Source organism: Apium graveolens, chromosome 10, assembly GCF_009905375.1.
Source record: "Apium graveolens cultivar Ventura chromosome 10, ASM990537v1, whole genome shotgun sequence".
NCBI lineage: Eukaryota > Viridiplantae > Streptophyta > Magnoliopsida > Apiales > Apiaceae > Apium > Apium graveolens.
In genome coordinates this window covers 168,353,531-168,425,619 of record NC_133656.1, presented here as the reverse complement: position 1 = coordinate 168,425,619, position 72,089 = coordinate 168,353,531, and the positions used below count along the sequence as shown (strand labels likewise).

At 36.3% G+C, this 72,089-nt stretch overlaps 1 pseudogene; it reads right to left on the bottom strand.

Annotated features, from left to right (window-relative positions):
• Positions 1 to 11,964: 11,964 nt before the first annotated feature.
• On the bottom strand, positions 11,965 to 69,936 carry LOC141691279 (uncharacterized; annotated as a pseudogene).
• Positions 69,937 to 72,089: the final 2,153 nt, after the last annotated feature.

Genomic DNA, 72,089 nt, shown 5'->3' with positions numbered 1-72,089 from the left:
AGAGTTTATGCTAACATGTTGTTTATCAGAACTTATATCAGACTTTGCATCAGACTTTACTCTAGAAGGAATTAAAGTAACTTTCTTCAAAGAAGGTTTTATTTGATAATAATCATAGTACAAACTATGATATTCCTTACAAGTATAAATGGAATGCCATAAACTACCACAATAAAAACAAGGATTTTGAGGCTTAAACCTAACAGACTGACTCTTAATTCCTGACTTAGGAGGTAAAAACTTTATATTCTTATTCTTCCTGAAAAAGAAGCAAGATGGTTAGAGTTTCCACAGTTATAACATTTCTTCGTAGGAGCATTAGGAACAGGCATATAATTATTGCTTTTATTCACACCGTCCTTACCATTCCTATTTTTTCTAGCTGCCTTTACCTTGTTGATATTACTGATTTCATTTAGCTTATGCTTAAGCTGCTTCTTTGTCATTTAGCCTATGTTAACTTCAGTTGGTTTATCCTGTTCTAATTTGTCAGAAGTTGACTGTTCCTTAACTTCCGCTACAGACTCTTTCATCTTTTTTCAGAATCAGACTTTACAGTTTTAGCTACAAACTTAACAGGATTCACCTTTGGCTTAGCATTCTGTTGAACAACACTTGGCTCAATTTGTTCAGTTTCTTTTTCACTTTTATCATCTCCATAACCTAAGCCCTCTTTCCAGTTTCCACTACTTAACAAATTCTGAGTTGTTCTGCCAGAGTCAGTCCAAGTTCTGATAATCTCTCTTTCTTTTTCCAAGTCAGCTTTTAGAGATTCATTCAGTTTTAACATTTCATCTCTAACATATAAAGCATTATCTTTTTCTTTCTTAGTTTGATGAAGAACAACTAACTCCTTTTCTAAATAATCATTTCTTTTTTTATAAGCAGAATTTTCAGATGTTAATCTTTCACATGTTAAAGTCTGATCTCTATAACTAATAAACATGGTTTTAAGATATAATCTCAACTCAGTAATATCATCAGTATGAAAAGCATAAGTTGTTTGAGGTACCTTCAATTCATTAGTTTCAGGGTTGCTACCAGCATTTGCCATCAATGCATAGTTCACCTCATCTTCAGAATCTGATGTGTCTGTCCAGCTTTTCTTCTTTATGACAAGTGCCTTGCCTTTGTCACTTTTTCCTTTCTTGTAGTCAGGAGATATGTGGCCTCTTTCACCACAGTTGTAGCATTTGACATTTGAGTTGTCTCCTCTATCAGACTTTCCTCCTTTGCCTTCAGACTTTCTGAACCCTTTCTTATCAGAACTTACACCTTTCCTGGAAAACTTCTTTCCCTTTCTGAATTTCCTGTAGGCTATCTTTGTGATACCCTTCACCATAAGAGCACACAATTTCATCATCTCTTCATCATCATCCATTTCTGATAAGCTTTCAGTTTCTGAATCATCATCATCAGAAAGTGATGACTCTGAATCAGACTTTATGATGAGAGCCTTTCCTTTGCCCCTCTTTGAGGCAACAACTTTAGGAGATTCCTCCTCAGCCTTAAGAGCAACTGTCCTTGACTTTCTTCTATGGCTCTTGCTCCTTTGATCCATCTCAAGTTCATAAGTCTTGAGCATACCATAAATTTCATCAAGAGTAGTTTCAGTAAGGTCATAGTTGTCTCTTATGGTAGTAGACTTCAAATCCCAATTTTTAGGAAGAGCTAAAAGGTATTTTAGATTTGAATCTTCAAGATCATATTCCTTGTCCACCAGTGACAGATCATTCAAGAATTTGACAAACCTGTCATATAAGTCAGTTAAAGACTCATCAGCTTTTGAGTCAAAGTGCTCATACTCTTGAGTGAGTATAGTCCTCCTGTTCTTGATTGCATCAGTTCCCTGACATCTTGTCTCCAGAGCTTCCCATATCTCCTTTGTAGTCTTGCAATGTATTACCCTGTTTGACATGACATTATCAATGGCACTATACAGCAAATGCCTTACCTTTGCATCCTTGGCAATAGATGAGATGTCTTCAGCTGTGTACTCACCTTTCTCCTTTGGTATGGTCTTTGCTGGTTGATCAACAACTACAACAGAGAGCTTGGTAGGCTTATGTGGTCCTTCATTAATTTTGTCAAGGTATTCTGGATCTGTAGCTTCCAGAAACAGAGCCATCTTCACTTTCCATATGAGATACTGAGAAGGTCTCAGTATGGGAACCCTAATAGTCTCATATCGACTGTGTGTTTGAGTCTTTTAAGTTTCTTCAGTTTTGGTGGGCTTGGTTGGAGTTTGTGCTTCTTCATACATGATTGTTTGGATCTTTACTGTATGTGTGTTAACATAATAGCTCTCTGATACCACTTTTTAGATCACACAATACTGTAGAAGGGGGTTGAATACAGTGTTTCTACTATCAAATCGATTTCAAACACAAGTAATAGTAAACAGATATATTCAATAAGATAAACTCTGTTACAATGGAACTGTTCTCTCTCAGTGATGAACAAATATCACTAAGAGCTGCTAGGTTACAATGTATAATCTTCTCGATAATGATAACACATATAGTGTAAACCCAAAGTCTGTGTTTATATAATACACAGTTACAAGATAACTTCTAATTGATATGGAATATAATTCCGTCTCCTAAAATATATCAATCAGATATCTTCTACAAGTCTTCCAGTCTCTAAACTCTTTTCATGCATATCTTCTTTTGTTTAAGTCACGATCTTCTACTGTAAATCAGCTTCCTTCCTTAACTATAAGTCCTCCCGCACTTAAGTTCTGATATGGCCTTAAGGTCTGATATTAAGTTCTGACTTCCAGTAAGTTCTGACTTCCAGTAAGTCCTGATTCCAGTAAATCCTGATATGTCCTGTTTATTCAGATCTGAAAACTAAACATGAATCATATTAGACATGACATCTCAAATATATCTAACATAACATTTCTATCTAGGAGCATTACGAACAAACATATAATTATTTCTTTTATTCTCACTTTCCTTTCCATTCCTATTTTTCCTAGCTTCCTTTACCTTGTTCATATTTCTAATCTCTTTTAGCTTATGCTTAAGCTGCTTCTTTGTCATTAAACCTATGTTTACTGAACCTGGTTTGTCAGGTTTCAATTTGTCAGAATTTGACTTTTCTTTTACTTCTGTTTTAGAATCTTTCATCTTTTGAGAATCAGACATTACAGTTTTTGCTACAAACTTAACATGATTAACTTTAGGCTTTTCATCTTTCTTGGTAAAGTTTGGTTTAGATGACACATTTTCCTTTTCTACTTTATCATCTTCATAACTTAAGCCCTCTTTCCAGTTTCCACTACTTAGTATATTCTAAGTTGTTCTGCCGGAGTTAGTGCAAGTTTTGATGATTTCTCTTTCCTTTTCCAATTCAGATTTAAGAGATTTATTCAGTTTTAGCACTTCATCTCTAACATACAAAGCATCATCTCTTTCTTTCTGAGTTTGATGGAACATAACTAACTCTTTTTCTAAATAGTCATTTCTGTTTCTAAGAGCAAGACTTTCAGAAGTTAATATTTCATTTGTTAAAGTATGATCTCTAAAACTAATGAACATGGTTTTAAGATATAATCTCAACTCAGTAATATCATCAGTATGAAAAGCAAAAGTTGTTTGAGGTACCTTCAATTCAGCAGTGTCAGTACTGCTATCAGCATTTGCCATCAAGGCATAGTTCACCTCATTTTCAGAATCTGAAGTGTCTGTCCAGCTCTTCTTCTTTGTGACAAGTGCCTTGCGTTTATCAATTTTTCCTTTCTTGCAGTCAGGAGATATGTGGCCTCTTTCACCACAATTGTAGCATTTGACATTTGAGTTATCTCCTCTGTCAGACTTTCCTCCTTTGCCTTCAGACTTTCTGAACCCTTTCTTATCAGAACTTCCACCTTTTCTGGAAAACTTCTTGCCCTTTCTAAATTTCTTGTAGGCTATCTTTGTGATACCCTTCACCATAAGAGCACACAGTTGCATCATCTCTGCATCAACATCCACTTCAGATAAACTTTCAGTTCTGAATCATCATCATCAGAATCTGATGAATCTGAATCAGACTTTATGATGAGAGCCTTTCCTTTGCCCCTCTTTGAGACAACCACTTTAGGAGATTCCTCCTCAGATTTAAGAGCAAATGTCCTTGACTTTCCTCCATGCCTCTTGCTCCTTTGATCCATCTCAAGTTCATTAGTCTTGAGCATACCATAAATTTCATCAAGAGTATTTTCAGTAAGGTCATAGTTGTCTCTTATGGTAGTTGACTTCAAATCCCAATTTTCAGGAAGAGCTAAAAGAAATTTTAGATTTGAATCTTCAAGATCATATTCCTTGTCCACCAGTGACAGATCATTCAAGAGTTTGGAAAACCTGTCATATAAATCAGTTAATGACTCATTAGCTTTTGAGTCAAAGTGCTCATATTCTTAAGTGAGTATAGTCTTCCTGTTCTTTTTGATTGTATCAGTTCCCTGACATCTTGTTTCCAAAGCATCCCATATCTCCTTTGCAGTCTTGCATCCAATTACCCTGTTTGACATGACATTATCAATTGCACTATGCAACAAAAGCCTTACCCTTGCATCCTTGGCAATAGATGAGATATCTTCAGGTGTGTATTCACCTTTATCCTTTGGTATGGTCTTTGCTGGTTGATCAGCAACTGCAACAGAGAGCTTGATAGGCTTATATGGCCCTTCATTAATTCTATCAAGGTATTTTAGATCTGTAGCTTCCAGAAATATAGCCATCTTCATTTTCCATATGGAATACTCAGATGGTCTCAGTATGGGAACCCTAATAGTCTCATATCGACTGTGGGTTTGAGTGTTTTGAGTATCTTGAGTTTTGGTGGGCTTAGTTGGAGTCTGTGTTTCTTCAGACATGATTGATTTTTTGGATCTTACTGTATGTGTGTTAACAGAAAGGCTCTGATACCACTTGTTAGGCCACGCAACACTATAGAAGGGGTTTAAATATAGTGTTTATACAATCAAATCGATTTATCAACACAAGTATGTAACAGTAAAACAAGTATATTCAATATAATAAACTCTGTTACAATAGAACAGTTGTTCTCTCTCAGTGATGAACAATATCACTAAGAGCTGCTAAGTTACAATCTATAATCTTTCTCGTGAATGATAACACATATAGTGTAAACCCTTAGCTGTGTTTATATAGTACACAGTTACAAGATATCTTCTAATTGATATGGAATATAATTATGTCTCCTAAAATATATCAATCAAATATTATCTTCTACAAGTCTTCTAGTCTTCTAACTCTTCATGCATATCTTATATTGTTTTAGTCTCGATCCGTTCCTGTAAATCAGCTGCTTTCCTTATCTGAATTATCCGCACTTAAGTCCTGTTATAAATCCTGACGGCCTTAAGTTCTGATATAAGTTCTGACTTCAGTAAATTCTGATTTCCAGTAAGTCCTGATATTAAGTTCTGAAACTAAACATAACAGATTAGACATGACATCTCAAATATATCTAACATAGGTTACGTTCCCATATTTTCGGAATTAATTTTCCGAAAATTGGGCAGCGTCTCCTTTGTTTATCGGCCTACCCGTTCAAACAATTCGACGTCAATCACAATCAACAACAACACTCCACAACCAACAATCCCAACATTTGCAAATTCCAACCACCGATACAACTTTAAAAATTAAACAATCATTTTCGTTTCGAACCTAACTTCTCGAACTAATTTATTTAATTTATAAACGTAGGACTCAGATAAAAATCATCACCGTCCACTGTCGGCTCGTCGAGGCGCATCGCTGACGACGATAAAATTCGGGATTCTCGTTTATAACGGACGTCCGACACGAATTTCACTGATTAATTATTATAATCCCGCACACATTTATTAATATCACGAAACTTTATTCAAATAAATTATGCAGAAAATAAAATAAATAAATTAATAAATATTCCCGAATTACAACCGGACAAAATAGAAGCGGCTGAAATCAAGAACATATAACAAAAATCACGCGCCCCATGCGCGCAACACACATAGAAAAACACACACACACACACATCGCACATATATACAAACTTATATATATATATATGTATATATACGAACAACAGGAACCAGGACGGGGTTATCACCAGAAACAAACCGAAAATAAAGGCGGCGATCGGAAAAATTTGTAGGCAAAACGGAAAAAACGGGAAGACTGGAACAGAGGAAGAAACGGGAAGGGAAATAAAAAGGGGAGAGAGGAAAGAAAAAAGGAGAGAAGGAGAGTGAGGGCAGGCAAGGTTTGTGAGATATTGAGAGGAGAGAAATTGAGATGAAAGGGGAAAGGAGATTGCATACACGCGAGTGGGTGCTGTGTCTTTTTTTACTTCTGTAATTTCATATTTGGTACAATTCTGTTTATTTCGTGAATTCCAAGCCTAATTTTTATTCCGTTATTTGCGACTTAACGTGTGACAACCCGGGTCAAATCCCGAGCCTTTTTCGAAAACCGGGTCAAGTCCCGATTCCGAGTCCGAAATAAGCCGAAGCATATTGTCCCGAGTGCAGTCAACTTGGGTTACGACAAGCCCACCACAGGCCCCTAAAAGATAATGATTTGTTGGTGCATTTAGTAGTAGTACTTTGTTTTATAAACTGAATAGAAGTCCCAAATCTCCTCGATGTGGGACTGGGGTATTACAAACTCCCCCACTTAAACTCCTGACGTCCTCGTCAAGCCCAAACAGACAGCCCATAGGTCCGGATAGTTCCTCTTTAGCCATTGTGGGATAATACCGGCTGGCTTCGTGTCCCCACCTTCGGACCTCTTGCCATTGTGGGATAATACCACCAGCCTTCGTGTCCCCACCTCCGACAACTTGACGAATCAAGCTGTCGAGAGTCGGCTCTGATACCATATGTGACAACGCGGGTCAAATCCCGAGCCTTTTTCGAAAACCGGGTCAAGTCTCGATTCCGAGTCCAAAATAAGCAGAAGCATATTGTCCCAAGTGCAGTCAACTTGGGTTACGACAAGCCCACCACAGGCCCCCAAAAGATCATGATTTGTTGGTGCACTTAGTAGTAGTACTTTGTCTTATAAACTGAATAGAAGTCCCAAATCTCCTCGATGTGGGACTGAGGTATTACAAATATCTTTCTTTTTTTTAAAAAAAGGGGTGTTACATAACGTCATATATTACAAATAAAAACAATTCAAAATAATTTCAAACAAATCTTAAAATCTCCCAAATATTTAAAAATTAATAAAATAAATTTTTCATAATATTTGAAACATTCTAGAATTTAATACAGAATTTACACTGAAATGTAATCAAAAAATTATTTAAAGATGAATAATTGTAAAAATATTGATTTCTGAAATTTATAAATTCCTAAAAATAAATATTGGAATTATCAAAGCATAAAAATAATTTTTTGAAACAATTTTAACACTTATGAGAATAAGTCTTCAATTAAATCACTTTTAAAAGCAAAAAACTAAACCATAAAATTTAATAATTAATTATACCAATAATCTTCGTAGCCAACAAATCACACACAACTAATAATAAGGCAACGCACAACTGACACACCCATCAAATATTGTATTTATTTAATAATTCAATAATTACACTTATAGATCAGATCCGAAAATAGATTACTTAGCCACTGAGTAACTATAAAAATGATACAATTTGATATCAGATTTGGTTAATTATCAAAACCGAGCTCCCTATAAAACACTTTATACAAAAATAAAGTAATAATATCTCGTCTTTTATGAATACGGGTTTTATCAATCTATAAAAATAGTTATTGTATCGAAAATTTTACACCGGGACTAGTACGGGTCAAACCGTACCCCGGATTGAAAAAGTCAAAACACGAAAAATGTTCAGAATAATCAGATTAGGTTAGGAAGGAGTTTTTCGAAGAGTTTCGGGTTGTAAAAATGCAAAAATGGTTGAAATTGGACGATTTCCAATTTTATAAAGTAATTTTATAATTACTCAAAAATAAGAATTATTAATTCTATAAATCCTTATAAAATCATATAATAATCCAAAAATTATTACAAAAATACCAAAATTATATATCTTTGATTCTAGATCATAAAAAATTAAAATATCCTAATTTTATCATATATAAACCCCACATATTAATATCAATCATCAGATAATTCACCCAAAATTCACGTAATAATCACATAATAATTATTTATTAATAAAAATAATTACACGATATATCTCGGATATTTTCTGTGATTATTATATGAATTTTGGTGAATTATTTGTTAAGTGGTATTTGTGTGGATATGTAAATATAATGAAATTTGAGTATTTTAATTTTTATAGGTCCAAAATAAAATATAGATAATTGTGATATTTTTCTATTAATTTTTATGTTGTTATATGGTTTTATAAATAATTTATGGATTTGATAAATTATTTTTCCGAGTATTTATAAACTATTCTGTATAATCGGGAACCAACCTACTTCAACCGTTTTTAGGTTTTTACAACCCGGAAGTCTCGGGAAAACTCCTTCCTAACCTAATTGCAATATTCTGAGCATTTTCCATGTTTTGACTTTTTCGATCCGGAGTACGGTTTTCCTTGTGCGGGTCCCAACGCAAAATTTTCGATACAATATTTATTTCGGTAAATTGATAAAACCCGTATTTTCGAGAAACAAGATCTTTTGATAAACTATTATGTTATCTTCTCGTACTTTGTGTAACCAAAGCGCTGAGACCAAGTCTGTATTTACAAAATGTATAGTTTTGGATAATTATCCTAAAAACCGGTACCGATTTGGATCTGTTTTATCAAATAAAACATTATTTTTATATCCGATATGATCCAACGGGGTACCAATATTCGGCAAATATAAATAGCCGAAACAGTATTGTATGTTGTACAGATAATCATTTGAAAACAGTAAAATTATATAATTTCCAAAGAAAAACCCAAAAATTCATCTCGTTCTTCATAATCAAACGAGGATTCGAAGGCATTATCGAACTCCGATTTGGGCGTGAAAGTAGTTGAATCGAAGCTCTTGACAAGTACAATCAAGTTCTACAATCCATACCACTATAGAAGCATTAAGTAATTTTCTATTTATTTTATTAAATTCGAATTTAATTGATCTAAATTATGAATTTTTGATTTTATGTTGTTTGTATGATTTGATGCTTGCATATTGTAGAAAATTCAATCCTAATCATTTTGGTATATCATATGATCGATTTGGAGTTCAATAACATGCTTAAAATGATGTCTGATTCTCTGATAGAAGAAACTAGGCTTTATAAAATTATGAATGTTCTTGAGTAGAATTTGGGGGATTTTGATTAATGAATTATGGGATGAAACTGAGTATGCCAAAGAGTTTATCATGTTGAAAGGAATCTGCTCATGTAATTAGATCGAGTAAACAACCCCGTTTTCACTCGCCGGATTCTGCAAATGAAGTCCGCCGCTGACGAACTTCTCTTGCAAATTACGGCCAGGAAACGAGTTTTTTGATAAATACAATTGCAGAGACAAATTCCTAGAAAGCCACCCTTTAATTCTGCACCAGTTGAGTGTGTTCTGATTACGGGGATAGGATTCTGGTGGAAAATCGGCGAGTTCTCCGGAGAAGATGACGGGGGGAGAAGAAATTACAATTTTACCCCCGTCGTTTCTCCAAGTTTCAGTTTTAGTACCTAACTTTGCAAACCTAACACTTTTAAAATTACGATCAAAAGTTTCAAAACCTTACACTTTACCCCCTGGAATTTTTTATTTTTAAAAATTGTTTTTATTTATTTATTTTAATTCCAAAATTCATTTTTAATTCAAAAATAAATCACAGTTAATTAGTTAATTAATATATTTAATAATTAATTATTTAATTGGCCAATTAATTTAAATATTAATTGATTAATTACTTGAATTAGTTATTAATTAATTTTAATTGATTATTTAATTAGATTTAATTATTTTTTTGAATTTAAAAAATTTTGAAAAATAGTTTCGAGCTTTAAAATATTATTTTAAATTATTTTCATGGCTCAATAATTATTATAAAATGATTTTAAAGTCAAATTCAGGTATTCGTTTACCCTGAACCTTCTTTGAAAAATTATTTATATCGAATACCTTACATGCTATGTGCTATCTGATTAATGGGTTATATGGCTATGTGTTTAATGTTTGACTATTTTAGTCAAAACTTTCAATCCGTATATCGGATTTGGGTGAAACGAAGGGTAGATAAAATCTTATGACGTCTATGTGACGATTAGAATAATGTGAGATGAATGTTGATAGATACTTTTGATGCCTAGCAGAGTAAGTGAGGCGTAGAAAAAGGAAGCAGGTGATCGGAAAATAGAATCGATGCGTAGAAAATAAAGCAAGTGATCAGTGATTAGAAGCGAGGCATAGAAAAAGTAGACAAGTGGTTGTTGAATAGAATCATTAGACAAGTACCAATGAAGTTGGAATCAATTGTGGTAAGGCAAGTACTTCTGAACCTTTCTCGAGATATATTACAAATATTTCTAAACACTCTCGTGACATATTGTTAGTATTTAAAATAGTTGTTTTTTATATTTTAAGTGCTTTGAATCATTCAGCCTTGACCCCAGATCACAACACCTGATCTTTGAGCTGTAAGCCTTATTCTTTGATAACCATCCATTTTTGATTTACCAGATACTAAACCACACAAATACGATACTACTCCACAAATACATATTCACCATACACCAAACATTAGAATAGAATTGCTAGAATATACAGAAACTTTTAGACTCTATCATACCTTGTAACATCAAAGAACTAAACCTCGTGAAATCATTGTTCTTCTAATACCCGATTCTCCTATAGGCTGGAAGCCATTCCTCATACATACCTTTATATACCCTTGTGATACTCATAATTTGCATTATGCTTTTATAAAAATGTTTTATCACTGTTGATTACGATCCTGTTTTATTGAATTATATTGTTTATCATACTGAACTACTTTAAAATTGGATAGTTTTCTTTATGTGGACCAGATTCTTGGTCAAACCATATTCGTGGTTGAATTAGGCCAATGTGTGCCTTTGGATCTTGTTTGTAGAGCAGAGCCGTGTGCCTTGCTCGGGATTAGTGCGTGACTGATCAACAACCTAACCTTGGTTTTAAACTTTAAAAATGAATATCCAATTCTAATGATTGTTTAACAAGAAACTTGATTCTTCTGAATCATCTAATTTGATCATTGTTTAACCTCAGTTATTGTTAATATGACTTGCTGAGCTAGTTAGCTCACTCGTTCGAATCTGTTTATGTATTCTACAATTGAAAAGGAAATGGTTGATAACGAGGTTTCCCAGTCCAATGTGCAAGCTGAGATTCCAGGTCGAGTTGGATCGAGCTAGTAGAAGCTTTATATTGTAGTTGAGATATGCAAGCTTGTAAGAATAATTTCGTTATCAGTTGTAAGTTAAACTAGTTGGGATTTGGTATGTTGTAATAAAAGTTAAGTTGGTGGCTTGTTTTCATACTTTAACCTGTTGCAATCCATGGTTATGTTAAGTAGGGTCTTTACATATATTACTTTCACAAACATGTTTATATATTGGGTGTGTGTGTTGTGAACCCCAAACTTTTAACCCGGGTTTGGAGGGCGTCACATATCCCTTGGCAACCAGTCTCGCCTTGTTCCTTGTTACTACTCCATCTTCATCAAGTTGTTTTTGAAAACCCATTTTGTGCCAATCACTGATTTGTCTTTAGGTCTGGGTACAAGCTTCCACACTTTCTGTCTTTCGAACTGATTGAGTTCCTCTTGCATAGCAATCACCCAATCAGGATCACCAAGAGCTTCATCTACTTTCTTTTGCTCCATTTGAGATAGAAACCCAAAATAGATACATTCATTTCCTGTAGCTCTTCTAGTATTGACTCCACTATCAGGATTACTAAATATCAAGTTCCAAGGGTGGTCTTACTTCATACTCTATGTATTGGTAGACTATCCCTTGATGACTCATCATTTCCATAATTGTGTTGTGTCAGACTACCGGATCCTTGTTCTTCTCCTTGTTCTACTCCCCCTGAGTTGTTGCCAGCTTGATCTCCAGAATCTGAAGCTTGAGGACTAGTCCCTGAGAGAGCGTGACTATCATTACTTTTCTCATGACCATTACCTTCAGTGTCAATATCAGAATTATGATCATCAAGATCATTGCCATTGTCATTGTTGTCTGGAACAACTAAAGGTTTATCTTCTCCATCAGAAAGGTCTTCAACATCAAGATTATCACTATCATCTTCCTTCTGAATACTAGGGAGCTTGGCATCATCAAGTGTTACATTAAGGCTTTCCACAACCTTTTGATCACTAATCACATACACCCTGTAAGACTTTGACTCCAGAGAGTAGCCCAGAAAGATACTTTCTTCAGCTTTAGCATCAAACTTTCAAAGATGCTCATCGTCCTTAAGCACAAAGCACTTTACTCCAAACACGTGAAAGTATTTCACTATTGGTTTCTTGTTGTCCATTAACTTTTAAGGGGTCTTCTCATATACCTTGTTGATTAGGATTCTGTTTTGAGTATAGCATGCAGTGTTAACCGCTTCAACCCAAAAGTAGGTAGGAAGATTGGCTTCATTAAGCATAGTCCTTGCAGCTTCAACCAATGTTCGATTCTTCCTCTCAACCACTCCATTTTGTTGTGGTGTTCTTGGTGCTGAAAACTGTCCTGAGATGCCCTTCTCGACACAGAATTCATTCATCTTTGCATTTCTGAATTCTGTTCCACTGTCTGATCTGATTGGTCGCACATGTACTCTAGCTTCTAACTCAATCTTGTTGATGTGATCAATAATCATATCAGATGCTTCATACTTTGAATTTAAGAATAACACCCATGTGTATCTGGAATTGTCATCAATAATCACTAAGCCCTTCTTGACATAGACATGACATTGACAAGACCAAACAAATCCATGTGAAAGAGTTGTAGTGGTTCAGTGATGTCAGTCATTGTCTTCTTTGTAACACCCCCAAATCCGGGGTCGGGGATCCGGGTCGTCACGAGTTCCATTTCCCTTAATAACACCCAATCTTAATAAACAATCAACTACTCCATACTGTGACCCCACAATAAACACACACACCACAAGTTATAGTCTCAGAGATGAATATCCAAAAATAACACGAGTCATTTTATTCCACAATTATATGCCATTACACCTTAAAAGGGTTTCTGAATAAATTTACATTTCTTTGCCATTATTACAATTCATAAAGATACATAAGTCTGGTACATCAAAAGTTGAAAGCCTAGCCTATTGGTAGTTCCTACCTCAGCTACAGTGACATCAACGCCTATAGGAAACTGCGGAACGTTTCCTATCCGCTCGCGAATTGGGAGCTTGGTCCTGTTCATCTTGTCTATCTGATGTTGTGTGATGAAAGAAGAAAGCAAGGGTGAGCAACAAGCCCAACGAAATAATATGTATAATAATTAACAATATATGAGTATCCTCATAGTACTCATGAAAGTCTTGGTCAAGAAGAAATGAACCAAGTTTGATATCTTAATGCGACCAAGTTACAAAATATTTAGTATATATATATATATATACTTTTCAGAATTTTTAAATCCTCTTCTATGTATAATATACATAGAGTTCCAGTTTATAACTGTATAAAAATATCGTTGCAAGGTGATCTCATATATCTAACCTTGTCTCAATGTTTTTGTGAAAATCTTTGTCATGCATAAGATAATCATTAACCAGATATAAGTTGAAAAGATGAAGTTACAAGATACTCCAATATACTTATATATTTTCCGAATACTACTTGAACTACCACCATTCAAGTTATAATTAGTTCATCCCATAGATGAAGCTACACGACAAAACATGTATAGAATTAATCTTTGAAATATCATCAAAATGAAATGAAGTTACGAGATACTTTATTTGATGAAAACATCATTTTGAAAACTCGACCCTGCCAACACTTAACAATCGCCCAGCCGTAGCCTTTCTATCGAAGTGCTCTGGGTAGTGTTGTAGAAATATCCAATTGGATGATGAACTCATGACGGGAATTTGCCGCGCCAGGAAGACCACTTACGATGATCAGTCGTAGTAGTGCAACCCTACCATTTTCTACATGTAGAGGAGAACCTGTCGGATTTACTTGTCAACCGAACACTCGACTCCTAAGGAATGGACCGTCTTAGCGGAACTTCCAGGCCATTTGGGCCAATATAATAAGGCTGGGACGGCGCCACTCGACCACTTACGCCACTCCTAGTTCAGATGAAATCCATGACTCTGAAACGTAAAGCTTGTCCCCCCTTTCCCCAAGTAGAAACTTGTTGATACGGCTCCACCAAGAAGTCGTATCTAGTTGGAAAGGAAAACTCACCGATATTTCCCAGGCGGTGCCTGTTAATGGATTAACTTGTTCTAAGAATTTTACTTCCCGAGTGTTGGGTAAGTAATCAAAAACTCTTTTATCAAAACAACAACCTTGTTGCGAATATAAAACACACCACAGAGCCGGATCCCTCAGGTTTTGAGCGAGTATTTAAATCCCCTTCGAAAGGAGGATCTTAAATATAAAAATGAGTTTTGGGATCCGCCCTAACCTTTAAAAATCATTTTGAAGACTCGAAAACATTTTTAAGAATGTTTGGAGTAATGCTGATTTAATAAAATAAATCAGTCCCAATATATTAGAAAATATCTGAATATTATTATTTAAATAATATTCCCATAAATAATAATCTTTATAAAAATAATTGAAGTAGAAGTTTTAAAACTCATACTTGAAATGAATAATAAATAACCAAAGATATACTTATACGAAAGTACGATCTTTATTTGAATAATCAAAAATAAGTTTGATTATCGAAACATTATTCTTTAATAAAATAAAGAATATTATTTAATAAAATAAGCGGAGTCATAAGTCCTCGAATGAATATTCAAAACAATATTCATTAAATAAAATAAGCGGAGTCATAAGTTCTCGAATGAATATTCAAAATAATATTCATTAAGTGAAATAAGCGGAGTCATAAGTCCTCGAATGAATATTCAAAATAATATTCATTAAGTGAAATAAAGTTATCGAATAAACCTTATTCGAATAATAGTTTTGAAAAGTATTTATATATATATATATATATATATAATATACTCGGGAACATCGTCTCCCGGTTTAGAAAATATGTTCACCTTTGGGTCCAATATACTAAGGGTATACACAACTACTGCTTATCTCTAGCATATGTATTATGCAACTTATAAGCAATTGAATCAACAATTAGATATCAAGATTACGAAACAGACATGCATATATACCATATCAGCATGGTCTAATATATCACAAAATTTGCTAATAACAATCATGCACTTATCACAAGATAATGCATATACATATATTTACATCACAACAACAGTATAACGGGTAGAAAACTTGCCTGAGCGACTGGGGGTGATAAAAGGCTTGGGACGTGTCTGGTAACCTATAAACAACATATAAGTTGGAATTAAACCAAAGTCGCTTATGAATCTATACTTTAACCAATTAGACCCTAACGTTCGCTTTTGCGCTTAATGGTTCACTTAAGTCGCATGAGTACCCTCGACTCCACCATTTTTAATAAATTAACCATTACGGGTTTTAAGGTGATTCTTTCATGAGTCCCCTACCAACTGCCTAACCCACATAATTGTTTCATGCTCCAATTAGTCATTTAAGGGCCTTAACCAAGGTTTTAAAGTAAGGCGAGGGGTAATGGTTCGTTCGCGAAACGCCGTTACTTAAAACGGTCGTTTCTCCTAATCCGTACATCGGATTCAAGCGAACCACATATCAAAACGAATCTCGTAACATGAACTATCTAAACATGGCAAAGTTTAGAATCTTTCAGTGAGTTCACGGGTCCTAAAGTTAAGAACAGAACAGTTAAGGAAAATCGGGCATTATGACGTTTATGTTTACGCGATTTCCAATTTAATTAACACTCTAAATTATCATCAATTCACTCACAACCACCAATACAACAATATTCAACCATCATACTACAAACTCAGTCCCCAACTCCAAGTTTTACCAATTTATCCAACCAATCAAAGACCCAATATTCAAAACCAATACAAATCCACCAAAACTACTTATAATCAAAGATCAAGCCTTAATACTAACAATGCTTCAATAAAACTTAATGGAATCATAAAATCAAAGCTAGGGTTTGAAGTTGATACCTTCCTTGGTGGGTGTTAAGTTTCTAGGAAGCCTTAGAGAGCCTTAATCTAACCTCCTACAAGCTTGATCTTTCCAAAGAAATCAAGAACACAAAGTTAGGTTTTGAAGTTTCTAAAAGTCAGATTGAAAGGACTGTCAAAACGAGGGTCTTACCATGCTTATTTGGATAAGACTTGTGAACAAGAGTTGCAGGACATCTCAATACCTTTCCAATGCGCTATAGAACATACTATTTGAGTGAGAATTGAAGGAGATATGGTAGTTTGAAGTTGCTGCTCTGGTTTTGGCCGAGAGCTTGCTTCTTTAAAATGAAAAGTCGAGTTTGTGTTATGATTTTTTTGTTTTGTTTCTTTGTTTATGGCTTGGATAATTTTGCGGATTTACCATGGTAAAAAATGAATGGCTCACAATCAACCAACAACACACTTCTTTTTTGTCATGCTTAGGTCATCATTCTTATGTCATCCAATTGCCACATGTCTCTTTCTTGTGGTTTGATGATGTCACAACCCTTGGCTTCTTGTACAAGCTTGTCTCTTGGTCGCTTATTTGTTTTACGGTTCGCTTAACTTTTGTTCTTGTTCGTCGTTTGAGGGATCATATCCGGGATCTTATTACTTGGGTTCCCCTAAACCTTTCTTAATATTTTATATTCCTTTTTATTATCCCCTCTTAAAATCCTTGAATTTAAATCCTTTTTATCCTGTCACCTTATACTCAATTCTTTCGGTATCTGGTGGATATTCGGGAAAAAATCAAAGTGTTCGGATTTGGATTCTGACGATCTTTACATACACTTATTTACTTTATGGAGTACTAATACGATCTTAGAATTTCCATAACAGTACTGCTATATAGCGAGGTCTGATAATTTTCCTTAATCATCATCATCAACAAAAGTTACTATTCATCTGTGTTTCAAAATTTTCCAAAAATTGGGGTTATTACAGTCTCCCCTCCTTAAAAGGATTCCGTCCCGAAATCAGATATAAAATGAATAGGGATGCTCTTTTAGCCTTGCACTTTCTAACTCTCAAGTAAATTTTCCTACATTGTGGTTCTACCATCAAACTCTGACTAGTTTGATAACCGTTCTCCTAACCACTTATTCCTTTTCAATCTATAACCCTTCCTGGTTGCTCCATATAGGTTACGTCTGGTTGCATATCTATGCGCTCATATGCCCCTATTTGTCTGGCATCCGAATTACACTTCCTTAACATTGATACGTGGAACACGTTATGAACTTGCTACAGGTTCGGGGGTAGGTCTAGCTCATATGCTAACTTCCCAATACGTCTTAATATCTCCAAGGGTCCAACACTTCGTGGGCTTAGCTTTCCTTTCTTTCCGAACCACATCCATCTTTTCCAAGGGAATACCTATAACAGCACTAGGTCCCCTACTTCCTATTCCTTGTCCTTTCGTGTCAATTCAACATACTTCTCATGTCCATCTTGGGCTACTACCAGCCGTCTTCTGATTAGATCTATTATATCCCTGGTCCTTTGGACCACTGCTGGTCCGAGCATCTTGCGCTCTGCAACTTCATCCTAACATAAGGGAGATCGACATTGTCTTCCCTCAACGATCTCATAAGGCGACATCTCGATAATGACATATGATCTATTATCGTAAGAAAACTTAATCCGCGTTAAGTGATCATTCCAAATTCTTTCAAGTCTATTGCACAGACTCTCGTCATAGTTTCTAGCATTATAGCTTTTGCTTCTCAATACTCCTTCTTTTCTGGTTCATAAGCGTTACTATCTTCCGTACAGAATACTATTCTAGATATACCTTTACTCGCTAGAGTTTTATAACCTTTTAATAACCACGTCAACCTTAGTATCACGAACGTGTTTCCATTCCGAATACCACCATAACTTTACTACTCCTTTTTCAGTTGTTTCTATTTTCCAAAGTTTGATCAATCATATAGAAGTAAAGGAATTTGTTGAGAGATCACTATGATCATGAACACTTGTTCTATTGCATAGTTAGTACAGAAGGTGGCCAGCCTTTAGTACTCGACAAGCAATTAAACAATAGATGGTATCCTACTAGGCTTCTATCACACAGATAGATAGTCATTCGGCAATACCTCCCCTTCTGGAAGGGTTGTTCTTCTCAGCTTATACAAAATGAAAAGAAAAGAACGAATTGAAGAGAATTGTATATATAAAAAAAATACTGCCACAAAAGATCTGGCTTGGAATCTACCTCTGAACTATAGAGGTTTGTCACAAGAGAACAAAACATATATATATCTATATCAATGTCCAGTATTATCGCATCGCATTTCACATGCTTAAATATTTTTGTTATTCCGTCCATCATTCTATGGACCCATGCTCTTCCTCGAGCTTATACTCAATCACCTTTGAAACTCCCTTGACAGCAAAAATCGAATCTCGAATTTCATTCTAGACATCATAGTTACTAGAATCCATTGCTATTCTGTAACCTTCTTCGTATAGTAATACTACTCTTTATCGATAAGAAGGAATAAATATATCATAGGTAAATGATCGCCTTAGTTAGTCTACCGATGATTACTTATACATCACCACAACCCGATTAGTGGTACCCAATCTCAACATCCATTACACTACAACTCTCACGGTTGTAATCGGCTCATTATTCAAAGAATCGTTGCTGCATTACTATGGTCCACCACTGACCTACTGTCGTCCTTCATTTTCCTTAGAATCTTAATAGCTAACCATACGGAGTCCATACCTGTCGTATCAAATTCTTCTAAGGAGTTAACATAATCACCATTCATAATTCATGAAGAACACTCCAGATCCTGACGTACTTTCATGACATGAAGCAGATAAAATTGTAGAAGAGTTTCAATCAAAGCAATGATAGCAGGTTATTACTATTATTAACCATATGTCTTTATTGGAAGACATGCATCTCAAAGGTTCATTTAGTCATTTCGTAACATGGTCCTAGCTTATCTCAAGATAGTACCTTCTAAGATAGATAGCCCGCTCATGGCGATTACACGAATTAAACCTTTACCAAACTACTATTACGGTTGGGTATTGCACAGTCATCAGAAGGAATGTAAATCTTCCAAACCATAATACAACCTTCACGGCTTCAACCATCATCACTGTATTCCTCTGGCACGAGCGCCTATAATTATCCTCTTACATTTAAAGTGTCGGCCACCTCTTTGGCCTTTCCTGATAGTAAAATTTCCTTACAATTAATGTCATTTTAACCACCTCCAACTAAATTTTCTACCTCATTTCAATCACTGCTTATGTGAAAATGCTTTTCTTAAATCCTGGTGAGAAAAAAAATCACCATTTTTCCATAAGTCATTGCCTTAGTCTTTAGATGTGAACATTGTCACGACTGACTCTCGATCATACTTAGGACATCTCTTATCTTGGGTCCTTCTCGTTTTCACCAATCTCGACCTTCATTGGGTCGATCTATACTTTCTTATGGTTCAACACGTGCCCACCTGGCATTATTATAATTATGTCATATTTCCTTATCAAAATTTATATTCTTGAGAACTTTGAATATTACCTTTTTCCTTGTAAAACCTCTAAGGTTATCCTTAAATTCTTCATCCGGTACTCCCTAGGTACAGGGCGTATCAAGATACCATTTACTACTACTAGAACCATTGTTTAAGTACTTCTAAAAAATTTCTCTACTGATCTTTATAGGTTGTTGTTACTATAGTCCTTCGTTCCATACTACCCAACTCATAATGTCCCTATTAAGGGTGAAATGCCAACCTTTATGCATTCCTTTATGGTTCATCTCAAGTTATCGAGGTTCCATCCTTAATTCCACCTTTTTTAAAAAGGTACTTGCATCCTTCCATAGATAAATCAAGTCATGTATCCCTGATAAGGGTGTCTTATTCAATCATTCCCATCTCGATAGTATATGCCTAATTTCACAATAACATCTGTATTCAAAATGAGGTCAATCAATATGGCCTCCAAAAGATAACAACGGTTATCCGCTTTTCTTGCCTGATTTAGTCATGATAACAGGGATGTTCTAGAAGATATTGGCCGTGTTAAACGTGAACTTCTTCTTAATAAATCCTTATTTACTTTTGTTGTTTATCTCAACAGTCATCTCAATGTTGGGATATCTTTCATACCTGGCGTCTCCCTTTATGGGTATCAAGCCACCGGTCTTTCACTTCACATTTTTGAAGGTCACTTCCTTCATCAAATTTTCCTAATTTCTTACTTTCTTGTCTCCTCAGTCTATCCGTGTCTCCTTGTTTATCCTTCGGACTATCTCAAGGTTTCCTCGAATCCTCCCAACTTAAAGGGGATAAAATATATATATCTTTCATGCCTTCATCCATCAGCTTTAACTCATGGTGAATCACTCTCATCCTGACGATTACATACTTTTCTATTTCTATTGCTACTAGTCTTCAGGGTTTCCTCGTATCTAACTCCCTTATCATTCCTCCAACTCTATTGCCTTTATATTCCTTTCCACTTCAGTTTCTTTTTTTTATCTACCTCTCTCTTGCAATCATTTCATGAACCCACTAATCATTGACTTCAAACATCACGTCGTTCTGGGATTCTAGTCCTCAGAACAAATCTTGACAACTTTTACAATCTTAGATTCATAATTTATCATACTCGTCCGCCTTTTTTTCGGCTCTAAAGCTTCTACACTATTTCCATAACCTTGGGAAGTACTTTCCCGAAACAATTGACTGAACTTTAATCAATTTTTTATAACCTCTGGCTCCGTGCCTTTCTTGGTCTTTCACCAGCGGGTGGCCTCTCTCTTAGGAGGGTAAGTGACAAAAATAGACTTTTGTGATTCGTCCATCATTTAGAATCTCAAATGATTCCTATATTTCCTTTAGCCAGGCTCTCGCCTCTACTTGGTTTGCTTGTTCCTTGGAACTCTGAGAGCTTAGCGACTTAAAGGTCCTGAAAGAATTTCCCACCGCACTGTCTCCTCAGGGTGGTGGTTGGGGATAATAGTCTAAGTTCTTTTTAGACAGGTCCATAAATTGCCGTATAGGAGTACCGTATCGGGTCTCCTTTCCTTACTCGACTTTCTGTTTCCTTAGTATGAAATTTTTCATCCTTCTCCCATACTTGGGTTATCTTATACGTTAAAATCCTTGTTTTCCACTTCATTATGTTATGGGCTCCTTCTTTCTTAATGGCAACCTCCCTGACTATCACTTTCGGGGTTTGCCCTAAATCTTATTCCTCGAGCTATGGATTTCATCTAAGATCCAGTCCTTACACTCTTAAACGTTTGGAACCCAAATTCTGTAGGAATACCTCGTTATTCCCTTATCATCTTTCTTGGTATTAATCTCTTCTCCAGTCATTGACTCTCTGCCTTCATTCATCACTTTTTCTTGGCACAATATGATCTTTTTCGATAATTCGGGCTGTATTGCAATCTCAAACAGCGTTTCGGTACCGGCTCTGGTTACCTTCACTTCTATTTCCATTTTCTCAAAATCTCTTATCAACTCTCCCAAAGACATTTTCATCTTGAGTCTCTCCTTTATACTAAGGGCATTAGCCACCATTTTGGCTTTCCCTGGATGATAAAGAATCTCATAATCGTAATCCTTGATTAGCTCTAACCACCTCCTCTGGCGCATGTTGAGCTCTTTAGCATGGAAATATACTTGAGCTCGGATGGTTTGTGTAAATCTCGCACTCCTATCCATACAAGTAGTGCCTTCAATCTTTAGGACAAAACTGTTGCCGTGAGCCCAAGATCATGGGTGGGGATATCGAATTTTATATTCCCTTAGATGTCTTGACGCGTACACGATTACCTTGCTGTGCTGTATAAGAAGCACCCTAATTCCTTATGCGAAGCGTCACTACAAATCACAAAATCTCCTTTTCCATCCGGCAACGCCAACATAGGAGCCGTCACCAACCTTTGCTTCAGTTCTTGAAAGTTGTTCTCGCATTTCTCTGTCCATTCAACCTTCTCAGTCTTACGAGTAAGCTGCGTTAAATGGGATATTATCTTTACAAACTTGAAAGAACCTCCGGTAGTGACCGGCCAATCCTACCTCTGGTAGTCGCCCTAACCATGGTTATCAATTCTTCAGTGGTCCTTTATTCATTCTTTTTAGGATCCCCCACGGGATCCTCCTCAGCAACAATCCCTTCTAGGACAACATCCTCAACCGCTACATCCTCAATATGAACATCATCCGGTCCTGCGTTAGGACGCTCTATCGGATCCACAATCTGATCTCCAATAAGTAATAAAACATCATCGCGTTGTTGCTCCTCAACCTCAGGGTTCGGAGTCCCGCTACCATATATGATAACGAACTACGCTTCTATCACGATATTTAAAAGGGTTCCCATAAGGGTTTTAACTGTCAGTACTACGTTAGGTAGTTTGACTATGAACTTGGCAAGAGTTCTTATTATCTTAGTGAACTTATTATTTTAACGTCACATCATCTCTGAGGTTTATAACGCTTAGCTCTGATACCATTTCTGTAACACCCCCTAATCCGGGGTCGGGGATCCGGGTTGTCACGAGTTCCATTTCCCTTAATAACACCCAATCTTAATAAACAATCAACTACTCCGTAATGTGACCCCACAATAAACACACACACCACAAGTTATAGTCTCAGAGATGAATATTCAAAAATAACACGAGTCATTTTATTCCACAATTATATTCCATTACACCTTAAAAGGGTTTCTGAATAAATTTACATTTCTTTGCCATTATTACAATTTATAAAGATACATAAGTCTGGTACATCAAAAGTTGAAAGCCTAGCCTATTAGTAGTTCCTACCTCAGCTACAGCGACATCAACGCCTATTGGAAACTGCGGAATGTTTCCTATCCGCTCGCGAATTGGAGCTTGGTCATGTTCATCTTGTCTATCTGATGTTGTGTGATGAAAGAAGAAAACAAGGGTGAGCAACAAGCCCACCGAAATAATATGTATAATAATTAACAATATATGAGCATCCTCATAGTACTCATGAAAGTCTTGGTCAAGAAGAAACGAACCAAGTTTGATCTCGTAATGCGATCAAGTCGCAAAATATTTAGTATATATATACTTTTTTAGAATTTTTAAATCCTCTTCCATGTATAATATACACAGAGTTCCAGTTTATAACTGTATAAAAATATCGTTGCAAGGTGATCTCATATATCTAACCTTGTCTCAACATTTTTGTGAAAATCTTTGTCATGCATAAGATAATCATTAACCAGATATAAGTTGAAAAGATGAAGTTACAAGATACTCCAATATACTTATATCTTTTCCGAATACTACTTGAACTACCACCATTCAAGTTATAATTAGTTCATCCCATAGATGAAGCTACACGACAAAACTTGTATAGAAATAATCTTTGAAATATCATCAAAATGAAATGAAGTTACGAGATACATCATTTGATGAAAACATCATTTTGAAAACTCGACCCTGCCAACAATTAACAATCGCCCAGTCGTAGCCTTTATATCGAAGTGCTCTGGGTAATGTTGCAGAAATATCCAATTGGATGATGAACTCATGACGGGAGTTTGCCGTGCCAGGAAGACCACTTACGATGATCAGTCTCAGTAGTGCAACCCCACCATTTTCTACATGTAGAGGAGAACCTGTCGGATTTACTTGTCAACCGAACACTGGACTCCTAAGGAATGGACCGTCTTAGCGAAACTTCCAGGCCATTTGGGCCAATATAATAAGGCTGGGCCGGCGCTACTCGACAACTTACGCCACTCCTAGTTCAGATGAAATCCATGACTCTGAAACGTAAAGCTTGTCCCCCCTTTCCCCAAGTAGAAACTTGTTGATACGGCTCCACCAAGAAGTCGTATCTAGTTGGAAAGGAAAACTCACCGATATTTCCCAGCCGGTGCCTGTTAATGGATTAACTTGTTCTAAGAATTTTACTTCCCGAGTGTTGGGTAAGTAATCAAAAACTCTTTTATCAAAACAGCAACCTTGTTGCGAATATAAAACATACCATAGAGCCGGATCCCTCAGGTTTTGAGCGAGTATTTAAATCCCCTTCGAAAGGAGGATCTTAAATATAAAAATGAGTTTTGGGATCCGCCCTAACCTTTAAAAATCATTTTAAAGACTCGAAAACATTTTTAAGAATGTTTGGAGTAATGCTGATTTAATAAAATAAATCAGTCCCAATATATTAGAAAATATCTGAATATTATTATTTAAATAATATTCCCATAAAGAATAATCTTTATAAAAATAATTGAAGTAGAAGTTTTAAAACTCATACTTGAAATGAATAATACATAATCAAAGATATACTTATACGAAAGTACGATCTTTATTTGAATAATCGAAAATAAGTTTGATTATCGAAACATTATTCTTTAATAAAATAAAGAATATTATTTAATAAAATAAGCGGAGTCATAAGTCCTCGAATGAATATTCAAAACAATATTTATTAAATAAAATAAGCGGAGTCATAAGTTCTCGAATGAATATTCAAAATAATATTCATTAAGTGAAATAAGCGGAGTCATAAGTCCTCGAATGAATATTCAAAATAATATTCATTAAGTGAAATAAAGTTATCGAATAAACCTTATTCGAATAATAGTTTTGAAAACTATTTATATATATAAATATATATATATATATATATATATATATATATAAAATACTCGGGAACATCGTCTCCCGGTTTAGAAAATATGTTCACCTTTGGGTCCCCTATACTAAGGGTATACGCAACTACTGCTTATCTCTAGCATAGGTATTATACAACTTATAAAAAATTGAATCAACAATTAGATATCAAGATTACGAAACAGACATGCATATATACCATATCAGCATGCTCCAGTATATCGCAAAATTTGCTAATAACAATCATGCACTTATCACAAGATAATGCATATACATATATTTACATCACAACAACAGTATAACGGGTAGAAAACTTGCCTGAGCGACTGAGGGTGATAAAAGGCTTGGGACGAGTCTGGTAACCTATAAACAACATATAAGTTGGAATTAAACCAAAGTCGCTTATGAATCTATACTTTAACCAATTAGACCCTAACGTTCGCTTTTGCGCTTAACGATTCACTTAAGTCGCTCGAGTACCCTTGGCTCCACCATTTTTAATAAATTAACCATTAAGGGTTTTAAGGCGATTCTTTCGCGAGTCCCCTACCAACTGCCTAACCCACTTTACATAATTGTTTCATACTCCAATTAGTTATTTAATGGCCTTAACCAAGGTTTTAAATTAAGGCGAGGGGTAATGGTTCGTTCGCGAAACGCCGTTACTTAAAACGGTAGTTTCTCCTAAACCGTACATCGGATTCAAGCGAACCACATATCAAAACGAAGCTTGTAACATGAACTATCTAAACATGGCAAAGGTTATAATCTTTCAGTGAGTTCACGGGTCCTAAAGTTAAGAACATAACAGTTAAGGAAAATCGGGAATTATGACGTTTATGTTTACGCGATTTCCAATTTAATTAACACTCTAAATTATCATCAATTCACTCACAACCACCAATACAACAATATTCAACCATAATACTACAAACTCAGTCCCCAAATCCAAGTTTTACCAATTTATCCAACCAATCAAAGACCCAATATTCAAAACCAATACAAATCCACCAAAACTACTTATAATCAAAGATCAAGCCTTAATACTAACAATGCTTCAATAAAACTTAATGGAATCATAAAATCAAAGCTAGGGTTTGAAGTTGATACCTTCCTTGGTAGGTGTTAAGTTTCTAGGAAGCCTTAGGGAGCCTTAATCTAACCTCCTACAAGCTTGATCTTTCCAAAGAAATCAAGAACACAAAGTTAGGTTTTGAAGTTTCTAAAAGTCAGATTGAAAGGACTGTCAAAACGAGGGTCTTACCATGATTATTTGGATGAGACTTGTGAACAACAGTTTTAGGCCATCTCAATACCTTTCTAATGAGATATAGAACATACTATTTGAGTGTGTATTGAAGGAGATATGGTAGTTTGAAGTTTCTGCTCTGGTTTTGGCCGAGAGCTTGCTTCTTTAAAATGGAAAGTCAAGTTTGTGTTATGATTTTTTTTGTTTTGTTTCTTTGTTTATGGCTTGGCTAATTTTGAGGATTTACCATGGTAAAAAATGAATGGCTCACAATCAACCAACAACACACTTCGTTTTGTCATGCTTAGGTCATCATTCTTATGTCATCCAATTGCCACATGTCTCTTCCTTGTGGTTTGATGATGTCACAATCCTTGGCTTCTTGTACAAGCTTGTCTCTTGGTCGCTTATTTGTTTTACGGTTCGCTTAACTTTCGTTCTCGTTCGTCGTTTGTGGGATCATATCCGGGATCTTATTACATGGGTTCCCCTAAACCTTTCTCAATATTTTATATTCCTTTTTATGATCCCCTCTTAAAATCCTTGAATTTAAATCCTTTTTATCCTGTCACCTTATACTCAATTCTTTCGGTATCTGGTGGATTTTCGGGAAAAAATCAAAGTGTTCGGATTTGGATTCTGATGATCTTTACATACACTTATTTACTTTATGGAGTACTAATACGATCTTAGAATTTCCATAACAGTACTCCTATATAGCGAGGTCTGATAATTTTCCTTAATCATCATCATCATCAAAAGTTACTATTCATCCGTGTTTCAAAATTTTCCAAAAATTAGGGTTATTACATTCTTCTTGTGTGATGCCCTCTTTGACTTTCCTTTCTCACATGCTTCACAAAGTTTATCAGGACTGAATTCCATCTCGGGCAATCCTTTCACCAATTCCCTCTTAACCAAAGAATTCATGGTCTTGAAGTTCAAGTGGGAGAGCTTCTTATGCCATAACCAACTTTCATCTGGAGAAGCATTACTCTAGAAGCACATTACTTGACCATCTGCAGAATTCCAGTCAGCTACAAAAAAATCATCCTTTCTAACTCCATTGAGAGTTAGCTTCTCATTCTTCTTATTAGAGATCAAACACTTCTCCTTCTTGAACAAAACTTCGCATCCTTTGACACATAACTGACTGATACTAAAGAGATTATGCATAAGACCTTCAACTAGAGAGATTTCTTCAATGATGATATTGCCAATTTCCAAGCAGCCATATCCCATAGTATAACCTTTGATGTCATCTCCAAAAGTAACCACTGGGCCAGCTTTCTCAACCACCTTTGGTAGTAAGGCTCTATCTCCAATCATATGCCTTGAACATCCACTGTCTAGAATCCACATGACCTTCTTCTGCTTAATGACCCAAGAAGAAGATTCTTCCATCAATGCTCGATTTCCATATTGCTCTTCTTTATCATCGACGTCATCCCAGCTCTTACCCTCGGCTATGTAAGATTTCATTGGATACTTCCTTGAGCTACCCAAGTCCTTCTTCTGATAAGCTTTGCCTTTATCCTTTGTTTGTTGAGGCTTCCTATATTCAGTGGCAAAGTGACCAATCTCATCACAATTATAGCACTTGAACTTGCTTCTGTCTACCATCCATGTCTTGTAACCTGATCCAGAAGATGAACTTGACCTCTAACCACGATTGCTGCTTCCAGAACCCCTAAAGCCTTGTTTCCTTCTAAACCTGATGTTACTGAACATCCCAGATAGGTTAGATATAGTAGGATCTTCGATGCTTTGCAGCTCCTCAGTGGTGTTGTAGTCGGATTCCCAGAGAGGTTTCCATCATCCTTCTCAGCTTCAAAGAGTGTTTCAGCTTTAGACTTAGGCTTTTCAGCAGTAATGTCAAGCTCTTCGATTCCACTGGCTACAAGATCAGCTGTCTTGAGTAGTTCAGCATTCTTGTTATCAACTGTGCCACCACTATAGATGATCTTCCTTTGTTCCTGCTCCATTTCATGAGTCTTTAGCTTACCATACAACTTCTCAAGTGTCACGGTTTCAAAGTCAACACGCTCACGAACAGATGAAGCCTTGTTCTCTAAGTGGTGAGGTAGGACTAGCATAAACTTCCTGTTGACTTCTCTCTGAGGATAAGTCTTGCCACGAATACTTAATTCATATAACAACTTGTTCAGTCTCTCAAAGACTTGAGTAATACTTTTTCCAGGCAAGGACTTGAAAGCCTTATTTGTGAAGTCAAAATATCCAATCGATTCTGCCTGACATCTTCAGTTCCTTCTATAAGCAGTTCTATTATTTCCCACATGTGCCTGGCACTCTCACAGACTATAATTTGGTGACTCATGTAATCATCCATTGAGTCCACCAAAATAAGCTGCAGGCCTTCATCCAGAGCTATCAGTTCTTTGTCACGAGCACTCCATTCAGCTTCAAGACATGACATTCTCATATTAAGCAACTCCGGATGATCCTTCATCGGAACATGTCTTCCTTCTCTCAATACTCTCATATACTCTTGATTTGACGCCCGAATATACAATAGCATTTTATTTTTCCATAGATTATATCTCAATTTATCAAACTGAGGAACCTTGATACTAATAACTTTTGGAGAACTCATCTTTTCAGATCTGAGAAAATTTCGCAATATACCGTCTCAAAATACGATAACCCAGTCAGTCAACAATACCAAACTAGTCAAGTCAAAACCAACAAATCCAAATTAGATCTACACACCGAAAGCACTCCCAGACCCCGTACAACCAAAATCAACAACAAAACTTGCTAATCTAACGGATCAGATCTGTATATCGATCAACAAGCTCTGATACCAATTGTTAGGTCCAAAAGGCACATACAGAGGGGGGTGAATGTATGTTCCTTGTTTTCTAAAATTAATTGCAACGATATCGAAATTAAAATGAATCAAACACACAAAGAGGTTCTGGGTAAATATTCTTTTTATACAAAAGTATAAATACCCGGAGGTTTGCTTACAACTCCAAATACAAAGATCTGAAGCAACAAATATAAAAAGAACCAATACAATGACTATCAATCTAGGGCTCTTTATATCACTCTAAGAATCTATAGCCTCTTTATTAAATGATAAACAATACACACAAATAGGCTATAAATAATGAGTTTAACAATTTGTAAGACTTTAATGAGGTGTGAATCAAATTGGACAACACTTCTCTCCTTAATTTCAAAAATAAAATCAACCAACTCTCCAAGAAATAAATTCTCCAGAGCTTTGCTAGAATGTTTTGCTGAGAAGTTATTTTCCAATCTGCTACAAACTTGATTATATTGATGGTAGAATGTGGAGGAGAGATAGGAAAAACACGTGGATGATTTGCATCCATGCATTTTAAAAATTACAGCTTGCAAATCAACCTGCGACAATGTGAATATGCCAACCTGCAACTAAATACATCCAACTTGCTACTAAGAAACTAAGGTGTAGCACTTGAATTATTTTATGTTTTGATTATTAAGCTGCGAATTGAATTCACAACCCGCGATGTGTGTTTCAAGCTGTGACTTGAATTCACAACCTGAGACTCAGGAGATTTCTCAACTTGTTTAAGTCATAACCTGTGACGTAAAAGTTGTGCAACCTGCGATTAGTTTGACTAAACCACAACCTGCGACTATGTTCTTGACCTTGACAGCTAACTGGCGACCTAGAGCATGCAAGGAGAAAGACAACTCCTAACCTGCGACCAAGGATATCTAGGAATGCTAGGGAGTGATTTTTGACTTAAAATTATTCTTATGCACTCTAACTTGCGACCAACGGAAATTAAATTGCACTTCTGATTTTATTTTTAGCTCTCATTTATTCCCTGGGGCTCGTACCAAGTCAATATCAGATCCTGTAATTAAATATTGAATTGTACTTTCAGGATATTTATTTTGATATTCAAGATACTGATCAGGGTGACTCCTACTACAAGGTAGTGATCACTTTGACTTAGTTTCTGTAGAGCACTGCAATCCCAAGGTTGTCCTCTCTTTAAGTCTTCTCTCTTGTGCCTTCGTCTGAAACATATAACCTGTATTCCAGGATACGAATCCTCGCTTAACAATCGTTCTAATGATAGTAATTAGTTACCTTTCACGAATTAATGACACCTAGTGCAGTAGTCTGGTTCACAGATGACTAGTTTCGCTCTCAGGCCTTCGTACTATATCTTCTCAAATCATTGTTAAGTTTACTACCAAATATAACCAACCTCACTGAAAGGATATCTTGGATATATTATTTATTTTGGTATTTGTATGATTAAACATAAAATTAAGAACACGTAGATCCTCTCCATTAGGACATGAATTTAATTGATCCAAATTAAAATCAAAAAGTCAAACTAGCAAAATCATGTCTTTTAAACAGATAAAAGAGATATTCCATTCTTGCAAAATATCAAAACTATATCTTTAAGGAATATATCTCTAAGGCAATATTATCAAAGAAGAAACATCAAGATATGATATTTCTTAGATCTGTGTTGCAATAGAAATATGGCAACAAGCTCGAATAAGGAATATATCAGAAATATTCTTTAGAAGTCTCGTGCTATATCAAAAATATTTAACTCTTCGCTCCAAAATATATCTCTACATATATCAAAAGAGTTTTTATTCAAATATTGTTAATATTCATTATTGGAATATTAATATCCAGTTCTGCAACTCATTCCTATATACTTATAGTAATTTTCTCTCGTTTCGTAAAATCAGCATTTCTCGGAGAAAATTATTCAAAAATACTAAAACACATTTTCTATCATCCAAATATATTTTATATATTAGGAAATATTTTTTAAGTATTTATACAAGTCAAAACTTTGGTCAAAAGATCCATCTCCTTTATTTCAAGACCAATGGTATTTTTACTCGGAAGAAAGGCTGACAAAACAGTTTCATTTTTAGATAAAGTACTTCCACATGCTAGAATGACTTGAAATTTGGTATGGATCATTTAAATGGTATTTTCTAAGTATAGTAAAAATTTTGTAGCATTCAGAGAATTTTTGTCCAGGCACAAAAATCGAGGCAGTTGGTCCCACAATTGACCATGTTTGACCTAGTTACCATTAACTAAAGTTGACCAAAACTTGCAGGACAACATTTTATAATATTTATGTAATTATCATATTTTTTATGATATTTATTTAAGAGTTTTTGGGGTGGTCATAATTAATGGTGCTTAATCTTTAATTAAAGTAATTAAAGAATGATTAAAAGAAAAGGAAAATATAAATTTAATATATATATATATATATATTAGCTGAGATTTGAATGAATACTAGCTTATGCTTCCTTCCCACTTGCAAAGAAACACAACCTACTTTCTATGTCATCAATCCATGTGATACACTCCATCCACCATTCATTCCTTCTCAAATCTCAACCATTCAATCCACCCAACTCCTCCTATAAATAAACCCCCACCCCAACCCATTTTCTTCAAGCTAAAGAGCCACAAAGTTGCTGGGATTTTTTCAAGAAGTGCTTCTCTTCATCTCTTTCAAATTCTATATACACACTTCTTCTCAAAAACCTTCTCTCTCTTCTATATACTTACATATATACAAGGTTTTTGAAACTCAAGCTTAGCTTCACCCAACCAAGCTTTATCCCACCAAGTGAGCTCATCCACTACCACTTCCCGGCCTCCCGAAGGGCTGCCCAAGTTCGACCAAAGTGCCAAAATCCGGCCGAACCTCCGGCGAACTTTTCCGACCGTTTTTCAAAAGTGGTTAGTTTTAGGTTCTTATTTGAGTTCTTTGTATTTAAGCTTTGTACTTAACTTCTCTACTTCATCTTAAGCTCTAATACAAGCTCTCTTATAAAGGAAGTTCTCGGGGAGAACTTAGATTCGAACTCGGAATTCGAATAAGTACTTGATCTTCACATAAATCATTCCAACAAGAAGATCTAAAAAGAAAAGTACTTTGTCTCCAAGGGGAGATTATATTTGACACAAGTACGAGTTAGCCAATTTTTTCTTGCACTTTAATTGGATCTTGGCTAACATTCATTCGTGCTCATAAAATAATTACGAAGTTTAAGTGTAATCCTTTCTAGCATCTTTAGTGCTCTCCGGGGGATTATTACTTGTCTCATATAAACACTTCGTAATTTGTCAAATCTTAAAACGGATCGTACGAGTTATACAATTACTTAATGCTCTTTAATTGGATCTTCTCTAACTAATAACGTACATATAAAATATTAAGAAGTAAAAGTGTAATCCCTTCTAACATCTTTAGTGTTCCATGGGATTATAGCTTGTTCCATATAAACTACTTCGTAATCATCCATTAAAATTAAGGACGAATCAAATCCACGAGTTAGCCAATTAATTTATGCTATTTAATTGGATCTTGGCTAACACATATCGTGTATATAAACAATTACGAGTCATATCGTATAAGCCCCTTCTAACATCTTTCAGTGTTCCGTGGGGTTATACTACGATATCTATAAAATACTCGTAATTATTCGTCCAAACTTTGAAAGCACAATCTTAAGCCAATTACTTGCACTTATTTAATTGGATCTTGGCTAAGACTCATAAATCTTATAAACGTGCTTGAAGTTAAGAGAGTATACTTTGACCTTATAATCGTCAATATACAAGTATACCTTAAAACCTTAAGTTGATATAGTTAAAGGTAAAATTATAACTCCGAGGTTGTAATTAAAGTATTCTTCGATCCATAAATACTTAATCGAAAGAAGAAGAATACTAAAGAAGTCATAAGCCATAAGTGCTTAATATAAAAAGGGACTTCTCATATTACTCCACAACTTTATTAAATCTATAAAGGAGTAATTATAAATATACTTGACCATCTTGTATTATTCTAAGTCAAGTATAACTAATTAGTTTTAATATTCTCATTTGGATATTATACTACTTATGAGCTAGTACAGAAACATACTAGTTCAACACAAATCTTTTCCTACTTGTTTTGTTTCGTGGATTATCTTATTAGTTTTGTAGTGAGGTGAAGTGACGTGAGGTGATTCTCGTTCTAAGACCCAAGTCCTAGACGAACTAACGGGGAGTTAGTAGTCTTTGCACCGTGAAGAAGAGGAAAGACCCAAGACCGGATCACTAAGATCCAAGACCGGCAAAAGCTAAGGAAGCCAAGTCCACACAAAGGCTCTACAACAACTTTGAAGAAATAGCGTGGAGTTATTGTCTAAGATAAGTTGTGTAGGTAATACATTTATTTTGAGGTGGTGACCCTTGTGTTACGCACCAAGATAAATACTTATAAAGGGTGTAAAGGCTTCTCCGCCTACTAAAGGAGCGAGTTTATTATAAGGGAAAATCTCGAGTCCGGGAGAGGAGCTCGGGGACTGGAGTAGGGGTGAGCGAATCTATTAGAGGTTGCGCCATTGCGAACCAGGATAAAATCACCGTGTGGTATTTTCTTTCCTTGCACTTTATCTTCCGCACATATAAACTGCATAACCACTCGGTAAAGTTTTAAAAAGGGATAAAATATTTTTAAAACGCCACAACAATTTTTAAATTGGTAATTAAGCTATTTAACCCCCCTTCTAGCTTAAAATAGCCCTCTTACGGGGCCTTAAAATTGGTATCAGAGCAGTGCTTTTTAACGTGTTAGTTAAGTGATTTGCAGATTTACAGGCACAACAAAAAGTGATCCGGAATGGCGTATATTAATCCTGTTGGATGTGGTGAAGGTCTATCTAGCTCACGACCTCCTCTATTTGACGGCACCAACTTTCCAACATGGAAAACGAGGTTTCGCATTTATGCTAGATCTCAATGAGTCAAAGTTTGGATGGCTATCAAGACGGTGTTCGTATTCTGTTAGTCCCTTAACAATATAACAAGAATTACAGAAGGGGGGTTGAATGGAATTCTTGAAACTTTTTCTTGATTAACAATGTTCTAACTCGAATATATATATAGGTGTGAATTGATTAGCACAATGCAGAATAGTTACTTAAATGAATCAAAACACAAGTAATTAAAAACAAGAGTCTTCAAAAACTTTCTGGTGGATTTGAATGATTCCACCAGAGATATATAATATATATCGAGAGAACTCTGTGTGCAAAAAGCTCACAGCTGCTTACAAATATTGAACAACTAAGAATGCAGAGAAATGCTAAGAATTCTGCTTACAAATGTTTCTCTGCTTGTGTCTCAGATAGTTCCTTAGTTATTGCTTCTTGGTTTATATATCACCAAGATTACAAAGTAATGAGACAGGATAATAAAACAAAAACTATCTAGTCTATTACAATGCTACTTCATTACTCTATTCCAGTATCTTTGAATATCTTCATAATAGCATGGAAATGGCAATGCTTCTTTGTTCTTGAAAACCCAGTTGAATAGGCTACCACATTTCATTTGCATACACTCGACGCATGTGACTGTGTTGTCACTGTCAACAAATATTTGACTTCTTTATCCATCGGGTTTATGATCATCCGTTGAGTTGTTGGTCATCCGTCGAGTTATTGATCATCCATCGGGTTGTTGATCATCCGTCGAATTCATTGTTGTTTATCCGTCGGGTAGCAATCAGGCACTAGACTTCATTTCATTTATGCAGAATTACAAGACATCATCTATGTACAATTAATCAACCTATTCTACATATCTAGCTAATGTCAACATGACTTAAGTACTACTACAGATTCTAAACAATGTGTATGCAGAAATGTGCTACAGACTTATTGTTACATAAGTTACTCACTCGATGGATAATAATTCATCATCCGTCAGGACTAAAATGAATTATCCGTCAGGACTATAAACCTTATCCGTCGAGTGCTACATATTTTCACTAAGTAAAATCTACCAAGGTGTTTTGTTCATGAAATCATCAAGTACACAACATATACACAACAATCTCCCCCAATTTATGTCTACTGGAATTGTAGCCATAAATTAAGAGATACTTGATGATAAAAAAACACCCTAAAAATACAACTTTTAAAAGACAGTAGATAATACTGAAAAGTGCTTCAATTAACAAACTGTACAAAGTTTTGCTCACAGTCATTTTCAAGATTCTCCTCTATCCTTAGCAGATTTATCTAGTTCCTTGAAGGTCTGGATCTCTTTCCAAGCTTTCTGTTATTTTCCTCAATCTGATTTTGGAGCTGCCTGTGGAATTCCAGTTCATCAGATTCTGAGAGATTTAGCTTTCCTTGCATTTCCAAAAGAGTCTCATTGCCGGAGATACTCAATTGGTCTTCTAATCTGAAAAATCTTCTCACTCCTTTGTCATCCATGAACTCCATCAGCCAGTAGGGTCTTAGATACATTCTTCTCCCTGTGTAAGGGATGATTAGAGTCTTTGGGAGTGCATCTTTAGCTCTAACACTCCTTAGCTCTTCAATCTTCTTCAGTACCAATCTTCTTGCAGTAATATTGAACCCATAGTTCTTCTTGAAGGATGAATAAACCTTAATCAGTACAGCTTGGCTTTCTTGAAGGATCCTGTGAAGTGGCCACTGAATTTCCTTTCCTTCTTTGTACTTGAACACTAACCTTTCAGGTAGGTTTCTGTATGCATCAATTCCTCTCACTTCATCTAGTTCATCTAGATAGAGGTTTAGATCAGAAAATTCTTTGATATCACACAAGTACATGTAATCTCCCTTATTATCTTTAGATTGAGCTTTGACTAGAGATTTGGATTTGAGAGGTGACAGCTTCACTTTCTTGACTACTCTTGACTTTGTTCTCTTTGGTTTGTTAAGGATTGGCAAATAGAAGTCAGGAATTGGTATGTTCTCCCATTCTACTGGTTCATCCTTAGGCACAATAGGTTCACCATGGATGTTCCTGTAAGGATCCACTACCTTGATTTCTTCAAATACCACAGAGCGTTTTAATGCTTGAGTTGTAGTTGGAGTGGATTCCTTGGGAAACTGATTCTCCAATTCCTTATCAACAATGTCCAGTTTCCTTTTAGTTCTTTTAGCCAATTCCTTGATTCTTGGAGATTTCTTCTGTTGTTCAACTTGGTTCTTTGATTTAATAACTTCAGATGGCTGAGCAGGAATTTGTTGTGATGAATTTACAGCATGTAGCTTGGCCAAGATAACAATTTGCTCTTTCTTTTGTTTAGTCTTTTTAGCATCTAGAGCAGCTTGCTTCTTTTCCTGCTTCAATCTATCCTTTTCTTCTCTCTTTGCTTGGGCAAATTGAGGATGCCCAGCCACCACACAAATTTCTTTCCCACTCCTGAAAATTTTAGCAATTCTCCTTTTAGAAGCTGAATCAGCTGGATCTTTGTAGAAAACAATTGACCTTGACATAAGCTTCTTTTCATCAGGCTTAGGTGTCTCATAAACAGTATCCAAAGAGTTCTTCAATGATGATTTTGAGTAGTTCACCCTTGGTTTCAGAATTATTTCAGCCTTTGGAGATTTGATGCAGGATGACTGTCCCCTTTCCATATAGTTCATGCTCATCTCATTTATAATAATTTATTTGACTTGAGAGTGATGGATGGCTGACTTAGCTGGCTCCTTGACTAGTTCAAACTTCTTTTGTATATCCTCATCAATTTTCTCCCAGTTGACTAAACTCAACTTCTCCTTATCAGCTGCTCTTATGTTGGATGCTGCTGCATTGATCAGATCTATACTATGTGTAACTGGTGGCTTTGAGATAGTAATTGAAGGCACAATTACTTTACTGATTTGAATTTGAAGCTTCTCCCCCTCACTTGGTCCTTTCTCCCCCTTTTTATTATCATTAAGTTGATTAGAGGAGGGGGTTTGAGCAACCACCAATTTTTGAAGTAAATCTGTCTGTTGGGCTTGATGAAATGAATGGCTGTTAAAGATGCTTCCAGGGCTGACATTCTTGTATCCAATGCATCTATCTTGGTTGCAAGATCAGAATTTTTTCTTAATTGCCTCTTGATATCAAGCATTATAGCTTCTGGAAGCTTAGAGTCCATTTTGTCTGAAATGGCCTTCTTCATCTCCTCAATATCACCCTTGATGGTGTTTACATCCCTAACATGTTGGAAGCCCTGAATTTGTTGAAGTTGCAGAGAGGCTAGATGTGCCTGAGGGAGCATCTTGGTGCTGGCATTTGAAGTGGTTTGAATAGCAGTATTTGTCTGTTTGATTAGTTGGATCAGGGTTGTCTTGAAGTAGTGCTCATCATAGTGCTTTGAAAATGCCCATGATGGCATACCTGATCTTGAACTTGAACCTACTTCTCCCCCTATGTCCATTGCTCCATCTTCACTATCCCCACTTTCATCACCAAAGAAATCAGCTGAGCCACCAGTCTCATAATCCACATCAGCAACTGTAGAGGGAAAAGCTGTGATGGCATCCTTAGCTCTTATCGTAGACTGTGTGGTATGCACCAGATTGAGCATCCTTTCTGCATTGTCATTGCCCTGTTCAGCTAGAAGTTGATAAGCTGGAACAGGGTGAGTAAATGCCTCAGCATCAAGGGAGGTGGAATCTATAATAGCTTTAGGTCGCTGAGATAGTCCCTCCCTGTCTCCATCTTAGACATTCATTAACTCACTAGCAATGACATCCATCCTAATAGCTCCGGCACCTACATTTCTCTCGATTTCTCTCTTTTGTTGCATCAGGGTCTCACCCTGGCTCCCCACCCTCACACCCTCACCTTCACCTACTAAGGTGGGACTCCTCTCACTTTCTTTTTCCAATCCTGAAGAAATAGATTGCATAGTTTCACTCATTTCCTCTCCTTTTTCCTGGGAGCAACCCAGACTCTCACTCAAAACACTCTTCTCTCTCAATCCTAATAGTGACTGTACAACCATTAGATCTTCTGTACTTGAAATAAATGAAGTTTGAGGTTGTGCAGAGATACTCGACGGATGAGTGATATCCATCGGGTGAGTGGTTTTGCTATCCGACGGATAACTGCTGTTAAACTTATCCGTCGGGATACAATCACTACTCGACGGATGAGCAATATCCATCGAGAAAGTAGAAATGAATGAACTAGGAAAAGAAACTATTGTGGACTCTGTGCTGATTGAAGATATTTTGGGCACAGATGATTCAACATTTCCTGAAAGAATTGGCAAGTGAGCCAACAAATCATCTAAAAGATTATGCTCACTTGCACTAGATTTTGACTTCCCCAACATAGTTAAAGAAGGGGAATTAGGAATTGATGTGTTTATCATATCCATATCCAGAGAATTTGTTGGTGAGGTTGGTGTTTGAGGTGCTCTCATTACTAGATATTTTGGCTGTGACTCCACATTTATTGGAGCCACATCAAACTGAATTTGTGAAGGTGCAGTGACTGTGTCTTTAGCACCAGTTTGCATAGTATGTGTACCCTGTGCATCCCCAAGGGTTTTAGATTTCTTCTTTCTAGCATAAGTTTGGGGTGAGTTTGTGTCCCTAACCCTCTTGGCTTGTGCTCTTGGTTGAGAGCTTTGTTCAATAACTACATCCTTTTGGGAGGATGCAGTTAGAAATGAGCTTTTATCCTTTTTAAGCACTGCAGTTTGTTGGGAAACTGCAGTGTGGCTAGGCTGGGAACCACTTAACTTTCCATCCTTATCCTTAGGGTTTCTTTTATGTTCACCCCTTCCCTCACCTGTCTTACCCACCTGCACACTCCCCTCTTTGGTTTTGGTGGATTTTGCAACTGACATCTTTTGAGAGATACCAGAGGGGGCTTTCTTTGATTTGGATTTTGAAATATTTGCAGGTTTGGTGGCTTGGGTAGGCAACTGTTGGGTCATTGACACAGTTGCCGTAGCCACACTAGAACTCAAAGAAATTAGTGAGGTTGGAATAGTGGTAGAAATAGATGAACTTACCTCACTTATATGAGGTGCTTCCATTACAGGGAAATAGAACAATGGCACATCCTTGTGATGATTGGCCCTGTTCAAATCTGCAATGAGCCTTCTCTCTTGAACCCAACAATCTAATTTGTTGTTTAGGTTCTCAAGCACAATCTCTTCACAGAGGTGGTTAGCTAACATCATAAAGAATCTAGCATAATACACATTCTTACCTCTTTTATTTAACTCTCCTAATTTATAGCCCAACTCAAACAAAACAAGGTCACTGAAATTATAGAATTTATTTGTAACTAGCATGTAGAGCATGTTAAGCATGTATATATTGACTGAATCAAAATTACTGATTTTTTTCCTGAAAAGACCTTTGTCACTACATCACACATAAAACTCCATTCTTTCCTAAGACCCATTCTCCTAATGTCACTTAACTTAGAAGTAGAAAGAGCATAGTTCATGGAATTAAGCATATTGATTATATCAGTGTCAGTGTGTGGTGAGGTCACAGTGTTATCGAGAATCTTGAAACATGCTTTTATAACATCACTATTGATACAGAACTCTTTACCTTTAATGGTGAGTGTGATTGTCTTATCTATTTAGTTGTATGTAGCAGTGGTCCACATCTCTTCAACAACTTCATAAAAGATTGTGGGTGATTCCAGCATGGCATAGCTAAGCTTGCAATTCTTCACAAAGTCCATCATCTTGTGATAGACACCAGATTGCTGAATACCCTTGTTTACTAATGCAGTGGAATTATTCTTCTCATAAATGAACCCAGTTTGAGACATAATCTTAACAACAGGTGCCATTGTTAGAGGATAAGAGCTTGAAGAGAAAGAGAGTAAGTGCTTTGAGAGAGAATACAGTTTGAGCAGTTGAATTGAGAATGATAAAAGAAAAGCGATTGAAATGAAATAAGCTTTTATACTATCTCAAAAATAAATGTTAAAAATAATAAAGTAAAATATAGTAACCAATAGAAATTGCCTAAAATAGCCGTTTAAAAATAAACTGTAAAAATTCCACCCATTATCCGTTGTGTTATGCTTACAAACTGTAAGTATACTCGATGGATAATGTTCAGGAAATTAACGGCTAAGATTAAGACAATTCGACGGATGAGGATAAACTGTTATCCGTCGAGTCATAAAATATTACAGAAAAATAATTGATTTTTATTAGCAAATAGTATATCGACGGATGATCAAACTCGATGGATAAAGATCATCCGTCGAGATGTAAATTTTGACTTAGCCAAAATTTCATCCTAGACTGAAAAATCAATTAAATTTCTAGCTGCATTTCAGCTTACAAATTAACTCATATAAATTTAAGAATAATTAAGCATACCTAACTCACTTACCAACCTTGAAAAGGTGGATTCATCCAGTGGCTTGGTAAAGATATCTGCAAGCTTCTTCTCACTTGGAACAAAATGTAGTTCCACAGTACATTTCATTACATGTTCCCTTATGAAGTGGAACTTGATGTCTATATGCTTTGTTCTTGAATGTTGTACTGGATTTTCAGTGATGGCAATTGCACTTGTGCTTGTGTTATTACAGAAAATGGGAATCCTTTCAACTTATAAACCATAGTCTAGTAATTGATTTTTCATCCATAAAATCTGTGCATAACAACTGCCAGCAATAATATATTCAGCTTCAGCTGTAGAAGTAGAAACTGAATTTTGCTTTTTACTGAACCAGGACACAAGCTTGTTTCCTAGAAATTGACAGGTTCCTGTTGTACTTTTTCTATCAATTCTACAACCTGCATAATCTGCATCTGAATAACCAGTTAGATCAAAACCAGAATCTCTAGGGTACCAAATGCCAAGTTTTGGCGTTCCCTTGAGATATCTGAAAATTCTCTTAATAGCTATTAAGTGAGATTCTCTAGGATCAGCCTGAAACCTAGCACATAAACATGTAGCAAACATTATATCTGGCCTACTAGCTGTTAGGTACAGAAGTGAACCAACCATGCCCCTATAACTTGGAATATCCACAAGTTTTTGCAGATGTGCAATCCATTAGATCAAACTTCTTTAAAAGATCAAAAATATATTTAGTTTGACTAATGAATATTCCATCACTAACTTGCTTGACTTGCAAACCAAGAAAGTAAGTTAGTTCTCCCATCATACTCATTTCATACTTGCTTTGCATCAATTTGGCAAACTTTTTGCAAAGTTTCTCATCTGTAGAGCCAAAAATAATATTATCTACATAAATTTGAACAAGTATGCTAGAGCAATTAACATTTCTAAAGAATAAAGTTTTATCTACAGTACCTCTTGTAAAATGATTTTCCAAAAGGAACTTTGATAAAGTGTCATACTAGGCTCTAGGTGCTTGCTTCATTCCATAAAGTGCTTTCAAAAGATAATAAACATGTTCTGGAAAATTTGGATCTTCAAAACCAGGAGGTTGACTGACATAGACTTCCTCCTCCAAATCTCCATTCAGAAAGGCACTTTTGACATCCATTTGGTAGACTTTGAAATTGGCATGGGCTGCATAGGCTAAGAAGATTCTGATGGCTTCAAGTCTTGCAACAGGAGCAAATGTTTCATCAAAATCTATTCCTTCTTGTTGACAATAGCCCTTAGCAACCAATCTAGCTTTATTCCTGACTACTATGCCATTTTCATCCATCTTGTTTCTGAATACCCATTTGGTGTCTATTGGATTCTTTCCTTTAGGCTTGGGCACCAGCTTCCATACATTATTCCTTTCAAATTGGTTTAGCTCCTCCTGTATAGCTAAAATCCAATCAGGATCCAACAAAGCTTCTTCTACCTTCTTTGGTTCTTCTTTGGAAATAAAGCTGCTGTATAGACATTCTTCTTGAGTTGCTCTCCTGGTTTGAACTCTAGAAGAAACATTACCAATAATAAGCTCAAAGGGGTGATCTTTTGTCCATTTCCTTTGTTGAGGTAGATTAGCTCTAGATGAAGAGGCCTCATTTTTGTCTTGATGTGTGATTGAGTTTTGATTATTAGAAAATCCCCGGAGTTTGATTTGAGAAAGGGGAACTTGCTGTAGGTGATCTATCTTGACTTCCTGCTCCTTTTGATAACCCGACGAATGATGTATTTTGAGTACCAACTGATGAAGCTGGTTGTCTCCCGACGAATAACACAGATTGCCTCCCGACGGATGAAGCATTATGCAACTCGACAGATGTTGAGTTTTGTGCTTCATTGGTAGTAGATTTTTCTGTATTATCCTTGGATACTGTTTCTTGATCACTTTCATCATCACTATCATCACTAACCATCTCCACATTGTCGAATTTGAGGCTCTCATGGTAATCTTCATCTTGCAGTCCTTCAATCTTTTTATCATCAAACACAACATGTATTTATTCCACAATAATGTTGGTTCTTAGATTGTAGACTCTATATGCTTTACCAACAGCATATCCAACAAAAATTCCTTCATCTGCTTTAGCATCAAACTTCCCATTTTGATAAGTTTGATTTCTCAGAATATAGCATTTGCAGCCAAAGACATGAAGAAAATTTAGAGTTGGCTTCTTGTTCTTGAACAATTGATAGGGAGTCATGCATCTTGCTTGATTAACCAGAGAAATATTCTAAGTGTAGCATGCAGTATTTACAGCTTCAACCCAGAAATATGTTGGCAGTTTAGATTCTTCAAGCATTGTCCTTGCAGCTTCAATAAGTGATCTATTCTTCCTTTCCACTACTCCATTCTGTTGTGAAGTTCTTGCTGCTGAAAACTCATGTAGAATCCCAATTTCCTCACAAAATGCTCTCATGACAGAATTCTTGAACTCAGTTCCATTATAACTTCTGATTCTTCTAACCTTGAAATCAGGATGATTATTGACTTGCCTTATGTGATTGATGATGTTCACTAGCCTCATCTTTAGACTCTAGGAAATATGTCTAAGAGAACTTTGAGAAATCATCTACAATTACTAGGCAAAATCTTTTCCTTGAGATGGACAACACATTGACTGGTCCAAACAAATCCATATGTAGCAGTTGCAAAGGTTCTTCAATTATTGAATCAAGTTTCTTCCTGAATGATGCTTTAATCTGCTTCCCTTTTTGGCAGGCATCACACAATCCATCCTTAGAAAACTCCACTAGAGGAATGCCTCTAACTAGTTCTTTCTTTACTAGCTCATTCATGGTCTTGAAGTTTAAATGGGATAGCTTCTTGTGCCATAGCCAACTTTCATCCTGGCTTGCTTTACTGAGAAGACAAGTAATAGATTCTCCATTAGATGAGTTGAAATCATCTAGGTACACATTTCCTTTTCTCACACCAGTGAGAACCACTTTGTTGCTTCTTTTATTAGTCACAACACAGGCTTCTGAGTTGAAGGTTACTGAGTTGGCTTTATCACAAAGCTAGCTGATACTCAACAGATTGTGTTTGAGACCATCCACTAAGGCAACCTCCTCAATGATGACATTGTCCTTTGAAATCAAGCCATATCCCACAGTATAACCCTTGCTGTCATCTCCAAAAGTAATACTTGGGCCAACTCTCTCTTTGAACTCTGTGAGCAGGGTAGAATCTGAAGAGTTTTTAGCACATAAACGCAATGAAAACGTAAATTTAAATCTTAATAAAAAAACCGAAACCCTCCGCAGGATCCATGCGAAAAATAATATTTAATTCGTAGTTCAGTATGTTTACCTTAAGAAGCTTTACGTTAATGGAAAGATGGAGGTCTATAATAGCGATCCAAAAATGATGAACGGAAATCCCTAGCAGCTGCTCCTCAAGTGTGAAGCACTCCACCGGTATCCACCAAGAGTACAATGTGATGGAGGAGGAAGAGGTTCAGAGAATTAGTTGCCTCCCTCTTGTTCTACTTTAGAAGTAGGGTTAATTATTTGGGTTGAGGCAAATATGGTTTATAATAGTATATTTATAGGCAAAATTTTCAGCTGAAAATTTTCCATAAAATATTATTATTATTAACCCTTTAATTGATTATTCTTATTAACCAATTAACTAATAATTAAAACACCTTTTAATCATTAATCCCTTTTCTAAACACTTTAGAAAAATAATTCTCTCACTTAATTTAATTTCCAAAATTAAATTCTTAATTAATAATATTAAGAATTAATTAAATCTCATTTAATCAGTTATTAAATCTGCTAATTAATTATTTATTTCGCAAATAAATAATTACCAGCCATTATTAATTAATTCCTCCATCATTAAATTATTCTCTTTTATGGTGTGAACCTGTAGGTTTAATATTAAGCCGGTAGCAGAAATAAATAATAATAAAACTATTTTATCATAATTTATATAAATTCTCTAATTCATTAAATATGATTAATTAATAAATTAATCATATTTATTCTACATTGTGAGGGATACTTCTCAGCATATCGCGACTATCCGGATAATACGAATTCACTGCTTAGAATATCAAGAACCTATTCAGTGAGTAGTTACCGTAGAATAAATTCCTTCTACCCTGCAATATCATGATTAAATACAAGGCATGGAACTTATGTCAAGCCTATCTTATTTAATCATTTGCTTTCCCATTCACTATGCTTAGTTCTATTTAATGTAAATTAGAAACTCCTTTCTATTTTCATTCACACTGGCCAGAGATACCTGAACTAGCATAAGTGGATCAGTATTGAACATTCTCTTCCTTCACTGGAAGGGGTAGATCCTTTATTGATCATACACTATCTTCGTGTACAAATTCCTATACCCAGTAGAGCCCTTATAATTGTCCCTGGAGACTAAGAACTAAACCAAAGCATAGTTCAGTGTACACAAGGTGACTATGATGACCTCAAGTCTAAGGATACTTGTACAACTATCACTATGTGAATAACTGCTGACACGTGAGTGAACTCCATCAGTTGTTCAGCTGTGTGAGTCATGTTCAGTGAACTTATTCTATAATAAGCACCTACATACTAGCTATAGTGTCACCACACAAATGTCTATGAGAACATACATCCTTCATAATGAAGCAAGCATAGTATGTACCGATCTTTGCGGATTACTAATTACCAGTTAGTAATCCTACGACCAGGAAATATTTAAGTTTAGAGTTATCATCTTTTAGGTCTCATTATTATGATCTCATCATAATGCATAAAAAGCTTTACTCTAAACTATGGTATATCTTATTTAAACAGTTAAATAGATAAAGCCCGCAATAAAACCAAAACAAGTCTTTGATTAATATCAATGAAATCAAAACAGATTACATAAAAGTTATTCCTAAATCATCATACATGATTGGACTTAGGACACATTTCTTTCAATCTCCCACTTGTACTAAAGCCAATCACTCTGGTATCTAATACCCATCTTGTCTTTATGACGATCAAAGTGACTTTAAGAAAGTGGCTTTGTAAGTGGGTCTGCTACGTTGTTATGTGTGTCAACTCTCTTGACGTCTCCTCTTTCAATACAATACAAGAAATGTTACCGCGCTCCCACTAACCTTTTTGTAGACACATGGTTCATCTATGTTTTTGATAAAACCAAACTCTTTGATTGTCTCGTCAAAACGGATGTTCCATCTACGAGAAGCTTGCTTTAAACCATATATGGTTCGCAGCAGCTTACACACTAGGTGTTCATTTCCCTTGGAAAGAAAACCCTCTGGCTGTGTCATATACACTTCCTCTTCAAGTTTCCCATTGAGGAAGGCCGTTTTCACGTCCATTTGCCAGATCTCATAGTCGTAGTAAGCAACAATCGCAAGCAAAATCCGAATTGATTTTAACAGGGCTACATGCAAAAAAGTTTTATCAAAGTCAATCCCTTGCCTTTGTCTGAATCCTTCTGCCACGAGCCTGGCCTTATAGGTCTCCACCTGCCCATCTGCTCCAATCTTTCTTTTGTATACCCACTTGCACCCAATAGGCTTAACACCTTCAGGCGCCTCAACCAGAGTCCATACTTGGTTGGTATACATAGATTCCATTTCGGATTTCATGGCACTATGCCATTTCTCTAAGTCAACACTACTCATAGCCTCATTATAGGTCACAGGGTCGCCATCATCAATGATTGACAACTCATTGTCATTCTCAATGACAAGGCCATAATACCTCTCAGGTTGGCGAGACACTCTCCCTGACCTACGAATGGGCTGTTCCACAGAAGGTTGTTCAGTCTGAACAGGTGTTTCCACTTGATCCGTAGTAGTTTGTGCTTCTTGAACTTCATCAAGTTCAATTTTGCTCCTACTGTTTCCTTCAAGGATAAACTGCTTTTCCAAGAAGGTAGCATGTCTGGAGACAAACACCCTATGATCGGTGTAAAAGTAATACCCTAAAGTCTCTTTAGGATATCCCACAAAATTACATTTTACAGATCGAGATTCCAGCTTATCTGGGTCAACTTTCTTGACATAAGCTGGGCATCCCCAAATCTTAACGTGTTTAAGACTCAGTTTCCTTTCTTTCCATATCTCATATGGAGTTTGAGGAACAGATTTGGAAGGCACCTTATTCAGTAAATATGCTGAGGTTTCCAATGCATAACCCCACAGGAATACTGGAAGATTCGCATAGCTCATCATGGACCAAACCATGTCTAACAAAGTTCGATTTCTCCTTTCAGATACCCCATTCAACTATGGAGTATATGGAGGAGTCCACTGGGAGACTATACCATTTTCTTTGAGATAAGCTAGAAACTCTCCATTCAAGTATTCACCACCTCGATCTGATCGAAGAGTTATAATACTATATTTGGTTTGTTCCTCCACTTCATACTTATATTCTTTGAACTTTTCAAAGGCTTCAGCCTTGTGTTTCATCAAATACACATATCTGAATCTAGATTGATCATCTATGAAAGCAATGAAGTATGAAAATCCACCCATGGCTTGCGTAGACATTGGTCCACATACATCTATGTGTACCAATCCTAGCAAATCTGCAGCCCTCTCTCCATGTCCACTAAATGGAGATTTGGTCATTTTACCCAATAGACAAGACTCGCATGTAGGATATGATTCAAAATCAAAGGGGTCAAGTAACCCTTCCTTATGCAATGTCCGCAGTCTATTTTCACTAATATGACCAAGTCCGCAGTACCACAAGAAAGTGAGATTTTCATCATCCCTTTTTCTTTTATTAGTATGTTCAATTTATAGTAATTATGCTCTACGTCACATACATACAGACCATTGTTTAAAATACCACTTCCATAAAGAACGTTATCTCTAAGAATTGAACATTTATTATTCTGAATAACAAACGAAAATCCAGCCAAGTCTAACATGGAATAGAAATAATATTCCTCACAATCGAGGGAACAAAATAACAATTATTTAGAACAATAGTCTTGCCCGTAGGCATATGTAAATGAAATGATCCTACAGCTTCAGCAGCAACTCTTGCTCCATTTCCCATCCATAGAATCACCTCCTCTTCTTCAAGAGTCCTACTTCTCCTTAGTCCCTGCAACGAATTGCAAATATGAGAACCACAGGCGGTATCTAATACCCAAGTAAAAATTTGACTTAGTGACATATTAACTTTGATCATGAACATACCTGAATCAGAAGCGGTAGTCTCACTACCCTTCTTCTTCTTCAATTCTGCAAGGTAAACCTTGCAGTTCCTCTTCCAGTGCCCCACCTTGTTACAGTGAAAGCAAACAACTTTGCTCTTGGGGTCTTCAGCTTTTGGTGGAACCGGCTTTTTCTCACCTACTTTCTTCTTTTTGGAAGGGTTCTTCTTCCTTTTCTTAGGATTGGAACCTTCACCAATTAGAAGAACAGAACTCTTCTTAGGGGGAAAATTCGATTCCGCAGTCTTTAACATGTTGTGGAGTTCAGGCAGGCTGACATCCAGCTTATTCATGTGAAAGTTCACAACAAACTGCGAGAATGAACTCGGAAGTGATTGCAAGACCAAGTCTTGGCTCAGCTCCCCATCCATGGCAAAACCAAGTTATCCAAGACGTTCAATCAAATTGATCATCTTAAGTACATGGTCATTCCCAGATGATCCTTCAGACATCCTACAACCGAACAGTTCCTTCGATATCTCATATCGAGCTGTCCTCCCTACCACATCATACAACTCTTGTAGATGCATAAGGATAGTGTGAGCATCCATATGCTCATGTTGCTTCTGTAGCTCAATGTTCATGGAAGCTAGCATGATGCATTGAGCAACATTTGCATCATCTATCCACTTACGATACATACTATGTTCATCATTATGTGTATCGCTAGCAGGTTCAGTAAGCTTAGGTGAGTCAAGCACATATTCCAACTTCTCAACCCCGAGAACAATTCTCAAGTTTCGAAGCCAGTCAGCAAAATTAGGACCAGTCAACTTGTGAGCATCTAGTATACTCCGGAGTGATAGTGCAGAAGACATAACGAATATAGTAAATCTGTAAATGATGAACACATAACAATACTTAGCAAATACTCAATTTCATTTCAAGACACTATATGAATCGAGTCTTTATTCATAAGTGGCTCCCACTAGTTTATCTAATTTATACAACCCCTAAGTGAAAATTAAGCATTCATAATGCTAGTGGGAATAGGGATCCTACATTCCATCACACAACCTCGGCTGTAGCACGAAACGTCATGTGATGTTCAATAGGAAGACAACTCTTGTCAATTACATCTTATGTTATTCCCTAATAAAACTTTAGCCTCTTGAATAATTGAGTCACGGCTGTAGCATGACAAACTCAATATTCTAAGTCAAGTCTAACCCAACATTTCGTACAATTGAATCAGTCTCCAACGGCCCACGGCTGTAGCACGTAACGACCTTTAGATTCTAATTCAATGTACACATCTCTATGTAATAGACAAGTATTTCTTATTTCAAAATTAAAGCCCTCGGCTGTAGCACGAAATGACAATGATTTAAAAATAAGAACCACTTTCTACCATGTTGGAAGGCTATGACTACACAAGCCCGTTGTGTCATTGGCCAATTACTACTTGATATTATTTAATTTTAGAGGGATTATATTATGTTACAATCATAATCATATTATAAAGAGATTCTTCCTTTTAAATTAAATATTTCAAATCAATAATCGATAATCAGATGATTCCCAGATCGGGGGGAGCATTATCAAGAGGCGTCACTTAATACCCCTTTCTTACAGATAGAAATCTGCTTTTGACAGAATCATCCTTTCTCTCAATATTGAAAATTCATATTTAATTACGTGTTTCATAAACACAAGAATCTCATGATTGTATTCATAATATTATTGTTAAGGTAAGAAATGATTCCTATTCTAGATTTTCTAGAGCACGCCTTATATTGATTTAAGTTCACCTAAATCTATCATCGCATGGTAAACATAGGCATATATCTCATATATAAAATTAAATAAATAAGTAAATGTAAAGTGCAATAAAGTAAATGTGTTTGGTTATAGCCCCATCCTATGTGATCTTTATCAAGCTCATGATAAAGATCAAGGTCAATCTAATATGGTGATGGAAATAAATACAACTACTTATTATATAAGTCTTCTTCTTTGTTTAGACTTCTTGTATGCCTCGTCTTCTTCTTTGTATCACCTCCATTGGATAGCCTTCTTGAGTCTTCAATTACATTACATGATTGAAAGTAAAACTAATCTAATGAACTTACAAGAATAACTCGAGTTACATTCGAGATTTATGATTACAAAGATTGACGACATGCAAATCGTATTTAAAACCAAAACCAAAACCATTACACTAAGGTCGAAAGGCCATAACCATCCACCATGCTCATATAACACATAAAAGCATGTTAAAACACATAATCTGATCTTAACATATCATATTATCCATGATCTAGTCATAAAAAAAATATGACAAAAATCAGATAAATCAGAATCAAATCAGAAAAATAAGAATCACTGTTTACGGGCAGTAAACGATATCAAACACCTTACAGATGAGTCGTTGACAGCTTTAGCTATCAGTTTTGTTCAAACGCTCGTTTACCTATAGAATAGGGTATTCGTTTGCGTAAATCGGACACCTGACCCAGATTTCAGCAAATCTGCAGCAGCCAATTCAGAATCCGTATCTAATATGATTCTCATAATTAGAACAAATATAAATCATGTATATATCAGTATATATATAGATTACATAATCATCTTATGATTATACAACTCACATGAATATCATATATTCAAAACCATACATATAAATGCATATTATCCCAATATCAAATCATGGCGAATCACGTACATGCTCATATATCGAAAATAGTTAAACACATAAACGAATTAAAAACTTTTCGCAAGTAGCTCTGATGCCATTGAAGGGTTTTTAGCACATAAACGCAACGAAAACGTAAATTTAAATCTTAATAAAAAACCGAAACCCTCCGCAGGATCCATGCAAAAAATAATATTTAATTCGTAGTTCAGTATGTTTACCTTAAGAAACTTTACGTTAATGGAAAGATGGAGGTCTTTAATAGCGATCCAAAAATGATGAACGGAAATCCCTAGCAGCTGCTTCTCAAGTGTGAAGCACTCCACCGGTATCCACCAAGAGTACAATATGATGGAGGAGGAAGAGGTTGAGAGAATTAGTTGCCTCCCACTTGTTCTACTTTAGAAGTAGGGTTAATTATTTGGGTTGAGGCAAATGGGGTTTATAATAGTATATTTATAGGCAAAATTTTCAGCTGAAAATTTTCCATAAAATATTATTATTATTAACCCTTTAATTGATCATTCTTCTTAACCAATTAACTAATAATTAAAACACCTTTTAATCATTAATCCCTTTTCTAAACACTTTAGAAAAATAATTCTCTCACTTGATTTAATTTCCAAAATTAAATTCTTAATTAATAATATTAAAAATTAATTAAATCTCATTTAATCAATTATTAAATCTGCTAATTAATTATTTATTTCACAAATAAATAATTACTAGCCATTATTAATTAATTCCTCCACCATTAAATTATTCTCTTTTATGGTGTGACCCTGTAGGTTCAATATTAAGCCGGTAGTAGAAATAAATAATAATAAAACTATTTTATCATTATTTATATAAATTCTCTAATTCATTAAATATGATTAATTAATAATTTAATCATATTTATTCTACATCATGAGGGATACTTCTCAGCATATCGCGACTATCCGGATAATACGAATTCACTGCTTAGAATACCAAGAACCTATTTAGTGAGTAGTTACCGTACAATCAATTCCTTCTACCCTGCAATGTCACGATTAAATACAAGGCATGGAACTTGTGTCAAGCCTATCTTATTTAATCATTTGCTTTCCCATTCACTATGCTTAGTTCTATTTAATATAAATTAGAAACTCCTTTCTAATTTCATTCACTCTGGCCAGAGATTCCTGAACTAGCATAAGTGGATCAGCATTGAACATTCTCTTCCTTCACTAGAAGGGGTAGATCCTTTATTGATCATACAATATCTTCGTGTACAAATTTCTATACCCAGTAGAGCCCTTATAATTGTCCCTGGAGACTAAGAACTAAACCAAAGCATAGTTCAGTGTACACAAGATGACTATGATTACCTTAAGTCTAAGGATACTTTTACAACTATCACTATGTGAACAACTGCTGACAAGTGAGTGAACTTCATCAGTTGTTCAGCTGTATGAGTCATGTTCAGTGAACTTATTCTATAATAAGCACCTACATACTAGCTATAGTGTCACCACACAAATGTCTATGAGAACAGACATCGTTCATAATGAAGCAAGCATAGTATGTACCGATCTTTGCTGATTACAAATTACCAGTTAGTAATCCTCCGACCAGGAAATATTTAAGTTTAGAGTTATCATCTTTTAGGTCTCATTATTATGATCTCATCATAATCCATAAAAAGCTTTACTCTAAACTTTGGTATATCTTATTTAAATACTTAAATAGATAAAGCCCGCAATAAAACCAAAACAAGTCTTTTATTAATATCAACGAAATCAAAACAGATTACATAAAAGTTATTCCTAAATCATCATACATGATTGGACTTAGGACACATCTCTTTCAGAATCATCAGTCATGTGTCTTGAACAACCACTATCCAAGTACCAAAGATTCTTTTTGTTTCCCTGCACACATCAAAATCAAATCAAGTTGATTTTGGTACCCAAGTTTCCTTGGGTCCTGCCTTGTTAGCTTTCTTTTTCTGTTTCTTAGGCTTTATCTCATTTGACTTGGGGATATCAGATTCATCCTTGGTCATTTGAGTTGGGCCTTTGAAACCATTCATTACAACAGAATTATCATGCATATTATAATCAACAAGGAATGGCATGCTATTAATAAATATGTTATTCCAGTAAGGCATGCTAAATGGCATTTGTGGCATACTAAATGTAGCATAATAAGGATTAGGTGCAAATGGCATATTAGCAAACTGTGCATTCATATTTCGTGTAGACATAACATTCATAGGTATGGGAGGCATGGCAGATTTGCAATTAACAGACAGATGATTTACACTGCCACACTTGACACAGATTTTTCTAGGAGCATATTTATCAGGTGTGTAGTTATTGTGTTTGTTAATCCCTACTTTACCATTTCTATTATTTTTCTTTTTAGCCTCTGTTTTCACCTCAATCTTCTCAAGTCTGTCATTTAACTGTTTGACAATCATGTGACTAACATTAGCCTTTTTCCCTTTCTTAACTTGACTCGATTCTCCTGAAACAAAGTTCTTAGAAACAGATCCATACTTTTCATTTAACTTAACAAGTTTGGCTTTACTGATAGGCTTGCTTATAGACGACGGATGATGATTTTCATCAGTCGACGGATAACACTTTTTGTTATCCGACGGATGATCCTCATCATCCGTCGAGTCTACATCTGTTAGCACTCCATCTACCAAATTTGGTTCTAGTTTCTCTTTGTTCCTTTTCCAGGCTACGTCACAGAAAGACTTAATTCTTTGAACTTTGGTGATTTGGGCATGGACATCCCTAGATGTTTTTCATGCCTTAATCACCTCCTGTTCACGTTCGAGCTGCTTCTTCAAAATTTCTTCTTTCTTCAAGGATTCAGTTAATTCCTCCTTGGCAATATTACATTCAATTCTTAATTTTTCAAAATCAATGAACTGAGACTCTACCACATTATTTCTCTCACTCAAAAACAAATTGTTTTCCTTGATTTTAGCATTTTCTTTAGTAAGAGACTTAAGTGTAACACGCAAATGATATAACTCTATAGACATGTCATTTATAACATCATTACACTCAGCTTTATGTAAATATGCAAGGTTTGTGGTAATTACCTGATTACTTGAAGAACTTGTTTCTGTTTCATCAGACTTGGCCATTAGGGCTAGATTGACATAGTTGACATCTTCATCTTCATCCAGACCATCTGCTGCCCAGTCATTTTCTTGTGTAATGAAAGCCCTTTCCTTTTCTTTGAGCAGTTCAAAGTATTTTTACTTATAATCCACAGGCTCAAACTTTTTCTTGCTGGAATCTGACTTTCTACACTCACTGGCAAAATGCCCTGCCAAGCCACATTTGAAACATTTGAATTTTGATTTATCCACCATGTTTCTATTTGGCTTGGCTGCTCCAAAGTTCTTCTTGAACTTGAGCTTGGCAAATCTCCTGGAAAGAAATGCTAGGTGTTGATCAATGTCCTCCATGTCATCTTGGCTCAAAGAATCTTCATTTTTAGCTACCAGCCCTTTGCCCTTGCTTTCACAGACCCTTGAAGTTGACTCAACAACTTCCATCTTCACTTCCTTCTCTTTTTCCAACTCAGCAACTAGTGCAATGGATCCTCCTTTCTTCTTTCCTCTCTCCATCCTCTCATCTTGCTCTATTTCAAGCTCATAAGTTTTCAGGATGCCATACAGTCTCTCCAAATTAAACTCCTTATAATCTTGTGAGTTTCTTAATGAGACTGTCATTGGTTTCCATTCCTTTGGAAGAGATCTAAGGAATTTCAGATTGGAGTCTTTTGTCTGATAGACCCTTCCATGAAACTTTAGAGCATTTATTAGTTTTTGAAACCTACTAAAAATGTTAGTGAGAGACTCACTTTCTTCACTATGAAAATGCTCATATTGCTGAATCAGTAGCTGCATCTTGTTTTCCCTGACTTGCTCAGTGCCATCACAGATAATCTATATAGTGTCCCAAACATCTTTGGCAGTTTTGCAATTGATGATGTTGTCAAACATATCACCATCAACTCCATTGAACAGAATATTCATGGCCTTTTTATCCTTCCCGACTTGTTCAATGTCAGGATCAGACCATTCATCCCTTGGCTTGGGGATAGATGGCTCATTTCCAGTTGCAGCTCTCATTGACACATGAGGGCCTCTTTCTATGCAATTCGCATAGGCCTCATCTTGAGAAAGCAAATGAAGATGCATCTTTACCTTCCAATAATGGTAATTATCTTTATCCAGAAAAGGAATCTTAACTCCAACATCCTTCTTGTTCATCTTGCTGTATTGTTTTGATCTTTAAACTCTTTGTAAGTTAAGAGCTTGCTCTGATACCAATTGTTAGTCCCTTAACAATATAACAAGAATTACAGAAGGGGGGTTGAATGGAATTCTTGAAACTTTTTCTTGATTAACAATGTTCTAACTCGAATATATATATATAGGTGTGAATTGATTAGCACAATGCGGAATAGTTACTTAAATGAATCAAAACACAAGTAATTAAAAACAAGAGTCTTCAAAAACTTTCTGGTGGATTTGAATGATTCTACCAGAGATATATAATATATATCGAGAGAACTCTGTGTGCAAAAAGCTCACAGCTGCTTACAAATATTGAACAACTAAGAATGCAGAGAAATGCTAAGAATTCTGCTTACAAATATTTCTCTGCTTGTGTCTCAGATAGTTCCTTAGTTGCTGCTTCTTGGTTTATATATCACCAAGATTACAAAGTAATGAGACAGGATAATAAAACAAAAACTATCTAGTCTATTACAATGGCTACCACATTTCATTTGCATACACTCGACGCATGTGACTGTGTTGTCACTGTCAACAAATATTTGACTTCTTTATCCGTCAGGTTTATGATCATCCGTCGAGTTGTTGGTCATCCGTCGAGTTATTGATCATCCGTCGGGTTGTTGATCATCCGTCGAATTCATTGTTGTTTATCCGTCGGGTAGCAATCAGGCACTAGACTTCATTTCATTTATGCAGAATTACAAGACATCATCTATGTACAATTAATCAACCTATTCTGCATATCTAGCTAAAGTCAACATGACTTAAGTACTGTTACATATTCTAAACAATGTGTATGCAGAAATGTGCTACAGACTTATTGTTACATAAGCTACTCACTCGATGGATAATAATTCATCATCCGTCGGGACTAAAATGAGTTATCCGTCGGGACTATAAACCATATCCGTCGAGTGCTACATATTTTCACTAAGTAAAATCTACCAAGGTGTTTTGTTCATGAAATCATCAAGTACACAACATATACACAACACATTCCTACCAAAACTATCGATGATATCATCGTCGAAAAGAAGGTTAGTGAATACAACTTAGAGGAAGAAGCCACAATGAATATTGCCGCAAAGGCAGAAATGGTTCTCACAAGTGCACTTACTAAAAAAGAATATAAAAGAGTAAATAATTGCAAGTCGGCACAAGAAATATGGAACAAATTAGTGGTAACCTATGAAGGAACCACTGATATAAAAGATTCTCGGATGGATACATTGATCCAAGAATATGAGAACTTTAAACTCCAAGAAGGAGAAAATATCATCGATATGGAAACAAGATTTAGAGCACTTATGAGTGCGGCCTAGGTTGACCACTATAGTTGCACGATAGCATAAAGTCAGTAGAGTGAAAGGCCCAAGTGAGGGTCAATAGGATTTGGATGGTTTAGTAAAGGCACATCGAGTTAGGAGGCCAAAATTTGGAGATTTTGTCTAGTTTAGCGATCAAGTGACTTAAGATGTGGAGCGAGATCATCCAAGCCTAGTATTGCAATATGGTGTGTGTGATATTATTTGGTACTTAAATATGGTATATGAGTATATGTGGCTATGTGTACTACTATATTTATAAGGTGATTATAAATTGTGTGCATATAGGCCTAAGTGCCATTTATGTTTAATTTCGGGTTGTAAATAGGTTGAGTTGGTGAGAATATATTATAATGAGGTTATTATTAATTGTGTAGGATCTCGAGACGAGGGTAAACTTGCCATAAAGGTCGAGTAAAGCTTCCAGTTGCTCCTACTTTCCAGTCCAGTCCAGCCTTCTCAAGGCAAGTGATTCAACCTACTTTTTAGTTTACACTACGAATGTGTGATAACTAGTTCTTATATATATGATGCGAGTATCCTGATTTATCTTGTTATACCTGGACCAAGTGATTCTCAAATCTATCTTCGTATTATATAGAAATGCCATGAACCCTCAAGTACTTATTGCAAGTAGATCAAAAGTCATACCATGCTAGTATACTAAAGTAATTGTGATGCCATGATAAAATAGAGATTTGTTATAATACTTGATTGATCCTTTTGATTAACATGCTATTGATTCCTGAGAAATCTTGATATTTCACCCTGATGCTTTGATTTAACTCTTGTAAGAACCTCGATAGAAACTTTATCTTGATACCTAAAAGCCAGTTATTCTTTAAATTCGTTCATGATTGTTTGATAACCCTATCCTTACCCTAAAGCTTGATACCCTGATATACCTTGAGTTGATGATCACTTTCCTTGTACTTTATCACCTATATCATACCCGAAAGCAGTAATGCTTATCTTCTTGATATTTTAATATCCATACCTTATTTGAAACTATGGCTTAAAGTCTAGTTTGGCAATACTCTTTCATATTATCCAATAACCCTACTAAATCTCCTTGTCAAAATCCTTGAAAATAGAAATTGTTCAAGTACCCTGATAGAGTATAGTCTAGTGAATCATGGCCCTAAGATTTAGTGATTATATATCCAGTGTTTCAAAGTTGATCTATAATCCCTTGATAAAGATGTTTACTGTTTAAGAAATTTACTATCAATCGGCATCAGTTTTTTTTAAAATGATTAAAAATCTGGATTTCAGTCCCAAAGGGGGATAAATATTTTCTTTAAATAGTGGATCTGGACTGAGACGTGAGTCCTTTCTACACTTAAATTTTAGGCTTAAAAGTTGCCTAGGGATACCATTAATGTTTTAGAACCCAGCGAGATTCAGGATTACTTCGCGGCTGATCACCAGGTGTAATCCGTAGCGTCATAAAATGGTTTTTGGTGAAGAAATGGTTTTGAATTGTTTTATTACAAGTAAAAGATGCCATCACCCTGAGAGTTTATCTCTTGATGCTATATTGTTGAAACTTTCATTTCCATTGTTATTCATTTATTCTTGTTTATGTATATTATAGTACTTGCTGAGCATTTGGCTCACTACTTGCTTACCCTGATGTTTTAGCTAGAAGATATGGTTAGATTTAAGCAGACAACGCGTAAGACTTGTGATGCCGATTCGTATGTCCGAGCTCAGGTAGATTAGTGATCGTTTTGTTTGAGAACTCGATATTAGAAATCAGGTTGTAATAGTGAATAGTGTTGGGCCGTTCCAAACCCTAAACTCTAAGATCTTGGATTCAGTTATATTCACTTTCTTTTATCTATTGTAATAGTTTTATATTATGTATTGTTAAGTTGGGGGTGTGACAGGTTTTGGTATCAGAGCTTCGGTTTAGAGTCCCTGGATAGCCTAAATGGGTTATAGGATATATGTATAAGTTATAGACATTATGCGAGATAGTAGGTTAAGTAAATTTATTATTAATACTCCTCTTATATATCTATGTATGGTTTGTCAGCAAAGGGTGCACTCCTCGTCATCCTCTGGGTCGGACGACACTATTGCTTTCTCTGTGTATGCTGAGTTGAGGTGCGAGTTTGACATGCTTCAGGGCAAGTACGGCGACTGATAGACCGATTGAAGAATGTGTATCCGAACAGCCGAAACTATGAAGGGAAGCCTAAGGAGCATTTGACTGGGAGACTTGAGACTTTGGTTCAGTACGTCAACACTAAGCTTGAGGAGATGCCATCGCACCGAGACCGTACCAGCCAGTATATTATCCAGATGGTGGCGGATGAGCTCCAGAGTATTGTGAAGATGCTTCGAGAGGAGAAGACTACCAAGCCCCGTACCGATGGAGTGAAGCCTTAGTTTTTTCCATTATCTACCTTTCATGTTGTTGTATTATCGGACTATGTATAACTCCCTGTTATTCCTTTAAATAAGCATGTTATTCCTAAATTTAGACCTTATTTAATTTGATGTATTGTGACCTTAAATTTTAATGCAATATCGTTTCGTTTGCTTTCAATTGTTTGTTTTACGCCTTTATATGCATCACCCTATTTGTTTAATTTGAAACTTGACCTCATATGTGAACAAGAATGCCATGCGACACCCTCAAATTATTTCATTATTCATACCTATTTTGACGTAACTCTTATTTCAGGATCATGCCACCCAAAAAGAAGAACCCAACAACCACACCCACCATAGATCCAAATATTCTTCGATTACTGGAAACCTTATAATAGTAAAAAAATGTTATAGCTCAACAACAACTAACTCTTCAACAAAAATTTGAAAACCAAGATAACCGTGAGCCACACCAACCACCTGATCCACCAGTACCACCTCGACAAGTTGTTACTTTCAAGGCTTTTCAGAATGTGAATCCACCTGCATTTCATGATACCACTGATCCAATAATAGCAAACACATGGATTAAGGAAATGGAAAGAGCTTTTGAATTGGTACAGTTAGGGGATGATCAGAAGACACCATATGCTACTTACTTCCTGAAGGGCGAAGTCATCTATTGGTAGGATTCAGTAAAAGCTATGGAAGCAAATCAGCAAGTTTCTTGGGAAAGATTTAAGAAGTTATTTCTGGAAAAGTATTACCCTAAGTACATACAGAATCAGATGGAGCTTAAATTTCTTGAATTGAAGCAAGGGAGTATGTCTATACTGGAGTATGAGAAGAAGTTCACAAAATTGTCAAGGTTTGTCACAAAGTATACCAGCAGTGAGGAGGAAAAAGCAAAGAGATTTCAACAAGGATTTGAGTCTTGGATCAGAGATAGAGTGGCTATGTTTGAGCTTGATACTTATGCAGGCGTAGTGCAGAAAGCTGCTCTAATTGAGAGTAATGGGATGCAGTCAAGGAAGGAAAGGGATAACAAGAAGATAAAGGTTTCATTCTATGGAGAAAATTCTGAAACAGGAAATTCACAAGACAGGAATATGAAGAAGATTGGATTCCATAAAGGCGGAAATTTTCAAAAGAAGGGAAATCTGAGCAAAAGACAAGAATCAAAGGGGAACAACCAGGCAAGCCAAGGACAAGCTGGAGAAAACAGATTTCAGAGACCAGAATGCAAACATTGTGGAAGAAGGCACCCGGAGTGTGTAATAAGCTGAGCATGACATGCTATAGTTGCAACCAGAAGGGACATTTGGCAAACGAGTGTAAGATGCCGAAGCCGGGAGTTACATGTTACAAGTGTGGAAAGACTGGACACATAGCTAGGGAGTGCAAGTCAACCGGACCAGTCAAATCTCTGATGAACGTGGCAAATACCAGTACAAGCGTGTCAGCTGAGGTATTGGCCTTACCTCCACCACCTACAACAACTCCGCAAGCAACAACAAGGAAATTTGATTTAAAAATGAAGGACGCTATTCAGAACTCTGAGGTGATAGAAGGTACACTTTTACTAAATAATGTTGAAGCTAAAGTATTGATTGATTCTGGAGCGACGAGATCTTTCATATCAGAAACTTTTGTTGATAAACTTCAATGTGATAAAATGGTTATGAACGAGGTAGTAAATGTGGTAATTGCAAACCAAGAGAAGATTCATGTGAGTCAACTCTGTCCGAAGTGTGAGATTGATATTTCGGGGTATAAATTTTTAGCCGACTTGATACTCTTCAAGTTGGGAGAGTTCGATATAATTTTAGGTATGGATTGGTTAGGGAAGAATAACGCCCAGATTAATTGTAAGTCCAAGAAGGTGTATTTAAAGACGAAGAGTGGAGAGAAAGTAATATTTAAGGGACAGAGGCAAAATCAACTGTTTCTTACAATTGTTCAGGCTAAGAAGTTACTTAGGAAAGGTTGTGAGTCGTTCCTAGCTTATGTAGTGGATTCAGAAAAGGACAACCCCAGCATAGAAGATATTCCCATAGTCAACGAATTTCAAGATGTGTTTCCAGACGAACTACCAGGCTTACCGCCAGATCGACAAATCGAGTTCGAGATCAACCTTGCTCCAGGCACAGAAGCAGTTTCGAAGGCCCCATATAGGATGGCACCAGCAGAAATGAAAGAGTTGGCGAGTCAACTACAAGAATTATTGGATAAAGGAGTGATACGGCCAAGTACGTCGCCATGGGGATCACCTGTTCTGTTTGTAAAGAAGAAAGATGGAAGTATGCGGTTATGTATAGATTATCGGGAGTTGAATAAGGTGACGATTAAGAACCGTTACCCGCTACCAAGAATAGATGACCTATTTGATCAGCTGAAAGGAGCAAAGTGCTTTTCAAAGATCGACTTGAGATCAGGATACCATCAATTAAAGATCAAATGAGAGGATATTCCAAAGACAACATCAGGACCAGATACGGACATTATGAATTCTTAGTAATGCCTTTTGGATTGACTAATGCCCCGACAGCATTTATGGATCTGATGAATCAGGTATTTAAAAAGTATTTGGATAAGTTTGTAGTGGTGTTCATTGATGATATCCTTATTTATTCAAAGTCGGAAGAAGAACATAAGCAGCATCTATGGATATCATTGGAGATACTCCGACAAGAGAAGTTGTATGCCAAGTTTTCTAAATGTGAGTTTTGGTTAAAGGAAGTTCAATTTTTGGGACATGTCATTGGAGATGAAGGAGTTAAAGTAGATCCGGCAAAGATTGAGGCGATTATGAGTTGGGAGAGGCCAAAGACACCTACGGAAGTGCGAATTTTTCTATGATTAGTGGGGTATTATAGAAGATTTGTTAAGGATTTTTCGAAAATCACCACGCCATTGACTAAGTTAACCAGGAAGAATCAGAAGTTCGAATGAAATGCAGAATGTGAGGATAGTTTTCAAGAGTTGAAGCAGAGGTTGGTAACAACTCCGTTGTTAATACTACCAGACGACTAAGGAAACTTTGTGATTTTCAGTGATGCTTCACATAAAGGATTGGGTTGTGTGCTTATGCAACACAATAAGGTGATCGAGTATGCGTCAAGACAGTTAAAACCACATGAATTGAAGTACCCTACGCATGACTTGGAACTAGCCGCCATAGTGTTCGCACTTAAGATTTGGAGACATTACCTCTACGGAGAAAAGTGTGAGATCTACACGGATCACAAGAGTTTAAAGTATATTTTCACTCAGAAGGAGCTCAATATGAGGCAAAGGAGATGGTTGGAATTGATTAAGGACTATGATTGCTCGATAAATTATCATCCGGGAAAGGCAAACATTGTAGTCGATGCTTTGAGTACGAAGGAAAGATTGAATATGATAGCAACACCAAAAGAATTGTCTGAAGAGATTAAGAGATTTGAATTGGAACTTTGTGATTGTGGAATATTTGAAGAAGTTTGTCGTGCAATGACTTTTCAGCCAACATTATTGGAAAAGATAAGGAAATGTCAGGAAGAAGTAATGAAGAAAGAGAAAAATCAGCTAACTGGAAAAGAGATTGGTACTCAAAAGGATGAGCAAGGTATACTAAGGTTTTCCTCGAGAATTTGGATCCCTCATGTACCTGAATTGAAGACTGAGATATTGCAAAAAGCACACAATTCAAGATTTTCAATCCATCCGGGAAGCACCAAGATATATCGAGACTTGAAGCAGAACTTTTGGTGGCCAAACATGAAGCGAGAGGTGGCAGAATGAGTTGCGAAGTGTTATACTTGTCAAAAAGTGAAGGCAGAACATCAACGACCAAGCGGATTAATTCAGCCCCTGAAGATCCCAGAACGGAAATGGGAAAATATTGCTATGGACTTTATAGTGGGACTACCGCGAACGAAATCCGAACATGACGCTATATGGGTTATAGTTGAGCACCTTACGAAGTCAGCGCATTTTCTTCCAGTTAATGAGAAGTCGTCATTGGACAAGTTGGTTCATCTGTATGTGCGTGAAATTGTACTAAGACATGGAGTACCCGTATCGATAGTTTCAGACACAGATCCCCGATTTAACTCTAGATTTTGGAAGCAATTTCAAGAGAGTCTTAGCACGAAGCTGAACATGAGTACGGCGTATCACCCGCAGACTGATGGTCAGAGCGAAAGGACAATTAAAACAATCGAAGACATGTTGCTTAGTTGTGCAATTGATTTTGCAAGAAGTTGGGATGACCACTTGCCATTAGTAGAATTCTCCTATAACAACAGCTATCACTCTAGTATTGGCATGCCACCATACGATGTGGCGCCCTCCAAACCCGGGTCAGAAGTTTGGGGTCCACACTCACACCTTATTTATAACCTGCTTATATCAATAATGAAGATAATAATAATATGCACTGACCCTACTTACCAACTACCACGGACCGCAACAGGTTAAAGTATGCACACAAGCCAAACACACTAATATATTACAAACCGTTCCAATCCCAACTATTCCAAACTTAAACTGAGTATTAAACATTATTACAAACTTTTACAGACTTAAATTATTCCAAAAGAAGCCTACTAGCTCAGCTTCCTCAACCTGAACCCCTAGCTCTCGCGCTGGACTGGGGATCCTCATTACCAACTGGTTCCTTTTTAACTGGAAAGAATATAAAAAACATCGCACAAATGAGCTAACTAGCTCAGCAAGTCACAATGACAGAACTGAGAATAATGATCATCAAGTGAATATGGTTATGATATCAAGTGAACAATGGATTATGATTTAGAATTGGATACTATATTTTTATTTTAAAACCAAGGTTAGGCTGCTGATCAGTCACGCACTAACCCCGACCAAAGCACACAACATTGCTCTAACTACTGGATCCAAGGCACACATTGGCCTAACTTGACCATTATATGGTCTGACCACGAATCTGGTCAACAATTTTTTAAAAACAATCCAATTCTAACATAATAACAAAATTAAACAATAATAAACAATAATCAGAATCATTAACAACAGTGAGTGTTTAACAATGAAAGGGTTTCAACCCGTGTATGGATTAACAAGGTACTTTCAAAGCTTGAATGCTGGGTAATGAAAGAATTGGATAACAAAGGAAACAACGTTTCAGGGTTTCAAGGATTTGGTCTTTCAAAGCATAAGATATCATGGGTTGAGTTTATAATAATTCAGTTCAGTGTCTGGTATTTAGTTTGTATGTATTTGTGGAGTAGTATCGTAGATTTGTGGTTCGTGTTTGGGTATACAATAATCAATGGCTTAGAAAGAATATGGTTCATGGCTCAAGAACAATAACTGAAATTAGGGTTTAGGTTTCCGTGCTTCAAAGCACTTGCAATGTCAACAAGACTATCAAGAATTACAATATCTCGAGAAAGTTCAGAATACTTGCCTGATATTAGCTTACTATCCTGCACTCGCTTCCAATCACAATCGTCTTACTGCTCAACTACCTGTTTCCCTTTCCTATGTCTTGCCTCTTCTACTCACATATCATAAGCATCTATCAATCATCAACTCATAGGATTCTATTCAACACATACTTCTATCTACCCTTCCTTTTACCCAAATCCGATTAACGGATTGAAAGTTATGCAATAACCAAGTAAACACCGAATATATAGACCGATAGTCAATCAACAAGTCACATATAACACATAATACATCACATAATCAATGACATATCATTTATAAAAAAGTCTCGGGTCATAAATAGGCTTTCTGGTATTTAAAAATGATTTTTAAAACATTTTTCGGAATTAAAACGGGTCGTTGGATCAATTTCGGGTTAATAAATAGGGTTCGGTTGACCAATTCTGGCTCCGAAATAATTTTAGAATAATTATCGAGCCTTAGAAATAATTTAAAATAATATTTTAAAGCTCGAAACTATTTTTCGGAATTTTTAAATCATTTTTAAATAATTAAATCTAATTAAATAATTAATTAAAAATCAATTAATAATTAATTAAATCAATTAATCAATTAATTTTTGAATTAATTGACTAATTAATCAATTAAAAATTAACTGAAATTAATTAACTAACTAATTCAGATTTATTTGTGAATTAAAAATAATTTTCGGAATTAAAATAATACTTTTTAGAATTTTCAGAAATTAAAAACAAATTTTTATAATAAAAATAAATAGGAAATATGATTTTTAAACATTTTTAAAACAAGAATCCAATTTTTGCAAAGTCTGGAAACTTCAGGGACTAAACTTCATCATCTACAAAACTACAGGGACCAAACTGCAATTTTGCAGTCCAGTCGCCGGAAAAAGTCGGGGGTGGCCGGAGAACACGTTCCCGGCGTCCTCACCCCATCAACACCTCCAGATCACATCTACAGGTTACCAGGAACACAACCAAGCAATCAAAACATCCTAACAATCCCGGAGTTGGCCGGAATTTGGCCGTGAAGTTTGCCAGTTTCCGGCGAACTTCGGAAATTTCAAAAGACAACTCCCTTCTCTACAGACCTCGGTGATTCATGAGACTTATACGACTAGATTGCAAATTTCACAGAGAACACAACCCACAGTATCACAACATCAATCTATCACAGCATAAGAAACCCCCAAATTTCAATTAAGAACATTCATACGGGTTATAAACCCTAATTTTAAAATTCGAAAATCAAACTCAAATTTGGACATGTTATTGAACTCCAAATCAGACGTATAATATACCAAAATCATCAGGAAAACAAGCTCTACAACATGCAATCATCAAATCATACAAACAATCATCCGAACAAAAATTCATATTTTTCATAAAAATAATTCGAAAATAAATAAATTTTTAGAAATTAAACCTTTAATTCTGCAGGTGTATGGATTACAGATTCTGATAGAGCTTCTCAAGACCTTCAAATCCAGTACTCGAGCTTTTCAAACAAAGATCAATAACACCTTCAAAAGTTGGTTTGATTCTCAGAAAGGTTTATGAATATATGATTTTTCTCTGTAAAATTATATAATTATCTGTCTGCAAATGATTTTGATACGAAATAAAATACGGTAAAAGGCTATTTATATTTACGGAAAATTAGTATCCCATTGGATCATTCCGGATATAAAATGGTACGTTTATTTATAAAAACTGATCCAAACGGTATCGGTTTTCGGGATAATTATCCAAATCAGTACAATTTGTACTGCGGTCTTGGTCTAAGCGCCTGGTTACACGTATTACGAAGTGATAATTGTGATAGTTTAATAAAAAGCTCCCGTTTATCGAAAATACGGGTTTTATTGATTTACCGAAACGAATATTGTATCGAAAATGTTACGCCGGGACCCGTGCAGGACAAACCGTACGCCGGATCGAAAAAGTCGAAACATGGAAAATGCTCGGAATATTACAATTAGGTTAGAAAGGAGTTCTCGGAAGAGTTTCGGGTTCCAAAAACGTAACAACGGTTGACGTCGGTTGGTTCCCGTTTTTATAAAATAGATTTTAATTACCCAGAATTTTTTTTAGAAATTTCATATGATTCTTATAAATCCATAAATCAACATAAAAATAATTAGGAAGATATGACAATTATCTATATTTTATTTTGGACATATAAAAATTGAAATACTCAATTAATATTATTTTTGAATATTCAAGTACAGATAACACTTAACAATTAACTCACAGAATAGATACTGAACACACATAATAATTATTTAATAGCAAAAATAATTACACGATATATCCCGGATATTACATCCTTCCCCCCTTAAAAGGATTCTGTCCTCAGAATCTCCTAAGAAAACAAATGAGGGTACTTTTTCCTCATATCACTTTCTAACTCCCAGGCTGACTCTTCAACCTTTGGGTTTCTCCACAATACTCTTACTAACTTTACCACTTTATTTCTCAATACTTTCTCTCTTTCCTCTAGAATCTCTATCGGACTCTCTACATATGATAAATCTGCCTGAAGCTCTATTGGCTCATATTCTATTACATGCCTGGAGTCTGGATTATATTTCTTGAGAATCGATACGTGAAAAACATTGTGAATGTGCTCCATGTGCGGAGGTAACGCCAACTCGTAAACTACTTTGCCAATGCGCTTTAGGATTTCAAAAGGTCCGACATATCTTGGGCTTAGCTGCCCTTTCTTCCCAAACTTCGTTAGTCCTTTCCACGGTGGTACTTTCAATAATACCAAGCTTCCTTCTTCAAATTCCATGTCTTTTCTTGACTGGTCTGCATATTTCCTCTGACGATCTTGTGCGGCTATTAATCTCTTCTGGATAATTTTAACAACTTCCTTTGTCTGCTACACCAATTCAGGTCCGAGTATTTTGCGTTCTCCTACTTCGCCTCAATATACTGGAGGTCTATATTTGCGTCCATAAAGGGCTTCATAAGGTGGCATCCCAATGCTGGCGTGATAACTGTTGTTATAAGCAAACTCTACCAGGGGTAAATGCTCGTCCCAACTTCTTTTGAAATCAATAGCACAAACACGTAGCATGTCCTCGATTGTCTGGATCGTTCTTTCACTTTGGCCATCCGTCTGCGGGTGATAGGCCGTACTCATATTCAATCTTGTTCCCAAACATTCTTGGAAACTCTTCCAGAATCTTGAATTAAACCTTGGATCTCGATCAGATACGATAGACACTGGAAGTCCATGACGAACTACAATTTCTTTTAGGTACATATGGATCAACTTGTCGAGCGAAAATCTTTCATTTATAGGCAGAAAATGAGCTGACTTGGTAAGTCTATCCACTATAATCTAAATGGCATCATTATTAGCCCTTGTCCTTGGTAATCCAACTATGAAATCCATGGTAATATGTTCCCACTTCCACTCTGGAATCTCCAATGGCTGTAGCAATCCGCTTGGTCTCTGATGCTCTGCTTTAACTCTCTGACAGGTATAACATTTGCTAACCCATTCCGCAATTTCCCTCTTCATATCTGGCCACCAATAATTCTTGTTTAAATCTCTGTACATTTTGGTACTCCCTGGATGGATGGAATATCTTGAACTATGTGCCTCTTGTAAAATTTTATTTTTCAGCTCCGTCACTGGTGGAATCCAAATTCTTGAAGAAAACCTAAGAATACCTTGATCATCTTGTTGCGTGCATAATTCCTCACCTACCAAACTATTTATATCTTGATCCATTACCTCTTTCTGGCATTTCTTTATTTTCTCCAATAACTCCGGTTGGAAAATCATACTGTACACTTTTGCTTTCTCAGGCTTGCAAATTCTAATCTCCAATTCCAATTTCTGAAATTCTTTATATATCTCTTCAGGTACGGATAACACATTTAACCTTTCCTTCCGACTTAACGCATCTGCTACAACGTTTGCCTTACCGGGATGATAATTAATCGAGCAATCATAATCCTTGATCAATTCTAACCATCTCCTTTGCCTCATATTAAGTTCCTTCCGGGTAAATATATATTTCAAACTTTTGTGATCCGTGAAAATCTCACACTTTTCTCCATACAAATAATGTCTCCAAATCTTCAAAGCGAAAACTATAGCTGCTAGCTCCAAGTCATGAGTAGGATACTTCTGTTCGTGTGGTTTCAATTGCCTTGACGCATACGCAATCACCTTGCCGTGCTACATAAGAACACATCCTAATCCTTTGTGAGAAGCATCGCTATAAATTACAAAATTCCCTTGATCGTCTGGAAGTGACAAAACAGGTGCCGTGATTAATCTCCGCTTCAATTCCTGAAAACTTTCTTCACACTTGTCGTTCCATATAAACTTTTCATTCTTTCGTGTAAGCTTTGTCAGTGGTGTTGCAATCCTTGAGAAATTCTGAACGAATCGTCGATAATATCCTGCCAATCCCAAGAAACTTCTTACCTCAGTGGGTGTTCTCGGTCTCTCCCAATTCGTAATTGCCTCGATCTTTGCCGGGTCCACTTTGATCCCTTCGTTACTGACTATGTGTCCTAAGAATTGAACTTCCTGTAGCCAAAACTCACACTTCGAGAATTTAGCATATAACTTCTTTTTCCTTAAAATCTCCAAAGCCGTTCTCACATGTTCCGTATGATCCTCTTTCGTCTTTGAATAGATTAAAATATCGTCTATAAACACAATAACAAACTTATCCAAATACTCCTTGAAAATTCTGTTCATTAGGTCCATAAACGCTGTCGGGGCATTGGTCAATCCAAAAGACATCACTAAAAACTCATAAGGCCCAAACCTTGTTCTGAAAGCTGTCTTTGGTATATCTTCTGGCTTGATCTTCAGTTGATGATATCCCGATCTTAAATCAATTTTGGAGAAGTACTTGGCTCCCTTCAACTGGTCAAACAGATCATCGATTCTGGGTAACGGGTACTTGTTCTTGATTGTCAGCTCTTTGAGTTCCCTATAGTCGATGCACAATCTCATGCTTCCATCTTTCTTCTTGACAAATAATACCGGGGCTCCCCACGGGGATACGCTGGGTCTGATTACTCCTTTCTCTAACAATTCCTGTAATTGCTTTGCTAGCTCTTTCATCTCAACAGGCGCCATTCTGTACGGGGCTTTGGATACTGGTTCTGTTCCAGGTGCTAAGTCGATCGCAAATTCAATTTCTCTATCTGGAGGAAGTCCTGGCAATTCGTCGGGAAATACGTCTGGAAATTCATTCACTACTGGAATATCCTCAAGTTTTGTTGACTCCTGACTTTTGCAATCACGTATGCTATAAAATGCTTGCAACCTTGCCGTAATAACTTCTTAGCTTGAATTATTGTTAAGAATTTCATTACTTGCTTATGTCCCTTAAACGTTACTAACTTTTTGTCAGGCGTTTTCACCATTACTTTCTTATTTCGACAATCTATCTGAGCATCATGCTTAGATAACCAATCCATCCCTAATATAACGTCAAATTCTCCTAACTTAAATGGTATCAATTCTACACAAAACTTAGTACCATAAATCTCAACCTCACAATTCTCACAAACTTGATTCACAGTTACACGTTCTTGATTTGCTAATTCCACAGTCATTATTTCATTTAAATACCCAACTGGACAATTTAACTTACTAACAAAATCTTGTGAAACAAACGATCGAGTTGCTCCCGAATCTATTAACACTTTGGCACATAAAGAATTCACATTAAGCGTACCTGCCACGACATCCGTATCCTGGATCGCATCCTTCACCGACATGTCAAAAACTCTAGCCCTTGGAGTCTCATTCACTGTTGGGGTAGATCCCATGATCCTTAATGCATTATCGACTGGGGCTGGTGTCTTGCAATCCCTGAACATATATCCTGGCTTCCCACATTTAAAGCATGTAAATCCAATGACTGGAATCTTTACTGCTGGATTCCGAACAGGCTGATCCTTATTTGCTGGCTCTCTTGCTGGCTGATTTCGGCACTCCCTCGAATAGTGCCCTTTCTGGTTGCATTTAAAACATACCACATTCAACTTGTTACAAACTCCTCCATGCTTCTTTCCACAAACTTGACAATCTGGAAAAGTTAATCTCAACTGATTCGGCTGATTCACATTAGCTGGACGGTTGCCCTGGCCTCCGTCTCCTGCATTTTGTCTCCTGAAATTAAAATTTCTCCCTGGCTGAAACTTGCCCTTCTTAAAGTTTGGAAACTTCCCTGGGTGTAACTGACCTTCACTTCCCTCAACCTTCCTTTTCTTGCTCTCTTTTTCCTTCTGTGACTTCTCACTTTCGGTCTCCGCAATCATAGCCTTCTGTACAACCCCTGCATAGGTCTCCAACTCAAAAATAGCTACCTTCCCTCTGATCCATGGCTCCAAGCCTTGCTGGAATCTCTTAGCTTTCTTTCTATCAGTATCAACATACGACGTCACATACCTTGACAATTCTTCAAATTTACTCTCATAATCTGTTACCGACATATTCCCTTGCTTTAACTCTAAAAACTTCAGCTCCATCTGATCTTGAACAAACTGAGGAAAATACTTTTCTAGAAATAATTCCTTAAATCTCTCCCAAGTAATAACATCTGTGCCTTCCACTGTCTTCACCATTTCCCACCAATAGGTGGCCTCATTCTTCAGATTGTAACTTGCAAACCCAACCTTCTGTTCTTCCTTTACTTTCACTAAGGTAAATGCCTTCTCCATTTCCTTTAACCAAACATTTGCTTCAATTGGCTTTAAGGAACCCTTGAATTCTGGTGGGTTTACTGCCTGAAAAGTTTTAAAAGTTACCTGGGGGTTGGTCTGTCTTTGTTGTTGTTGTGCCAGGCGAACTGTTTGTTGGGCCAAGATTTGAAGAATCTGGGCTATTGCTGGGTCCATGGGTCCTGGGTTCACATTGGGGTTTGTATCATCTTGGTTATTATTGTTGTCGGTTTCTTCATTCTGGGTGTTGGTGCGGGTATTTCTTTTGGGAGGCATTTTATGTAAAGAATCAATCAATTTATTTAGCTTTTGAATCAAATATTTGCATAAAAGAAAAGTTTTGTAAAACAGGAATATCTCTTTTTGAAAACAGTTGTAACTAAGTAAATTGCATGCTTCTTTACAGAATATAAACAGTTATGGAAAACAGGGTACATGGTATCACAGGGTATATTGGTGCAATAAATAAGGTAAAGTAAAACAGGTACGATAAAGTAAATGACAGTGCTGGAAAGGAAAAAGGTACTGATATATATAGATCAAAAGTTTTAGGTAGTACAAGCGTAAGGACGCTTCGGAAGTAAAAGCAAAAAGGGTACAACAACCTACTCACTAGTCAGCATAGCTAGTCTATAAATACAACTCAAAAGTCTACTAATACACACTACACACTACTGTATATACTACATAATCATAACAACACTGCTCAGCATCTCCATCTCTGAATCTCTAACTCAGCTCCAAGGAAACTCTGGTCCTGCCAGCCTCTCAAAGTCCTCCATCACCTCAGTAGCCCAGCCCATCAGTGCATCAGGGCCTCTACCAGGTAGTGTAGCTCCATGTAGCCTAGCCTCAAGAACCTTCCGTGTCACATGAATCTCCTCTCGAAGCTCCCTCACACCACGATCAACATCTGTAGTCCTGATGATATGTTGTAGCTCTCTGATCTGAGCCAACAAGGAATCACGCTCCAATAGAAGAGCCTCATACCGGTAATAAGGAACCGGGGGCAATGTAGACTGGAATGGGGCACTCGCAACTGAATGCCCAGTGGAATCTGAATCAACTGGTGGGGGTCCTCTGATAGGTGGCCTCACACCTGGAGGTGGAATAGCCTGCAATGGTACGGGCTGCAACACAGGTAGAGGTAATATAGCCAACACTGGTGGAACAACAGGACGTGGATGCGAAGACGGCATTCCAACTGAAGGCTCTGAGTGATCAGCTGATACGGGAATAAAAGAGTCGGCCATCACTGCTATCTGAAATCATATCACAATATAAGAATCTCGTACCATAACGCGAATTACACTAATACCTGATATACCAAAGCACTCAACCTCTTAACGTTCTATCATCCTATGCCTTACTTCTAATCCTAACCCTCTACCCATTCCCGTTAACCTAGGCTTGTGTCAGTGACTTATAACCTGTAGCTCTGATACCAAACTGTGGCACCCTACAAACCCGGGTCAGAAGTTTGGGGTCCACACTCACACCTTATTTATAACCTGCTTATATCAATAATGAAGATAATAATAATATGCACTGACCCTACTTACCAACTACCACGGACCGCAACAGGTTAAAGTATGCACACAAGCCAAACACACTAATATATTACAAACCGTTCCAATCCCAACTATTCCAAACTCAAACTGAGTATTAAACATTATTACAAACTTTTACAGACTTAAATTATTCCAAAAGAAGCCTACTAGCTCAGCTTCCTCAACCTGAACCCCTAGCTC